Source organism: Pteronotus mesoamericanus, unplaced genomic scaffold, assembly GCF_021234165.1.
Source record: "Pteronotus mesoamericanus isolate MK-2021 breed Mesoamerican mustached bat unplaced genomic scaffold, CSHL_Meso_final contig_2, whole genome shotgun sequence".
Lineage (NCBI taxonomy): Eukaryota > Metazoa > Chordata > Mammalia > Chiroptera > Mormoopidae > Pteronotus > Pteronotus mesoamericanus.
The window spans coordinates 15,673,562-15,745,650 of record NW_026555084.1 but is presented as its reverse complement, the minus strand read 5'-3'; the positions used below and the strand labels follow the sequence as shown (position 1 = coordinate 15,745,650).

The 72,089-nt window shown below is 39.7% G+C and overlaps 1 protein-coding gene across 9 annotated transcripts; it reads right to left on the bottom strand.

Moving 5' to 3' along the window:
* Positions 1–19,317: 19,317 nt before the first annotated feature.
* On the bottom strand, positions 19,318–59,451 carry CSNK1A1 (casein kinase 1 alpha 1). 9 transcript variants are annotated; one of them, XM_054568194.1, is made up of 12 exons: positions 58,812–59,451; positions 58,031–58,137; positions 41,716–41,842; positions 38,595–38,693; positions 36,216–36,299; positions 32,473–32,612; positions 31,062–31,140; positions 30,018–30,092; positions 28,183–28,289; positions 27,125–27,273; positions 25,360–25,393; positions 19,318–20,204 (listed from the first exon to the last, which is right to left on the bottom strand). In XM_054568194.1, coding segments are annotated over exons 1-12 (1,125 nt in total). In that variant the 5' UTR covers positions 58,935–59,451; the 3' UTR covers positions 19,318–20,203. The 9 variants fall into 9 exon arrangements, with proteins under 9 accessions (XP_054424169.1, XP_054424168.1, XP_054424173.1 ...); XM_054568193.1 differs by having other exon boundaries at positions 25,364–25,393; XM_054568198.1 differs by having other exon boundaries at positions 27,161–27,273.
* Between the last annotated feature and the right edge of the window lie 12,638 nt (positions 59,452–72,089).

The following is a 72,089-nucleotide window of genomic DNA, read 5'->3' as shown; positions in this document are numbered from 1 at the left end:
ACTGTGATGACAAACTTGGGGGTGGAGGGGAGTTAGCACGCTCTCTGAATCCCACTTAATGTGTAACTCCAAAGCTGTCCATTGTCCACCCACATCAAACGCTAGCGCTGTCGTTACCAGCCCTTTGTGACGGTTTGAAGGGGAGGGGAGGGACATCCCTCATGGTGGGTGGGGTGAATAAGCCTTACGCTGACACAGCCACGGCGTGTGCCACGTCACTGTGGTCAGGCTGGTAAGTCACGGGGTGACGTTGAGATTCCCTCAATGTGCCCAGGCCCCCTCGGTGGGGCTGGGCTTCGTGCCTGGCCGCATGGGTGGGAACAGCAGCTTTCTAGCCGGGAGGCACCAGACCATTGTGATCGGGCTCAGGCTTCTCCGTCTCTGGCAGCAGATCGAGTCTGAAATTGGTGTCTGCCTTCTGCTGCTAAGCTACTTCTTTACTCAGCACTTTGTGAAGCTCAAGTTCAAAGTCCTGAATAAAAGATCTGATACCGAATCGTCTCCAAGGAGGATACAAAGGTTTCATTATGGTGTTTGTAAAAGGCCCCTATATGTGTGTGCTTCCTTGTGTTACTTCTGGATTCCGGTTGCTCTCTGTGCCCATTTATTAAAATGTTTTAAAAGTTGGGGAAATTGAGGCCTGCTCAGGCAGCCCGGTAAGGGTGAGGGGAGACAGCCAGGAAATAGCTGTGGGTTGGCCTGTTGGGTAAAGATCCCAATAAAGACAATTACACAGGAATCTCTGGTGGTCTAAGCCATAATAAAAGCAGGTGGTATTTATAAAGCATCTACCATCCCTGAATACCAGATTTACACATCGTTTTCTTTAATCTTCACAGCAATGCCACACAGTCATAGGATAATTATATCTGCTTTTTACAGGTGAAGAAAACAAATGAAGGGTTAGTGGCTTTGCCCAAGGTCACCCTGCCAAGAAGTGGCAGAGGAGCAATTTGAACCCAGGCCTGATTCTGCGACGCTGGGCTGCCTTCGACGCTGGGCCGCCTTTGACGCTGGGCTGTGGTGAGGTCTGCGAGGCTGGGGCCAAGCAACCGAGCCTCTCTCTGGCCTGCGCCTGGACAAAAAGCCGGAGTCCAGAGGGCTGAGTGAGTGTGAGGCCTCCCCTGTCCACGTTAGGCCTAAAGATGTGGCGGGGGTGGGGGGGAATATATCAATACATGGCAATAAAAAGGCCAACTCCTACAACACAGGACAGTTGCGGGGACCCTCACAGACACAATGCTGGGCAGAAGAGGCCAAACACAAAAGCACACATCCTGTGTGACTCGACTCAAGTGACGTTCTAAAGGGGACAGAGCCAATCCTGTGGTGGTAACATCAGGAAGGTGTTACCTTGTAGAAAACCTCCTGCCATGACAGAAATTGCTCACACCTTCAACTGGGAGGCTATTAACCAGGTGGACATACATGGAAAAAGCCATCAAGCTGCATGTTTTAGATTCGTGCCTTCTGCTGTGCCTAGTTTGTATCTTGATTAAGTGAAAAAAAAAAAAAAAGATGTGAAGAAACCAGAGAAGATTCAGTGCAGAGTGATGACTGGGACCAAAGGGATAAACTTCGCTCTCTTTCAATAATAAAAGTGTGTCTGGGGGAGCGGCGTGGAGGGGGTGGTTTTACCTGATGGTTTTAACTGCCAAGATCTATTTCTTTTAATTTTTATTTTATTTATTGATTTTAGAGACAGAGAGGAAGGGAGAGGGGGTGGGGAACCAAACAAACATCAATTTGTTGTTCCATTTATTTATGCATTCATTGGTTGATTCTTACATGTACCCTGACCAGGGATTGAACCCTCAACTTTGGTGTAGCAGGATGATGCTCTAACCAACTGAGCTACCTGGCCAGGGCAAGAGCCATGGTCTTGATCCACAGTTTGACCCTTTCGTTCTTACGAAAGTTTGTATCTGGCACTTTTCAGGATTTCCATACAGGGAAGACAACTTGCCTGCCCAGGAGGGCAAAATAACTTGTCAGTCTCCTCCATTCATTTATGCCTTTCCTCATTTATCCTTTCAATGTTCAGCAGGCACTTGGGGAGGGCTTGCTCTGTGCCAGGCGCCATGCTACTTCAACCTGGGGATACAGCAGTAAACAGACCGTCAAAAACATCTCTCGTGTTGCTATCTTCCTAGCCCAGATGGAGATTACGGAGATTATTGTTACTTTGAAATAGTAAATAGAGTATACACAGTATGTTCGTTAGAGAAAAATAAAACAGGGAGAGAAGTGAGGAATGAAGGGCAGGTGCATCTTCAAATCGGGTCAGGGAAAGCTTCCGGGAGACGGAGACATTTCAGCAAAGATCAGGAGAGTTCTGGGGGACATGCTCTGGGTCTCTGCAAGTAGAAATGCCTGAGACAGGTGGGGCACGCGTGTGGCAAGAAGGAAGCAGTGAGGGGTCACAGGGGCTGGGGGGGTGTTGAGGGAGAGCCATAGATTGAGTCCGGAAGGGGACGGAGGGTGAGAGAGGGCAGGGTGTTCGGACTTGGGCTCTGTTGGCCTGAGGTGGGGTTTTGAACAGAGGGCTGATGTGAGGTGGCTGAGGTAAGGGAACCCGCTGCTGGCCGGAGCCCTGGGAAGAGACGGCCGTAGGGTCTGCAAGTGCTGGGCTCCCTCACCTGTGCTTCTCCACGTGGACCTTGAGCTCCAGGGCAGTGAGAGGAGCGCAAAGACCTTGCACTGGCCCCTGGGGAGGCCACCAGGACAGGCTGGAAGGGGGCAAGGAGCAGCTCCAAGCCCCCTGGACAGGGTGTGCGAAGGCCTGTGGAGAATGCAAGCTGCAGGCTTGGACTGTGTGCTTATGACTCTCCTGGAGGCTTTCGGAGGAGGCAAAGTTTGCCTGGCAAGGTTTCTGGCTGGAGCCAGAGCTGAACGATGAGGTGGAGACTGTGAGATCATCTCAGGCAGGGCTGCTGACCTCATCTCCCCTCCCCTGCCCCGGGGCGGGGCCGGGGGTGGGCGTGGGAAGGGGGCGGGGTGGGCAGGGGGCGAGGGGAGAGGTGCAGAGAGCCCTGCTGGGGCAGGACACAGGGGTCTCTCCTTACAGCAGGGCCTTTCTCAAGGGGGTCGCCGGGGGTGGCACTCTTTTATAGGGGAAGTCTGTTTTTGTTTTCTTTTTTTGTCTTTTTTTTCCATAAGGGAAATCTGGATTGAAGGGAGGACTCTGCACTTGTAGGCCTGGTTCTCCCACTGCCTGCTGCGTGGCTTGTGGAAATCAGGCTGTAACTGAGCAGAAACTCCATTTCTTATCTTTTAAAAAAATTAAATTTTTTTTTTTTAAATCCTCACCCAAGGAGATGTTTATTGATGTTGGAGAGAGAGGAAGGAAGAAGGAAAGAGATACATTAATCGGTTACCTCCCATTCGTGCCCTGACCAGGGATCAAACCTGCAACTTTTTGGTGCACTGGGTGATGCTCCAACAACCAAGCCACCTGGCCAGGGCAAAGCTCCATTTATCTAATGTGACCCTTTCTCCCTTCCATCTGTCCACTCCCTTCATTAAGCGTTAAGCCCTTAGGACCTCAGATTCTGGTCAGCATCAAACCATCTTAAGAACAAAGCCTCAAGGCTGTTGACTGGGCTTCCGTCAAGCTGAGGAAAACGTCTTGACTTCAGCTGTGTTTCAGCTCCAGGCCTTTGAAAGTGGATGGACCCCGTGGACCGCACCCTCAGAAACCAGACTGCACAGCGCCCTGGCTGACATCAGGGCCTGACTTAATGATCGGCTTCTCCCTGCCCTGGCCCAGCTGAGCAGGACAGCCTTTAACCCCATTCCTTCAGTCCCCATGATTAATGACTTTCCCTGTGTAACCATTACCCGGAAGCCAACGGGGAGCCAGGCCTTTGAGCCCTGGCTCACCTGTGACTCCAGGCTTGGCACCATTTCCTCAACCAATAAACTACTTTCTTGGCTGCAAACTCCTGTTCGAGTTTGGCTGGGCCTTGAGGCACCCAGGCAAAGAGAGCCCCTTTAGCTCAGGAACCAGGTTCCCACTCTGGGCTATTCTCCCTCCTGCAAAATACAGGGCCAGGCGAGAGGCTCCTGCTTTTCCTTGCATTCTACAACCCTACCCAGAGAGCCCGCTGCACGCCTGGTCTGTCCCCTGGGATCTGGGCCTTAAGGAACTCAGTCCAGGTGTCTCCTGGAGCCGAGCCTGGGTCACTCACCAGTGCCTTACCTCCCCGGGGTGGGGGAGGGGACTGTGAGGCAGTTACCTGCTTGTGGGTGTGTCCCAGTTAAGCCGTTGTTTTGCTTTGTCCTCCTGATTCTTGTCAACTCCCTAAGGAAACACGCCAGGCCTCTTATTTGAAGACACAGTGTAGCCCTGCCTTCCAGAAGTCGCCCCCTGCACACACCCCGACAGGCTCCCCTTGGCCCAAGGTGTAAAAACCTGTCTCTATAACCTGGTCTTCGTGGCCCCCACAGCGGAGGCACTTCCGTCTCTTTCCCCTTTCCTGCCTGCACTCAGTTCTTCGGACCCTGTTTGGGCCTCCCCAGCCCCGAGAGAGCACCGCTTTCCCGCCTCAGGCTTTGATGTGGCTCTACCTCCACATCAAAAAGTGGAGGCAATGCCCTCCACTCCACCAGCTGGACATTTGCAGGGTTCTTTAAGCTGGCCTGTGTTTTACAAAGCGCTATTGAGTTCTCATAAAAACCCTATGGGAAAAGTATCCCCCTCTCCTTTAGAGCTTGGAGTTGAGTGATTTGCCTGGTCAGCTGGCACGCGGTGGGGCTGGAAGCCACGCGCAGACCTCCGGAGCCCCTGGGCCGAGATGAGGGCCACTTGTAGGCTTCTCCCAGCTCCCGTCTGCTTACGGGTCCCTCTGCTCCGATGGACCTGACTTGTCCGAGGCAGGGCCAGGCCTTCTCGACCTCCCCTTGTGGGCCTTGGATGTGGAGCACATGCCCTTTCCCCGGCTCCACCGGGAACATCTCCCATTGTCCACCTCAGGGCTGGGAGGGAGAGTCACCACTCCCCAGGGTGGCCCCAGCCTTTCCCCCACTAGGCAGGTAAGGCTGACTGCTGCCCAGACCTGCAGCTCCATGACTCACCACAGTCAGGGCACCGCCCCACCCGCCCTGAGAGGAGCGGTGGAAACCAGCCGGGCGGGGCCGAGCTGGCAACGCAGCCCATCTGCCCGCTTTCCCTGGCTGCCCAGACCTCAGCGATAAGGCCCTCGCTATTCCCATGGGCACGTTGCACTTAGGAAGGTGACGCTTTAACCGACCCTTCCTCCATCAAAATCCATCTCATCTACCACGTTCCCTGCATGAGAAAGGTTTCCTAGTGCACCTGGCCCCCATTTGTGGACAGCATCTTCCTCTTGGATATTAATACTGGCTGCTACCATCGGTCAACAGCTACCTGTATGCTTGGCACTGTTCTGAACATAGCAAAGCTTTTGCCTTTCCCTTGATCCTAGCATGGAGGAAAAGACACAGCAAAAATGTGTATCCGATTGTTTAGAGGCAGGGTCACTGTCAGAACAGAGTGAAGCCTAATAACTTTAGCCTCCTGTCTCCACAGGCTTCCATGCAATTTCCAAGGCGTCAATCAAGGCGCCTTGTGGAAGCACAGCAGAGTCTGCTTCTGTTTCAGATCAAAGGTTAATGCAAGAGGAAGGTACCGATGAACGCACAGCTTTGATGCTGTGACTTCATCTTCATTAGAAATGGGAGTCAGCCAGAGAGAGAGAGAGAGTGCTGGTGAAACCTGAGATAACTCATGTGGTCAGAAAGAGGCAGGAATCCGGCCGGCTCAGACACAAAAGCAAAGTTAATGCCCTGAACTAAAATGGGGCCGGAGCCCAGTTGGGGCCAGCGCCACGCAATTTTCTAGAGTTCCCTAGTGAATTGGGTAGAGCCTGCTGGTTCCCTGCCTTGTGTCAGCTGATTGTAAATGGCTCTGAAAGCTGACACGGAAAGCTTTCAGCACACTTGTCATTTAAAAGCACATCATTTGGGACGCAGGAGGTGAATGTGGTGGGTCAGCGGCAGAGGTCCTCTTGTTGCCCATGCTGCTTTTAAGAGCCGCCCCGTCATTTTCCATCGCTAATTTGATTGGCTAATTATACAGGGTGAGTCTTTGTCCTGCAGAGCTAGTCGACCCAGGGAGAGCGGTGGTTAGAGTGGGAGGCAGAAAACAATCCTGATTTTCAGCTCAAGGGAGTTTCAGGCACCAGATCCAGAGAGTCAAACCTGGAGAGGGAAAGGAATGAGGAGAGAACTGGAAGGAAACTCCGGGGGCCCCATGAGGGCTTAGGACCCTGCAGCCTGAGGGCAGCTCTGCCCTGGAAGCTTCTACTCACATGGGCCTCTAACCAGTGGGCATATTGTAAAACTGCTCCGCCCTGTTCTAGGAGCTCCTTCAGGGAAAAGAGGTGGCCATGTTACAACATTGAAGAAAGCTCTAATGGAATTGTTCACTGACTTTCTTTTCTTTTCTTCTTTTATTCATTGATTTTAGAGAGAGAGAGAGGAAAGGAGAGAGAAACCATCATTTTGTTGTTCCCCTTATTTATTGATGTGTTCACTGGTGATTCTTGTATGTGCCCTGACCAAGGATCAAACCCGCAACCTTAGTGTATCAGGACAATGCTTTAACCAACTGAGCTACCCGGCCAGGGCTCACTGACTTTTTTCGTCAAAGAGCTCTAAGTGATTTTCGGCATATGCAGGCCTACCAGCGAGATATAGTGGGGTTGGTTCCAGACCACAGCAATAACAAGAGTATCGCAATGATGCGCGTCATGACGTTTTTGCGGGTGGACGGCCTTGCTCTCAATTTGTAAAAATATGCAACATATGTGACATGAAATACAGCCAAGTGCCATAAAACAAGGTTTGCCTATATCTTGGGGAAAAAAAATCGAGTGACACCACAGTGACAAAAACACCTTCAAGTTCTGTATGATTATGTGAACAAGGCTTCGGGGCTCATACATACATGGGTTAAAGTGAAAAAACAGGGAGAGTATTGATAGTGATTCGTGTGGATTGAATAACATTTATCAACACATATGTGGACATGCCACTTAAAAAATCCATGTCCATAAATAAAATTTAACTCTCTATATTTAAATTGTTACCCAAATTTGTAATGCACTAATGTGGCTGTGATCAATTGGGTCTAATAACTGCAGTGACAACTCCAGCCAGAAGAAATAACACTTCAAGGTTTGTGGTCACAAGAACTTAAAAATTATAATGGGAATTTAAGGGCGTATTTCTTATTTCAAAGAAATACAATATGGCAGCCATTGAAAGAGCTAGGTGTAAAAAACCGAATTGCACATATGATCAAATCCTGTGGGGGAAGTGAAACGGAAATAGGAGCTCACGGAGGAAAAAGGAATGATGTAAAATTTCTGAGCAGAATGTGTCTATGTGTCATTTGCAAAGGATGATGACAAGCAGAGCTGCCCCCAAAGGGTGTGGCTCCTGTTCATGAATAAGTACCACCAGCTCAAGGTCCTCACGCTTAAAGGACAGCCACAATGTGGGTGCCTTTTGATGACACCCTCCCTGCCCCTCACTTTGGGATATAACTGAAGATAGAAATTTCAAAACTGAATTCCAGTGGAGCTCAGAAAAGGGGAGTCAGTGTGCAGCTTCCTGTAAAAACGGCCCAAGCACATCCTTTGCAACCTACTTAAAGTTTTCATTTTAAAACATTAGATAACTTGAAAGTGTGCAAAGGGATACATATACTCTTTTTCCAAGGCCTCGTAGGGCACATGTGAGGGAAAGAGGGTGAAAACAAAAATTTAAACCAGCGGTGGCCACCAACAAGATGACCATCCACATTTCACTTTTCTCAAGAAATTCTTACCTAACTTTCGGCCCTTTTTCTTTCGAGATGTGAGAAAAACCATTTCTCTCCCCATTCTCTGGTCAAAACCCAATTCACAGGAGAACAACAGTGTGGAATGAGACCAGGCTTAACAACAAAGAAGCCACTAACGTGTTTTGTAGCCTCAGCGTGGTCAGTTTCCTCTCTGGGCCTCAGCTTCCTTAACTACACAGAGTATCATATCATATTTCAAAATGCACACTTAAAAGTCATAATCTTGTCCTAAAGTGTTACAGTCTTGAATGTTCCTTTGGTCAGTGACATTTTTACATGCTGCTATTTTTCAATACATAACCCTATGTTCTCTTCCCCTTTCCTAACTTTGCTCCTGCTAGAGAGGATGAACGCATCTCAGGGTGAAACACATGCTTAGTTTGAGACCCTGTGTCCTATAGATTCAAGAGTTCTTTCTGATTAGAAGTCCCTTCCCCCTGCCCCGCCCCAAGACGACTTCAGCTCTCACTGAGCTGGTGTTGTCCATGAATCCATCAGTAAAGAAATACCAAGCACCTGCCACCTGGCCGTGTGCCATTCCTCCCGCATGAAGAGCACAGACAAGCCAGCGTTCCAGTCCTTGTGGAGGCTTCAGTCTTGGGGAGACACATGTGTCTGAGTAATTGCAGAAACACAATTGCAAACCAAGTTAGGGGAGGGAGTGCGCAGAGGAGGGATCAGCCTTTCCGGTGGGGTTGGCGGGGCTTCCTAGAGACGTTTGAATTAGACAAGCGGGCAGATTGGAAGAGAAAGTGGAAGGCATTTCTAACCCCGAGAAGTCCATGGAGGCACGGCGGTACAGTGAGTCCTTAGAGCAGCTCATGTATCTGCAGTGCAGGGTGCTGGGATGGAGACTGGGGCTCGGGACAGAGGCCAAAAGGTGAGGCTGGATAGGGTGGTAAGCAGGGAATGTGGTCATTATCCTGAAAGCAAAGCAGGGAGAGGGGTGACACATTCAGGAAGAATGATGTGGAGAGCGGATCGGAGGCTCCATGAGAGGCTACTGCAAGAGTTCAGGTGAGATGATAAAGGTCAGATTAAAGCAGAACCAGCGCTGGCTGGTGTGGCCAGCTCAGTGGATTGAGCACCGGCCCACGAACCAAAGGGTCGCTGGCTCGATTCCCAGTCAGGGCACATGCTGGGTTGTGGACCAGATCCCAAGTAGGTGGCATATGAGATGCCACCACACACTGATGCGTCCCTCCATCTCCTTCCCTCTGCCTAAGAAAAATAAATAAAATCTTAAAAAAAAAACAAACCAGAGGACAGCGAGATGAACAGACTTGACAGCAGAGTCAAAGATGGCTCCCAGGTGTCCTGCTTGGGAGTTCCCATTTATCGAGAGAGAATTATAGGAGGCAGAGCAGGTTTAGGGAAGCAAAATAGCAGGTTCGTTTGTAGATATGGTGAGTCAGCCCCGATGCTTAGCTAGCCATTGTGATTTGCAATGCATGGGCCTTGGTGCTCAGGTTGCACAAAATATGTGGCACATCACTGGCAGGCACACAATGGGACCAAAGCAACAGCCCACGTTAAGCGTGGGGTCTGGAGCCCGCTATTAAACAGAGACAAATATGCTTTCCACAGTCTTAGAAAGCAGAAGGGATGGCGGGTTCTTGAGCAATAGGCAAGCGTAAGAAAGCGCTTCAGTTTTTATGCCAGCTTTAAAAAGTTCAGCACGGTTTGGAGAAAGAGAAAGAATTAAAATTGGTCAGATTAGGCCTGCAACACACTGATCTTTTGAAAACACAACACACACAAACACCAAGAATCACATATTGATAAAATTCCTTTTACAGGTAGGGCAAGAATTACAATTCTACTTTCAAGAAGCTCAATCTGGAGAGCTTTTGCTGATCTCTTTTGGGAGTAGTACTTGATTAGCGGTGGAGCCATTTAAAAGTTTTGAATCTAAAATCAGCCCTGACTGGTGTAGTTTCGTGCATTGGCCATCGTCCTGCAAACCACACAGGTTGGTGGTTCAGTTCCCAGTCAGGGCACATGCCAGGGTTCCGTTCAATGTTTCTCTCTCACGTTGATGATTCTCTCCCTGTCTTTCTCCCTCCAGTCCCCTCTCCCCTTCTCTCTATAAATAAATAAATAAGTCAGCATGTAGGGTTTTTTGTTTTTTTTTTTTTGCACAGGTCCAAGATAGATGTGGCCTGGCAACAGATCTTGAAAAAGAGATAATGCAGGATTTTACCTGACCACAAATCCAATGACTCCACAGGATACTGGTAAAGACAGAAAGCTAATGCTCTCTTAGTCGGCGTTAATATTCAACAGTGGTTTTACTGGTCACTTTTTGTGCTAGACTCTATGAACATAGAAAATAAATAAATCAAAAGAGTAATGGCCCTAAAAGAAACTCCTCTCCTGGCAGGGGAGATACATAGTCTTTTCTTTCTAATTCCTTTGCCAAAACGGAGCTACGGCCCCCACAAGGTCAGACAGCTGTTGGTCATTTATGGGAAAGTTGCAAGGCTAAACCGTCAGCAGATGGGCAGATTATTTCTTGCTGTGTTTATGCATTTCCTAGCAACGGGAATGCACAGCTCGTTTTCCTGTGAGACAAGTTCTGACGGAGAGGTGAGGCGCCTGTGCCGGAGAGCCGGGAGGGTGTAGGGACTGCAGGCTCTGCCTTTCTGGAAGATTAGCCTGCATACCTGACGGTTCCAACCGTAGGTGCCGCCACACCCCAACGTCTCTGCAACCGCACTTGCAAGCAACCTGTGACCAAGCAAATTAGAACTTCCTAAATACTTGTCCTTCCCCCTACACTGGTAAGCTTCCTTTGTGGACAGATTTTAGGCCCCTCTAGGTTTGGCAAATGGTCTATGATACAAAAGGGGACACACATCACACCCACCGAGGCAGCCGATTGTGGGGTGCCTCCAGTATCTTTCTAAGGAGAAATGCATTTGCATGAAGTTGTTATTCTGGAGTTTGTCCATTTCAGCAATGAGCATGAAGTACCTTGGCTGATGCAGCCTCCTCCTTGACCTCCATATGGTGGTACTCCTTTGCGACTACTCCCTGCTCCTCTTCAGTAATTCGCCGTTCTTTATCTTTGTATGCCCCAGAGTTCCGCATTCAACCCTCTTCCCAACCAGATCAAAACTGAGTCTGGAAAAACTTAGTCCTAGGGTTTCAGCTATCACCCTTGTAGTGACAATTCCCCAATCTACGTCTCTCTTGCCTGGGGCACTTATTACCCCATGCCTTGAAGCTATTCAAAATGTGAGGCCTCCCAGGATTCATGGGTAACTGGTTATGATAGAAAATGAAGTGTTGTTAAAGATATATCAATCAGACCTTTCTCCTAAATTAGCATTAAAAAAAAAGTTTGCAACTTAAAGGGATTCTAACAGTTAATCATTTAAAAAGTCAATTTAACTCAAGTTCTGAGAGTTAGAAACCAGGACAAAGAAACTTGATGAGCTTTGTAATGCAGCCAGCTGTGCGCTGGGGGTGGGAGAGGCCTGGCCTTGTGGGCCTGGCTCCAGATGTGGAACTGGGAAGAGATGTGCAGTTTTTGTGAGCCAAGAGGATGCTTCCACCTTCCATTGTCAGGGGCAAACCCTTTTTTACCTAAACGCTGTTTCCGACCATTCCAGGCTCACAGCCACCAGCAGGGTGACAACCTAGTGATTGTTCCCTTTCCATAGATGAGGAAACCGGAAGCATAGGTCCCTTCCCAATTGACTTTTGCCAATGTTTCTCACACTTCCGTGTGCCTGAGAATCACTTGAGGGGTCTTTCTTAAAACGAGTTGAGTTGGTGGGCTCCATCCCCAGAGGTGATTCTGAAGGTCCTGGGGCTGGGCATGGAAATGTGCATTTCCAGCAAGTGCCCAGCTGCTGCTGGTTCTGGAACTATACTTAGGTGAATCACCGCCCTGGGCCTAGAGTAGTTTAGCGACAAAAGGGTGCCAGCTGGGTTCTGTCCTAGCCTTGCCACTCATCAGCTGTGGCCTTGACCAGGATATTTCAAAGGCAGATCGGAGTGCCAAGATTCAGTGATCTCTGTTTACTTTCCATGCATTGCTATTTTCTTGCTTATCCATCTTAGCCTGTTACCACTCCATATACAGTATCTGGAGACAAAAACAAAACCAAAACCAAAAACAAACAAACAAGAAAACCCCTCTGGGATTGGGTTTCTCCAGATTTTGCAAGCAACAAAATCCCCTCATCAAGGCTCTTCTCCTGGGGACAACGCACACTCCAGTCAAGTGAATGTCCGGCCTTTTCCTTCCTGATGGTGTGACAAATATAGCACATTTTCCTCTAAAGATAGAAATTGAAGATAGACAAGTGGCATTTTAAAAGACACTGGAATATATTTAGCACATGGGGGCAGATCATCAGCCTTAGAATCCAACAAAGACCCGCTTCAACATGTGATTGAACCCAAGGAGTCCTCACCAACTTGAGGTTGTTAGTTAAGCAACTGTTAGTAACATGCACAGGACATTGCAGTGCTGGACGTGGTGCAAGGCAATGAGGAAGAAATTCTGTTACGGGCCCAGCTGTCTGCTCTGAAAACCATCCCCCTTCCCAATACATTTCCCAAACGTGGGGTTTGGGCTTGTCGGAATCTTCTCACCTTATACCCCTCCTCTGCCTCTAACGTTTCTCATTGTCATTCAGAACTCCTAGCTTGTAGACAAACAAAACTGTCTTTGGATAGAGGCGTGGCTAATGGGACTTTCCTTTCTCTGAACTTGTGTTTCATTTACATATTACTCAGGACGGTTTCATGTTCTGACAGATGTGAACCTGTAGCACTCACTGCCTCTAGCACTCATCTTGGCTCCTTGTGAAAGGAGTGGCGAACTCGGCTGGACTGAACGATTCATGTGGGTGTGTTTTGCTGTATCATTCCTCCAAGATTAGTTTCTTCAAGGTGAGTCTTGTCTGGTAAAATCTTACTCATCCTTCAAGATGCAATTCTGAGACTACCTTTGCTAATCTCCGTTTGCTCCTCTAGTATTGCATCCATTTTGGTAACATCCCATATTGCATCTAGCTTCATATGGACTGTCACCTCTGAATTCCCAGGGAGCAGGCACAGTTCCTGGCACGTGAAGACTCAGGAAATGCTTAGTTACTAATTTATTTGTGAATAAAATTAATCTCTATTACTGTTTGTGCAGAGCTTGCACTTTTGTACACAGGCTAAAAAAGTGCATGCCCCCATACGAATTCAAGACAAAGCAGCAGTAACTTATATGTCCTTCACCATTTGGCAGGGGGATAAAGGGTGTTAAAAATTGTTGAAAGTACCTACTTTCATGTTTTTTGGTGGACACACACACAATCTAGAGACTAATTTATTAGTTTTTGTCTAAACCCAGACTAAAACATTACTCTTCAGTTGCAGTTAGCACAGTGCAAGCCAGTTTTGTAATTAAAAATATTTACTTAGCAACTGTTGAGAGCAGTTTCTAAAAATACCCCCCCCCCCTTCCTTCCCACCCTAAATGTCTAACACAGGCCTCCGTCACTAGGATTTGTCACTGCCCATTGGCAGAGAACCAGTGGGCGGCTGCTTGACATCCCAGGAATTGTTTCCAACGGTTATTCAAACGATTTTACATCTCTGAATCAGCAACATTGCCGACTTACTATGGTCATGTTAAGAAAGGCTAGACATTCTACCTAGACATTCCACTCCATAAATGACATTATCGGGCCAAAAAAGTATTTTAGTACCAGGGGGCGTGGGGAGAGAAACCCCTTCGGTAAATATATATTAGAATAACCTAGATGACCCTGGTTACATAAAAATGCTCCAAAGTTGGAAATGAAATATTCACAACCATGAGCAAAAATTTAACCAAATTAGCAGAATGCAAATTTTATTAATGCATCCTACTCCTGAATGTTGAAATATAGTGTACCTTACACTCACCCAATGCTAACAATTTTCAGTTTTAAGCTATTTTAAAAAAAAACCCTAATTTCAATTTTTAATAACTCTTTAGTAGCAAAACTTTTTTTTTTGCTCTCAATAGATAAGGTACTTGTTGATAACTGGGTAAAGGTTGGCTGACGAATGCAACGTATAAAAGAATTGTTCTGGCCTAATGGTGCCACCGAACATGTCTTAAAAAAATGTCGACAGTGCTATTTGGCCCAGGTTAAAGCGCTGGTTGTGGGAAACTTTATGCACATGCCCATTTTTTGGGCTTCACTTTCAACAACCCATCTCCAAAAGGCCCAAGAAACAAGCTCTACCTAGCACTTAGGCCTAAATGCACACCCTAACGGCCAATCAGTTGAGTGAATGGCTTCTTCATAAAAACCCTCCCATCACATTATCTATCTGACATCCATTTGATATGCAATCTATTTTAAAAAGGCCAAAGTCCTCAGCTGAGAAACCAAGAGAACTTCAGTACCTCCCCCAGCCCAGTGCTTGGGTGCCCTCAAATGCAAAATGGAGTCAGGGCTCATCTCAGGGAAGCCGAGGACTAGGCAAATTGTACAGCACTCGCAAAGCAGTATCACCAACCTTTGAATTTAAAACGATGATTAAAAGGAGCATCGCTGCTTAACTTCAGGAAAGCTAAAGGAAAACAGATTTAGGTCCTGGCTCTGAAAAACTGCCCAACCCTGTAGTCCTACACTTTCCTGTTATCTAATGGGGAGAACAGTTCACTGTTTCTTATGAGGATTAAGGGCAGTTAATTCTCCAAGGCATTCTATGAAAATTACTATTGCAACCTTTAAAATGGGCATGATCACACCACCTTTCCAACTAATAAGGATTAAAAAAATGTTAGTATTTGCCCTGATTGCTGTAGCTCGGTTGGCTGGGCATCATCCTGCAAAGCAGAAAGTTGCTGGTTCCATTCCCAGTCAGGGCACATGCCTGGGTTGTGGGTTTGATTCCAAGACAATTGATCAAAGCTTTTTTTTTTTTTTAATCCCTCCTTTCCCTTCTCTAAAAATAAAACCTTTGAAGTGTTCAGGCCAAGCATTTTTAAGGAAGTCCCTTAATAAGTAATGCATACATACTTTTAAGACAATGTAAACATCCTGTGCATCAAAGTTGCACTTGCTACTTTTAGCCAAGTGACTTTCTAATGCAGTACTACACTTACCTTTATTGGCTGACAGTCTAAAAGCTTTCCCCTCTCCCATTCTGTATTCTTTGATTCTCAGTGACTTATGTTGCTACCACTATTCTGATAATGTATTTGAGAGACTTGGCCAGTAAGAACCCTTCAAGTGCTTCCCATGCCCTTCTGACGTGCACCCATCACTTTTGAGATTTCCTTTCTTCCTGGCACAACAGAATGTTCCAGGATTATCTTTTACTTTCTCTGCCCCAGCCCTAAAGCCAGACATTTCTCCAAAGAGCACAGTCTCTTTCATTATTTAGAAATCAAGATCTGGGTACTACTAGTCCTCAGTGCTCCTGCAGTTACTGTAAGTTCTAGGCCCTCAGTGAACACGCTGGGAAATAAAATGTTATATACAGTGTTAGTCATGAAAAACAAATTACAGAATGCTACACAGAACCAGCAACAGAGTACAATACATATCCCTTGCTTTGGATCCTGGACTTTGGAAAAAACGTATTATGAGAAACACTGGGATAATTGATGAAACTGAACAGACTGGACTACAAATCTTTCAACATTGAAATGTTCTGATTTTGGTAATTGTACTATTCACACTAAAATTATTAGATGTAGAGAGACAAGATCTGTAACATATTCTCAAATAGTTAAAAAGTATGTTTATAGAGCAAATGGGGCAAAACGTTAAACAGTATAAGGGGAACCACGGCACTATTCTTTCGATTTTTTAAAGTATCAAGTTAAACAGCTTAAAAACGACTTGTAAACCAAAGGACTATTAACACACAAATTACTTCTAAGGGTATTGACCCAGTTCGCTGAGATGACCTAGCATGAAAAGCTGTTGCTTGTCTCGTTAAAGTTTTTGATCCGTGATCATATTATTTAATAGATAATTGGGCAATTTATTTTTTCATCAGAGACAAAAGCTTTCATCTTATTACAACCTATAGTAACATTTTTAAATGGACCCAATGTAAATAGAAACACCTAAACTTTGCTATTGGCAAAGAATTTTGAGGGTAACTGAAAAGTAGTTCCATATAGCTGCTCGATTTCATCTTAACAGGAAATGATTTCTTAAAACTTTCTCCAAATGATATACAATTTCCATTAAAACCCAGCCACGATTCTTGTCACCTTTAGCAAATGTTTCAGCATTTTTGATGTTTGTCAGAATTAGGCATAATCTGCAGATTCCGTCATCCTTTCACTACTGAATGGTAGAGATCACCCCCTCCCACAGGTTGTCTATATTCAGATGTACTCCAAATTCTCTCCCCTACAATAGCTTAAATCAGTTCCCTGCCTCCAATCTGTTTAACTTTGTGATCCTTCCAAAGGGCACTTCCTATTTTGCCCATTCCTTTAATGGCCCTGCAGCTACTTTATTCTCTGCCATTCTCAGTCCTATCCTTAGTCCAAATTTTTTATCTGCTGCACTCCATCTAATTACCTGCTTCCACACCGGTCTAGATGTCTAACCTATTCTTTCCAGGACTAAGTTCGTTGTCCCTGCTAGGTGCTTCCAAAGCACCTGTTTCTTTAAAAGGAACAGTGTGATTCCAGAGTGGCTCAAGTTTATTTCTTCAAACTTTTCTGCATATATTTATTTACCTATGAAAAATATACGTTTGAAGTGATAGCTAGGTGAAACAGATAATCCTGAATTTAAATATCAAATAGAGAACTGTGATTTATACACTCTGAAACCGGTCTCTGTGACTCTCCACTCCCAGTTTATCCTACTTGTTTGGAGGTCACCCCATGCATCAGGTGCTTTTTGACTCAGGTCTGGGGCCAGGCACTGACACCAAACACTGCTCCCAATACTTAAAAAAATCATTAACATTTCTTCACATAGCATAGAATTCTAGCCACTGTTGAGTCCACAGCCTCAATCAAAACCCAATGCTTGACCAACTTGAGACATATCTTATTAGACAGAGACTCTAGTAACTGTTATTGCTCAACATTTTCATTACATTTTTGCATATATCCTCAGAAGTGGTCCAATAGGCCATTCCAGAAAACAGATGCATTTAACTATATATTGGTTGATAATTAAACACAGAAAGCAGTCTTGGCTAGATAAACTTATGCTTTGATTCACCACCACTCTGGTCTTTTCAGATGAAAAGTAGACCAAGTCTGTCATTATTAAATATATTCCAAGGAAGCAGAAAATATGGGGAGAGGGAATTCGCAAAATGTGAGCAATAATAATTTGACTAAATAGTCTCACTTTAAGGGAAGAGCACATCTGAGGTACTTAAAATTTTTTTTATTTTTAGCAATTTACCTCATATAGACCCACTCACATTTTAGTGACACAGTTATCAGTTTAAAAACCTAAAACGTAGCTTACACGTTAGGTCAGAATCAACTGTGTCAGACTACTGCTGAAATTTGCAGGGGCTGAGCTGGAAATGCCTAGGCCACCCCTTCTTAGAATTCCCATGGTTCACTCTCATGAAGTTCTAAGAACCTGTTCTTGATGGTTCTGCAAACACTGGGGAAAACTAGCTCATTGGCTTGGGTTCTAAAATCCTTGTTTTCTATTATAATGAAATTGTTTATTATTATAGTATATTCCACTCAGAACATTTAACAGTACTACAAGGACTGGTAGAAATAGGAAAATCTCTTAATATTTGTTGATGAAATAGAGTCAAAGCAAACCCCCCAGTTCCACTTGTAGACCTTAGGAGTATAAGCACAACCACTTGGGAGGAGATAACCAGTCTCTCCCTTCATATATATTTGTTTTTATTTTCTTGTTATACCTTCCCAAAACAGAGACATTCAACAGTAGTTAGAATGGCCATCTCCCAACATTTAAAAAAACTGTACCCCCTCAATGGGTGAACAAAGAGTAGTAACCTAGAGTTCAGCTGAGTAAGCCACTGTGGAGCCTTAAGTGGTGAGGTCTTCCAATTTCAGAGTGATATGTCTTCAACTTGTATCATCATTTTAGTGGAAAAACATAATTTAATTTTGGTGAAATGAGATTCATCTCCCGACAGGATTAGTAAACAGCATTCACTGAATTTCACATTCTTCTCTTGTGAACTGTGAAGAAAATGAATGGTAGCTAGGAGATCAATGGGATTCCAGCTCCAGCTGCAGATGGAATGACGGTATACCAGGACAAAAACACCTATATTTTGATTTACAAAGCTAACAGCAGTTATAAATCTGCAACTTAATTACAGACCAGCTACACCACACCTTTCCAAATGGCAAAAATACAAAAAAGTTAAGTGTTACAAAAATATTTCAGAAAAAGTGCATAGTCTAAGTGCATAGTAAATAAAAGCACTGAAAAATATCTTGCTAGAGGGAGTTCAGCTTGGAAAAGTTATTACCAAAGCTAAACATTTTTATTTTACACAAACTATACTCAAAAATAGCTTTATGAGACTGATTTCTGGCTAAAAGTATCAAAGGGTTTATTCGTCAAGAAACAGATACCTTAACTGACATGGGTGGATAGAAAAGAAACAAAGCTGCCTACCCCAAAATTCATACTCGTGATGATTTCTGCAGTATGATGGTGCTAATATATCCTTTAATGGCAGAATGTAGTAATCTCGGAATTATTGCTAAAGTAGTTTTCAAATGAAAAAAAGAAAAATTAAGCTTGACACAATCTGACCAAACAAGTGTCAATTTACAGTTTCAAGATTATTTTACAAAATACCTACATTTTTACACAATAGGCTCCTGGCAGCATTTTCAGACGGAAGTTCTTTTAAATCTATCCTGACATTGTAAAAATGAATAAATTACAGTATTTAAAAAATTGTCAAATCTTTCTCTTGGGTCATAAAAAGAAAAGAGCGGCATATAAGATTGAGAGGGAAACACAGAAAACCTAAGAGAAATGGGCGGGCTAGGGAGGGTCAGCAATTGCAGGAACCTCATGGTATGAGGTTCTCCAACGTTAAGAGTCCATCTGCTCAAAGCCAATTAACAAGAAATTTAAAGAAAATTTCCATTCTGCAGTTAAACCCTTTAACGCTTTCACTCTATTCAGAATCAGTCCAGCTGTTGTTAGTCTGAGGCTGCAGGAGTTACAATACCAAGTCCTAGCGATTGTAGCACTAGGTGTTTGCGCCTGCAAGTCATTAAAAAAAGAAAAATAAAACAATGCCTTTCTCCTCCAGACAAAAACAATTTTAAATTAAAAAAATTTGAGGAAAAGTTATAACACTAAACCTAGAATGATTTGCAAAAGGAGTATTATGTAACAAATGGCTTGAAGTAGTCTATTAAAAAATTGGGGAGATTTTGATTTCAGAGTGAGTCAGCAAGGCATTTTTTTTGTTGTTGTTGTTTAAAAAAAATCTCATTTCCTTACAGAAACAGTTTATCATTTTTAATGAACTTGTAAACAAAAAAGCTCCCATTTCAAAATAAAAACAAAATCCCAGATCATATAGATGTTTACAGTGATTACATTTATCTAAGCAACATACATACATGTTCAGTTTTAAGATGTTAACTAATTTTGTGTGACAAATATGCTTTTTTTTTTTTAATACCAATAACATTATAGAGTTAATGCAGAGTCCTAAGGATAATCTAGTAGTCACTAAGTTTTTCTTAAGTCTTCACTTTTAGATGCTGTTATTTCTAGCACAGGTAAGCAGGCAGTCTTTCATATGCTCAAACACTGGAATCTTTGGTTGCTACCATATCAGCTGGCTTGCAAACAAGAAGCCAACCATTGTAAGAATGTTTTAAGTGAACAACTTGCAAACCCCAGGGGTGGATAAACCCTAAGAATGCACAATTGTGAGCATTTACAACCATCACAACTGTGGCTGAAGACTGTTCATGCCGTTCTTCTGAAATGAGATCTCAAAGCAGTATAGTTCAAAGTAAAATATTTTTAACAAAAAAAATTGGCATATGCACAATTTCTCCACCAATTTGTGTGTGTCAACCATTTCGTTAACTTTTCCACTTGAAAAAATGCAATATAAAACTGGACACCATGTTTCACTATCTCAGTTAATATTCACAATTAACAGCAGCTACAACTCGGGACCCAGCATCACCAATGCTGCCCAGAGCCAGTTTATACTGAAATTAAGTTCTTTACACCAAGTAAATGGTTGTCCACAACCACTGGCTAGTGTACATATGAACTAAAATTTCTAGATTTGGGGAGAAACAAATGCTGCTCCGATCATCTGCACTGCTTCTTCTGTTCCTTGATTCATGCTTAGAAACCTGTTCAAAAAAATAAAAACAGGAAAAAAAGGTTACTATTCAAAGTTAAAAAAAAAGTTTAAAACTACACCCAAAATAAGGAAATTGGGTAGAGTGGGCTAGTAATTGTTTTAGAATTGTGACTCAGGTGATTTTTTTCATCTATTTGAAAATTCACTAGCTCAATTTTTTAAAAAGAAAAAAACTTTTCTGTTCTAGATACTTCTGGATAGGAATGGTATACAGTCAATCAAAGCCTCCTAGTCAGCATACAACCCTCAAGCTAGAGAAACAGTGGTAATTACATTAAGCCTGTTTTCTTTACTTCTGTATTTCTAGTACCTAGAACATACTGTATTCAACTATTTGTCAAATGGATATAAAATGGACTGCTCTAACAGCTGGAAAGTATAGTTTTAATCATACTCTGAGTTAGGAACTTTTTTGCACACCATTTCTGATACAAATAAGGTACAGTAAGTTCTAATAAATGTATTCAAATCATAAGTATCTGAATTAATCCACTGAACACAAAACTAATTAAGTATGACTTTTACATAGAAAACTTAGAGACCTTTAAAAATTCTTTACCTCCATCAGTTACATGAAAAAGGTTAGGTTTTATCACTGATTAGAAAATGCAGAGTTGCTTTTTTTGGCTTTATTTATTTCTCAAGCTCTTCCACCCTGCAAGCACTCCCTTCTCTCAGCCACAGTTAGACTCTAGCAGGAGTGTCCAACATTCTGGTGCCTTTGAGACACACTGGAAGAAGAGCTGTCTTGGGCCACATACTAAATACATTGCAACATATAATCACAAAAAAGTCTCATAATGTTTTAAGTAACTTTACAATTTTGTGATAGGGCACATTCACAGACGTCCTGGGTTGCATATGGCCTGTGGGCCGCAGGCTGGACACCCCCGCTAGGGCTTCCGAGTCAAGGGACAGTTGAATAAAAGAATTCAGGTAAATTTACCTATGGTTAAAAAGAGAGGGGGAATATACCTCTCAGGGATAACATAAAACCCCCATCAATGCCGTCTCTCCTTTAAGGCAGCAATGCCCCTTGGCCCATCCCCTTCTGAACTCTTACAGCAACCCTATTAATGGCTTATTCTAGCCCACTCTGATCTCTCACTTCCTTTGCACAAACCATGTTTTTGTCAACCAAAAACTACTCCTTTTTTGGTACTTCTCAAAAATTTGCTGGACCATATCCAATGAGCTTTGTGGGATAAATACTTCTATAATTTATGTTCATGCATATTTCCCAAAGATAATACCAAACATACATTGTGCCTTGGTAAATAGTCTCTCACTTGTTAACTAGGAGTGTTTTCATCTAAGGGCATAAAGCTATCTTCATTCATTTAATAAATATATTGTGCTAACCCCTGAGGACAAGATTTCAGTGCTGTACTTCTTTGTCTCTCCATAGTGCCTAACACAAGACTAGGCACAGAACACACCGATGTTCCCTGTCCCAAGTACTATGTTGATAAAGCAAATGCCAAAAATAAAAGATAATGAAGCTTTCTGAAAATGTACTTCACCACAAGGAATATCTTATTTGATATGTATTATGAAATAGGATTAACAAGGTAAGCCATAAAAAGAGCGAGCTGCCAAATCAAACCTGAAGTAAATTTTAAAAATCTGACCATATTCTGTAACCTAATCCCAATTTTAAAATACAGGCTATTTTAAAGCAAATTAAAACTGGATTAGCTAAATACAAATGACCTTCATCCTGATGAGCATTTGGTTTCAAGTACTCCAGTTATTCTTAAATATAAGGTTTTCACAACTACTAAAACTGTTGTGTTTTTCTATTATCATAGCTTGCTTATACAATTATATTGAATAATTAACTATGCTCACTATCCAAACAGCTTTAAATGGAAACCATCACCACTAATAAACCAAAAATGAAATATAAGTCACATCGGAGTCAAAATAAGAAACTCTTGTGTCTTAAACAGAGATAAAAATTATCATCTAGGTAAGAATTTATCTATTCATCTTTTAATCTCATTTAAAGAATTCCTGGGTCAATTAGTGATTACAATTGTTTACGGACTGGTTAAAGGCTAGCCTAACAATATTCCCGGTAGAATACAGCAGTCAAATCCAGATTTAACTCTTCAGATTAGCCAGTGGTAGTAGGTAGGACACTCTGCCTAGGGATCAATGTTTCTCCAGTGAATTGTCCTAAGATGTTACTAAAGTCTGTTGAGAAAAAAATCTCAATAGGAGCATCCAGGAGGTTTTTGATGTTCAGTCTTCAAGTACTAAGTGTTCTTTTCCTCAGTGTGCGTTAGTGCTTGGTTTTTATCTTGTGCTTTAAGGTGGTGTCTCCTGGCTTCTAACAGTCCAAAAACCTGTCTTCACTGCAACAACAGCTAAAATAAGAAGTGGATCCCTTTGTTCCTAAAAGAAGAAAGGAAAAAAAAGTTAAAAAACAAGGTTGGAGGAATAATGTGACAGATTCAGGAGTTAATAGCTACATTTAGGTTTCTTTTCAAATCTGCAAAAGAAAAAACAATGTTTATTTTTTATATAACTAACCAGGAGATTCTGCCCCTCAATCTGCAAAGTATTTATCTGCTCCTGTTTGTAAATTAAATCCAGATGTCCCCATTAAAAAAGAAAAAAAGAACCACAAGCTAGTTCAAAGGGATATTTATGTAATAATATTAAGGATTGAAAGTTTATAATGGGCTTTTGAAATGTAAAATCCTTTCACAGTACAAGACATTAACTTTTAAAAAGTAATTTTAAATATTTACATTTATCACTATGCAATGCCATTTATATTAACTTTTCCTATTTCATGCTTATATGTTTTTGGTCACATAGGATTAGAATCAAGCTGATAGAATTTTAAAGCAGATTGGCAGTATGAAAGTTAAGAAAAATAAAAACCTGTAACTCTTTCTTCTCCACAGAACAGTATTAAATTAGGAGAAGAGAAAGGAAACAGATTTTATTTTTATCACTACAGAGAAGATAAATTACCACTTAAGTATAATAGGTACACATCATCCCTAAACTACATCAAAGGAAAAAACTGGTGATCTGACTTTTTTTGTCTTTCCTATCAGAGTTCATTCTGCTACAGATTTTTGAGGTTGCTGAATTTTAAAATACCTGTTACAACTGATTCCTTCCCCAACTGGTGGATGGTCTGCATTATACACCACTGAGCCACAGCCACACTGTACTCTTCCGGGTCTTCTGGACTGTTGGATCATCCAGACAATCTGACAAGTTGCCAAGTTTCATAGGTCAAGCAAGCCTTGCAGATGTGGGCTTCAGTTTAGTCACCTCTTGCACTCATCTTCCTTTCCTTTTGGGGTAATTAAGTTCTTCTCTCCAGCTTTATTGTCCACAGTGAAAAAAAGCTGACAAAAATTTCAGCAAGCAGATGCAGCTCCCTGGTGCTTCTTTGAACTGAGTGATTCAGAGCAGATGAGTCGCTCCAGATATTTCAATGTCTTCCCCTGTGATTTGGATTACGTTGCTAAGTGACCAGCCACGTTCCTAGCAGCAATTGGTGAAGTCAGAAAAAGTTAAGCTAGATATAAATGGTAGGTGAAGCCCAGTAAATACTGGAAGGTAACTCAAGGAAGGCCATGGACATGTGATGGGAAACTATTTCCAATCTCTTGAATGCCAACAGTTTGATATCTAGATACTTATGACAAAACTATGCTTACTATTGATGGCTGGGGTAGTGAAGAGATAGATGGGTTAAGATGATGAGAATTGGAGACTTATGTGAGAGTCAACCTTTCATTTTACTACGTTCTGAAATTCTCCTATCTTTGCCCTTAACTAAAGAAACGATGAACTTAACTGGATTATAAATGTCCTAAAAATATTCTTTTCGTTTACTTCTAAAATGCATTGAAAAGTATTTTTCTAATAATCATGTACAGTTGAAAAGAAAGTGAAATGGATTGAAAGCGTGTCAGACATAAATCCTTTATTTTTCTTTTTAACACTTATAAAAACAGTAATTATAATCATGTGGTACCTGAGCACTGAATACTAGTACAGAACACAGTGGGCATTATGGAAAAACACCTTATTTCTTCTTACTACTTTAATGGGCTTTGGAATGGAACATTTCAAAAGATATTTTCTCCAGGAAAGTAATTAGGACAGAAGCATATTACATATGATAAACCTGTCTTAGCTGAGTTAAGCCAGTCTTTAAAAAGTCTTTGGACATTTTTAGTGAATTGCTAGAACTTATAGCTCTCGATGCAGAAACATTAGATACACATTTAAAAAAAAAAAAAATCACATAAACCATACTAGTGAATGCCACTATTTCAGGCATGTTTTCCAGGAAGGATATTCCTGTGATATAGAGATCTGCTTGCTGAAGATTCATTTAAGAAACTAAATTCTCTGATGTGGAAAACTCTGAAGTATAACTCTCTGTGTAACAAATGATATGATGCATTTAAAATGGCACCTTTTAAACTTTTGACTAGAAAAACATAATATGGTGTTATCAGCACCACTGAAAGGATTTCTGGGAGTCAATAAAGTTGAGCTACACGAGCAATTCTTGAATAAAAAAACTGTAGCTTTTAAACACCCTTTCCACTGAGAGACTCGAATCAGGAATAAGTAACCCAGACTGGCTTTCAAACACCAGACTTCACAGGTGTCTCAAAGAGTGATTCAAAAAATGGGGCTGGGGTAAAGGTCAGGGGAATTGGCTACTCATACTCATTTTATGCTACTCTCAAACCCACAAATACGTTCATGGCTTTATATACAGGAGTTTCATGCAAAATTTGCTCGAAGCACTAAGTTCTGTATCCAAAATAAATGTTTTCAAGAAATCAAAGATCAAAAAGAATTTTGATTGTATTCTGTGGAGAGGCACATTTTAGTTGCAAGCAGTATTTTGCTTATAGTCAGATTATAGTGCCTGGATATGCATCTCTGAAAGTAGTCAATGACATGGTATGTTTTAGGAAAAGCCCAATTTTTCAAAACTTTACAAGTCCATTTAAAGTAATAATTAGTATAACTTCTGTGTCTAATAATGCTCTGAGATTTTCATTAAGATTTTAAGTGGCTTTTATGAAAAATAGCTACGATACAAAGTAAGGATTAAACTTAAGTTTAATTTTTTTTCCAAGGAAACATACTAACTCAGTGGATCCAACTTCTCATCTTTAAGACCTGGATAGGGCAGAACAAAAATTCTGCTTGTTTATTGAGTAAAAACACACAGTAAACTAACAACACAGCTAGCTCACAATAAGGTATAATTCTTTCTGAAGGCTGCTGAATGCCTGAAGTGAAATGTTCTAGGTCAGCTGAGATTTCAATCTAATTTTAGTTCTAGAAATTGCAACTCGTGATGATCCTATTATCCCAGCTAGCTTTAGGCAAAAATTGGTTTCATTTTGTGCAAAAAAGCAAATATACTATAGGTGTCAGGTGTAACAGCCCTCAGTTTAGAGACTCTGTCATCTTACCTATAGTAGGGACATTTCTACTTTCTTGGCACTATGATTAGTTACACGATGATTAAAACACTCAAAAGGAGCAATTAAGGCCCAATGGCGATGCGCACACAGAGCACCATGCAAGCATTAGAATTTGCTATCCTGAGCTGAAATTTCATCATCTTAGAACCCTCACTACATTTAACCTTCAACTGCGAATCCTTCCCAAATACAGAAACATGGAAGCGTCTCAATTTCACTCCTAAGTTGATGAGCTGCTGGGATGAGGATGACATCAAGTTAATTATACTTCTTGTAAAGTATCCTCAGTTTAGAGCCTATTTTTATATTACGAAATAGTTTAAATACAAAACTAAAAATATGGATCAAAGAAGACCAAGTTCAGACTAGAGCAAACATTCAGAAATTAAATAATTAGAAACCGAAAACCAAAACTTACCTGCCCACCACTTCTAAAAAGTAGGCAGGTATTAGGAGTTAAGCCCCAGAAAGGGGAAAAGAAAGCAAACAAGAAAACATGAAACACAGGAGTTGACCTGTATGGCAACAGCACGAGGAGACGGAGCTGTGCCCTAACAGTTCCACTCCTGTAGCACCGAGAGTGCCAGAGAAAGGAAGGAAACAGACTAGCAGTTCAATGGCATTTGCCCCAGTTTTTTTCAATTTGCATGGTCTAACTGCAGAATTCAATTCTACAATGGATCCCCAGATGCTAAATAGCAAGGTTTAGAAAAATAAAGCCAAAAACAAAAGAATCACTTTGAAATTAAGAACATGTGTTATTAAATATCAACTAAAAGATTTATTTTTCACTAGGAAAGATGTGTCGAGCTTTTCAGTTACTTGAGCATTTAAGAGCTTAAACTAGATGCTCTACAACTGAGAAGATAGACACGTTGGGGGCAATGCCAGACTCACCTCTTGAAATTAGATCATGTTCACAATATTCCATTTTAAATGCTATGGTATTAACATGCAGAAAAAATTCTTAACACTGTTAGTCTGAAAGAAAGTCAAGACATCATGTCTAACCAGTTTCAATATTAAAAATCAACAAGTGTTAGGTCTAGGATTTTGGATTGATTGATTATACCATATTCCCAACACCAAATGTTTATTTTGGAAAGAGTTAATGAATGAGTAAAAAAGATGCAGTTGTTAAAAATGACCCAAAATCCCAAGAGAAATGATATAATATATGCACATATATGTATATACAAATACATATACATATATATGAACAAGGACATTTGGGTTTAAAGTTAGTAGTCAAATTTTCCAAGGACGTCTTTTTTTTTTTTTTTTTTAAAAAAAACACAGCCAAATTTTCATGTATTTTAAAACCACCTCCTCGATCTAACACTGTTAGATATGAATGAATGACCCAATTTTGTGTTCAATTTTTTTCCCCTGTAACGTCACTTGGTTCTTGGCTACTAACCTTTCATGTTACTCTTGGTTTTGTCAGTTTGCTTGCCTGTGGGGGTTTGGGCCTGCTGACCCTGCCCACTCGAAGAGGCTGCCTGCTGCGCTGCTTTCTGCTTTAACATTGTCCAGTCAAATGTGTAGTCATACTGGTGGTTCAGGGTCCTGGAAAATATAATACAATTTTATGTTAATCCTTTAATAAGACTCCAGTTTAATATACTACTGAACTTTCAGGAAAGTGAGGGCATTTTTTAAAAGGAAAGGAGTATTTTCTCTTATTCAATTAATTAAATCTCTTTTTACATGTCATGACCGGAGGAAAATGATGCCACACTTTGGTCTGTTGTATCTGATAAGAATAAATCCTACCCCCCACCACCCCCAAAAAAGGCTGCCTTTAAATTTTCTTAAGGAGCAAGACAGTGGGAATGGAAGGCAGCATGAACAATAGAACACTGAATTATCTTGTGCGGATAACCCTAACAGGAGGCACTCCCAGAAACAAAGCAGAGCAGGAAGGGGACTCTTAGGTTTGTGAGGGAGGTATCCATGCTGGTGGCTTGGCAAGACTTTTCTAGGTTTAGAGTTACCTCCAATTATTCTTTTCTCACCAAGATTTCAAACTGTGTACTCTATCCACCCACCCCTCAAGACCAGTTCTGGGTGGCACCTAGGAAACCCTAGGGGTTGGGCCTGCCTCCATGATATCAAAGCCTCCATGACTGATATTTTAATTGCTTTTCATTTTGGTATTGAATATGGTTCTGTACCAAAGCTGGAAATTTCCAAGGGCCTCTAGTGTCCCTTATTTCTGTGTGAAATGCAATTATTGTGAAAAACTTGAGAGTCTACTTTCAGCTTGATTCAACTGTTTCTCTATCCCAAACTAAAATAATTTCAAGCACATTTACACTACAAATGGAAACAAGCCAAATGAAACCAGTTTCTTAAAATTTTATTCATATTGGCTAGGCCCACATTACTTTGCCACTTGTCAGATAGAAATGTTGGGTAATTTTAACTAATTACCCTCACTGGAGTTTATAGTCTTAAAATATCTTAAAAACTGACCTGAAAAGAATGCGGAATAGCTGCCTCAGATACATGTAATCCGGGGCTTCCTCAAAGCGCAGCCCACGACAATAGTTTAAGTACATGGCAAATTCTGCAGGAAAACCCTGTAAGTCCAAGAGTTAAAACACAAAGTTAAAAAAAGTCTTATTTCAAGATAGAAAAATAAATGTATTTAAACACAAGTAAAATATGTATTAGAGGAAAATGTTTACTACTTTACTGGACAACATGAAAATAAAACAACTGGCTCGGTATCCTCATAAATTAAAACAAAATTCACTGTCTTGACTTCTTTATTATTACAGTATCATTTAATACTCGTAGAGAAAATATGTATCTTTTTTGCTCTGGGTGGTATGGCTCAGTGGACTGAGTGCCAGCCTACAAACCAAAAAGTCACTGGATCAACTCCCAGTCAGGGCACATGTGTGGGCTGCAGGCCAGGAACCTGCTTGGTGGTGTGCAAGAGGGAACTGATGGATATCTCTCTCACACACTGATGTTTCTCTCCCTCTTTCATAAAATCTTAAAGAAACATTTTTATATACATTCATGGTCTGCGTTAATGGTAAACAGCAGTTACCAGGTAAATTTTTTCCTACATGTATTACAAATGGTGTTCAACAATCACAACTGAAGGTCAAGTAGAACACCTCACATGGTGTCTCCTTATGAAAATGGGCAAAACCTTAACAGAAGAGATCTACCAATATCATAAGTAATACAGATTGAAATGAGAAGTTCAACTGGATCATGAGATTGAAAACATTCTATTTTGTAGTAATGCCTAATACTTCTGTGTTTACTGTACCCTGGATCATATGTGGCTAATCCAAAAAGACATAGTTCACAATTTCTCCATCAAAATTAAGACATAGCCCACTAGTAGAAACTGCAAGATATCCCTTTTCTTCCTATAAAAATGGTTGACTTTTCTGATAAGCGAAATGAATCTTTCTGTTACATGGAAATGTAGTCTATAGAAAATATAATGTTTTGCTTCTTGAAGTATACAGATTTTAAAGTTACCTGGGTGAATTATAACATAAGAACATTTCACTCATTAACCTAAAATGTATTTCATAATTTGAAACAAATCCCAAGGGGTCTCAGAGAAGACCATAGTCTCCCACTCCATCCACTCCTTTACTGCAGATATGTGAAAAAGAGGAAAAGCAAATTTGTGGATGGGGAGACACATAAAGACATCGCTATTTACCTCCATTCAGAGAATTATTTCAACTCATGCTGATTTCTACTTTCTGTCACCCAACTATGTAATTATGTACTATTTTTTCATTATTGCAGGTGTTCAACTGATTCAAAAACAATCATGTGGTCTTCTTTCTGTGGAAAACCATGGTTATCCATCATGATACTAAAACATCTCTCCCTTCTCAGCTCAAGTGCCTCTCTACAAAGTCTGAAATTTCAGAGAAATAAGCCTGATTCAAACTGTCATCTACACTGTTAGACATGCATCATTTTGTATTTTAGATCGTTCTGATCTGCCTGCCTCTGTTTCCCTACTCCCTGTATACCAATTGCTGATTTCCCTTCTTTTCTGGTACCAGTTTAAGGAGAAAGAGAACATTTTTAAATTTAATGTTTCTCAAAAGTTAGTGAGGTTCTTTTAGAAAAGTTTATCTGCTCTTATTTTTCCTATAATTTTTAACAGATGACAGAACCCAAATAAACCAGAACAAAACACTTAATGGCAAATAGCTAACCCCTAAAAGGATGTTTAAGTTCCAGCACTGACTAGTTAAGTGTTTCTTTTTGTTCTTGGATCATTTGTATTAAAAAATAAAAATTTAATCATACACACCTACCTTACATAAAACTTCAACAGGAGTGGACATCTTCTTTTCACTAATCTTTTCATATTTTTGTTTCTTTGTTGCAGCCTGTGGAAAATTAAATCACAGACATACTCAGTACTACTGAGAACCTTATCAGTTGAACATATTAGACATAAATATAAACTTAAGATTCAAGAGAGACCATAAATAAAACAAAACAAAAAAACCAAACCCAAAGTACAATCCATCTAAATTTCCTCCTAATTTGTTAACTTTTTATATGAGTTTCTACTTTAAGAACATATTTAGCTATGAGAAAAGGGTGCATCTAATAGGAAAATCAAGATGAATAATTTAAGAAAAAATGGGCGGAGTCCAATTTGAAATTTTTCTTAACCCATAGTTAACACATGGGCAAATGTATGAGCAAATCAATACAAAAAAAATCTGCCCATCATTTAGTGCCATTAATAACTGGTGTTAAGTTAAAATATTTTCTCAATGAAAAATATTCATACTGAATAAAGCTACACCCGCACAAGCACAAAACAATTTTCTAGGTCACAGATGCTCAAAAAATACAGGAACGATTTTCCTTCAAGGGACAAATAAAATATCAAAGCAGCCATTTAATTTTAGAACATGGAGATTTATCATTAACACACAACACTCACAAAAGTAATGTTGGAATAATTAAATAATATAGTTAGTATCACTGGCTAAACCAGTTTTACTGTACACAAAAGTATGTATTTTAAACATAATGGCAACACATCAAAACGAGAAAGTCTCCACCCAATTTCCTAGCCCATGTTAACATCTACCCAGATAAGGCAACTGGTTACCAATGAGTACCTGCTTACTGTGTCCCCAAAAATTGTTCTTCAGGTGTTACTGTGGGATTCTATTAGTTTATTCTTACTGAAATGATCAGATTTTCCCAATAAAAAGTAAAAATAAAGTTAATTCACTTTCAGAACACCTCATATTTGAAAGAGATCTTGAAGATCTTCTTCAAAACTGATTTTTATTCTTAAAACAAAACAAAAAACTGGTAATTTGAGTCTGGTTTACCTTTAGTCCTTGCCATGGCAGGCTGGTTCTATTAAAATACATCAAAACATATCCTAATGATTCCATGTCATCTCGGCGACTAGAAAAGAGAATGTATATTTATGAGATGAAATTATTATGAAAAACATGTAAAAGAAAGCCAGGTACACAAGAAGAAATTTTCTTAAGGGAGGAGAGATAAATTTGGTGTCTTGTGAAAGGTACTTAATTACGGTAATAAAAAAGTTCATAATGGGTTACTTCTAAATAAAACTCTCTCACAGAAGTCAAAATTTTAAAACCTAACACTGTCTTGCAACTTAATTTTTAAAAAGGGGCAAAGAGAATTTAGCTAAACTTTCCAAATATGGTTCATGAAGACTGAAAAACCAAAGAGCAGGACACTTTTAAGTCTTGCGGAAGCTCATAAAAAGTCACTTCAGGGATGCTGAAATAAATTAACATTTTTAACATGAACAAACTCTCTCTCTCTCTCTCTCTCTCTCTCTCTCTCTCTCTCTGTCTGTCTCTGTCTCTCTCACAGCTGACTCTTGAACAACACCGGTTTGAAATGCAAGGTTCCATATATGTGCGGACTTCTTTCAATTGACCACATTTCAATTGACTCAGAGCAGTTCAAACTGAGTTGTTCAAAGGTCAGCTGTACACATAAGTGTATATTCAGACAGATGCATGTTTTTAACAACTGGTAGTACTTTGAACTACAGAAAATGTGAAATTATAGTTTAACCCAGGGTATTTAGTTATTCATAGACGTTTTCTAAGCTTAAAACCTCCTTATGAGGTTCCTTAACCTGGAAGCATATCATCTGTCATTTCTATGCTTGTTTTAAGGAGCAACAGATGATTTTCAGAAGATGAAGGAAACATGAAAACTTAGAACTTAAGCCAAGAAACAGAGCACAAAGATTATGAAGATTTATTTCAAACCAGATGCTAAATATTAATTTATGGAGGAGTGTAAGAGTAGAACAGGAGGTGTCCACAAACCCCCTTTGGTTCATTAGTACTCAGATAACATTTTTTTCCTAAAAATAACCAATATCTTCTTCTCTCAAACTCAACTTGCACCACTAATATATAAAAAGCCCAAGACCAGCATTAAGAAAATAAGTACTGTCTTCAGCTGCAAAAATAAACATCATGGTAAGTTGCATTCATGCATCTCACTTTTCATCATGCAATGTTTTTCTCCCCAAGAGACAGCCTTCAACAAAGGAAACAAAAAGGCCTCATTTAATTGGCTTCTCTGAACTGGCTAAAGCAGCAGATAAAAGAATTAATAAGCATCCTTCAAACCCTCAGCCAAGAAACACACTTAGATATTGTAAGAAATTAACTGAAATATTGTAAAAACCTTCTAATGGCTTTTGTTATGAATTTGATTAACATGTTCAATTGTCCAACTCACCTCTGTTCAATACCAAGATGTGCATTGATGCTAGCATACCGGGCAGTGCCGGTGAGATTCTTATCTTCTCTGTATGGTATGTGTTGTCTTGTCCTGTTGTCTCTGTACTTTTTGGCCAAACCAAAATCAATAAGGAATAACTTAAAAAAAAAATTAAAAGACATTAGGTTTCCAACCTTGTTTAATTTTAATACTTCTTATTCATTAAATGGCATCTATTTTCATTGTTCAAATACACCAAAATAAAGTATCATAAGTAGAACAGATAATGAACAAACTTAACATTCCAACAAGCTTTGACTAGTCCTTATCAATAAATCAAGTTAAAAAAAAAAAAAAAAGTCAGGGCAAGTGGTTGGTTGATCCTGTCAACCAAACAATTTCACAGGCCCAGTTCATTCATTACAGACCCAGGAGCCTTCCTTTAGACAAGTAGTGGAGAAATGCGTAACTTGAGAGGAGAGTTGACAAGCGTGCTATGTGCCATAATGAAAACTGATATCCTGTTACTACTGGTAAACAAGACAACCCTCAAAGTTCAATACTGACAACAAAACTAAGATTTTTATTAACAACAACAAAAAAAGCATTTTTAAAACAAGCATGCATTACATTCTACTACCCTAAGTGACATTTATGCATAGGTAAACTTCTGGAAACTATAACAAATTGATCTAAAAATCTTTAAGTGAAAAGGTACTTTATATCAAGGTGGCTTACAATTAGCAGTTTAAATATCCTAACCAAAAAAACAAACAAAAAAAAATCTAAAATATGTTCACATTTACCTACCTTCTAAAGCAAAATAAACAGTACTTACTTAAAAGTTTAGCCTTCATCATAAATCACATTAAGATTATTAAGCAAAGCAAGTCTATGTGCCCTTACATACTAACATCGTCTTAGACTATTGGTCTTTACCAGTTATGCCTAAATTTTGTAGAACTTTCCATCGGGTTGACATTGGGTTCCTTCTGCCACAGTTTATAATCTGTGATGTGCTGGAAAACCTGATTACATAGTCTGCTGGGGTTTGTGTCAAAAAATAAAGCAAGTTATTAATTTAGGTGAAAAAGATCTCTCTTAGGAGAATGAAAAACACCTACTTCAGGCAGGCACTGTTAATCTAGTCTTTGTTATAAACTAGGTGGAAAAGACACTGAGGTTTGAGTTTCTGTAACCATGTTAACAATGTGATACTTATGTACTTGGGTCTACTATTATAAAACAATGAAGATTAAATTTTTGTAAAATGTAATTGAATAAAGAAAGCTCTTTTAGAAGATCAAACTCCCTTCCTAAGCAACTGAGTTATAGGAGTATGAGAAAATGTTATAAAACACTAAATAAAGCTCATATTGTTTCTCCTGATATGAGTATCAGCTTAGTACACAAATATTAAAGTAGGCAAGATATATTTGTTAAGCAAAACAAAAATTGTAACTTAAGCTCTGTAGAGTCATATTAAAAATCAATCAAGGGGAAAAAAAAACAAAAAAACAAACCCGCAAATGGACACCCAGCTTCAAGGTATTTCAAAACTATCCCTAAGAATTACCTGGGTTTTAAAAAGTGATGAGGACATAAAATCTCCTTTGAAGGATATTTTCTGGGGTCACTTTCTTTAGTACTCAAAATGGAGAAGAAAATAGGAACATCTCTAACATGATTATGGCCGACAGCTTCATTCATGTCTAAACCTACAAGCAATCAGTACCCAGACACTCTCACAACTACAAGATCACTTTATAAACTGTTCACTAGTGTTTCCTTTCCACAGCTCTAAAGGATGAACTCTAATGAAGAAAACAAAAAACATACAAATACTATCTTATTAAAACATCTCAATCTTTGGTGTCAAAATAAAATACATACTACAAAACAAATAAATCAGTTTAAAATGTTCTGTTCTTGTAAAAACTTAGAGTTAGGAAAAGTAATGTCACTGCCAAACAAAGGTATCCTATTTCAAGAGCAAACAATTTAAAGAAAAGCTATTTAAAAATGTTTAAAAGATTCTTTAAATCTCCTGGTAATTCATCATTTTCTGGTGCGTATTAAGCTTCTTTAGTAATTCCCTATGTTTTGAATTTTAAAATGAATATAAATACATAAATGGAAGTATATACATGAAACCGCGTGATAACAAGGATACAAACAGCCGCAAATATGTAAAGGTAGAATAAACAAGTCCGTATTTAGTGAAGCTATAAGATAATGTATTTTTATAGGTTTGTATATTCAAAGAAAAGGCCTAATCTTTCTGGTGAGTCAAGCTGCTTTTCTGTGGGTGTTAAAGATATAATTTGTCCCTGTCTTAAAGAATACAACCTGTTTTTCAAAGGAATGTGGAAATAAGGTAATATTGGATATATGGGGTAATGCCATTCAGTACAGGTACATTTTCATCAGAAATACTACTGTCAATTTTGGGTTTTAGAATCTGCAGCAATTTTTCTCCTAACTGGGTGACACATTCCCCTGCCCTTCCAAAGAATTCACAAGATCACTTTTCCTCACAACCCAGCTAACCTGTAGAGAATATAAACAATTCAATGCAATTTAATGGAAATATTAAACGATTATGGTACAAAATATAAGTAAAATGTGTGAATGAATGGATAAGTAAACAAAGTGGCACCAGAATTGCCTCATTACCCACCACCCTCCCTCTTTCCATAACCTAAAACTGGTAACTACCGTTGGTACTTCTTTGTCCAAGAATAAAAATAAATGTAAATTTATGAAACCTTTGTAATGATGGGAGGTCGTCCCCAGAATAATGCCGGGCAGTATGGACAAAAAGTAAATGATCATCCAGATCATACATGTGATAGTTAAGAAACTTTAACACATGCTTGCATATCAAATACAATATTTTTCTTTTTAAATTACTCATGGCAATACTTTCTTCTCAGTGCATACTAAATTGATAAAGATTCATTTGCTCTGGAGCTTCAAAAATTTTACCTATCTAAATTTTGTGATTAAAAACACTATATCCCCTTGTCTGTCTGAAAATTCACATGGTAAAAAAACTAATGTCTACAAATATAAATGAATGTGAAGAGTTCCACTTACATTTTTAAAACATTAGAAAATTATTGGGGTGTTTATCTTGTCCACCAAAGGCTAAATCATCAGCTTATACTTTTATTTAATTTGTGTGTTACTAACAGCAATTTGTTTATGTTATTGTTAGAATGCAATGTCTTCTATTTCCAGAGCATACAATGTTCTTGTTGAGGTAAGTCAATTCTAGAAATGCTAGATCTGAAATCTGATCTACACTTACTTGGAAGTTCATTAAGGAACGGCCAGAGAGTTGAGGTAGAATATATTCACCATACAGTACTGATACAACTGAATGTAGAGGTATTTCATGCATTAAGTTCTGCAATTCCGAGTACATTAAACAGACTATCTCCAGTTTACCATCAGGTAAAGAATTTCCATACTAGACTAACACATCATTTCCTCATAAGGACGCTGGAGATCTAAACATAATCCTGTTTTCATTTAGATTTTCTCTATACTTTAGAAGTTTAAGCGAAAGCCACAAAGATACATCTTAGTAATGTTATGTTTGCCAAGTATGTCTGAATAATGCCAACGTAAGAGGTGCTTGAGCAAGATCTACATTCTCCAGAATTAAAACAAAACAAAAATAATCAAAATAAAACAATAAAAAAGAAAAGCACATGAATTTGGGATTGAGGTGGGAATAGGAGACAGTTTCAGACCTGGTTTAATCCTGAGAAAGATGGGTCCTGAGAAGTACTAACAGTCATGCTTCTTTTCCTCTTCCCCACTGGAGATTCTAAACACTAAACAGACAATAGAGGGTGGCAGTGCATCAAACAGTATTGCTTACATTGCAACAATGGCCGGCGCAGACAGGCAACACCGAGGCATTAGAGAAAGAACAGGGTAGCCAAATGCCATCCTTCTTCCACCAAGCACTGAGCTTCTCAGTTTTCCAAATAAAAATCACATGCTCAAGAACATTTGAATTCTGGAAAATACTCAGGTTTTTAACGCTGCTATAATGTGTCACTGCCTGAAACAGGGATAGCAATGGTGACATTTGGCTCTTTCCTTTTTTAAACCAAGAATGGGGAATTTGGATCTGCAATCTTTAGTACCATAATCTGCCCTTCCCCCAAAAAACATTGTACAGGGGGAAAAATCTTCAGTAAGGAAGAGGTAGAAGGCATTTAGTCACCTTAAAATTTATTTTTGTAAGCATGCAGGGCTGATTACTGGAAGAGATGAGCAAATTCACTTAGATTGGAGTGGCCACTCCTCAACATCAAATTCAGAACAATTTTCAAAACAAGAAATTTGACTTCAAAAATCAACCTCGAAAGCCCCCCAAAACTTTGTTTTCCAATAAATAGAAAACTACTGAAACAAGCTGACCGAAGAATCCAGTCTCATACAACTGGCATTTTTCAATCTACAATACAGAAAACACTAAAAACCAACTACATAAACAAAACACTAATCTAAAATGTTCAAGAACAACACTAAGAATTTGAGTCTTAGTTAAAACATTGCACTTCTGCCCCAGGGGCTCCCTGAATCTGTGTAACAGCAGGCAGCTCCACAGCATTCTACTTAGTATCTAAAGAGGACACAAAATTCTAACAAGACTTTCATCACCACGCAATTTGGACTTCCTAACACAACTACATGATTAACAAGCTATTTTTAAGGGGGGAGGGGGAAAGAAAGGAGGTATTATATCTAGGCCATCATTTAATTTTAAGGCATAAACTACATCCTGCAATGTCAACACGCAGAGAAGGGATCGCATGAGGATAGCAGATCTTAAGTGGGGGAAAAATGGGAAGGAGAAAGCTGGGAAATGGCCAAAAGATTAGGGTCAAACTCGCAAAATTGCCCCCAAAATTAAGACCAGTTTTTTTTTTAAATTAAATTACCAGGTTCTGCAATAATAATTAAGAACCTGGATGCTTCAGAGAGAGAAGCTACACAACATTTTTTAAAAAGATGCAATTTGGGAATGGCAGGATACGTTATATGTAGATTTAAACACTTTTATTTTTTAAATATTTAGCTCAGCTTTCAACACCAAAAAAAATTTTAATTTCCTAAAACTTGGTCAGACCAACATTAATGTTTCACACATTAACAAATAACACCAGTTCTAATGGTAATAGCTCCAAGTTGGCATTCATACAGGCAAACAAAGGTAAACATTTATAGCTAGACCTAAAAACACCAAACATTTCCTAACAGTTTAATAAAACAAATGGGAATCTTCCATCCAAAACATAACAAAAAAACATAAAAAACAAAAAGCCCCCAAGTTGTCCTGAAGTTGAGAATTCCTATTAGATCATTAGAGCATAATATGCTTAGTGCATTGCCAATGCTGCCTGTCTGCCCGAGCTCAACAATGAATCAATCGATAAATAAAGCAATTCACTCAATACACTAATCATTGCAGAAAAAATTTCAACACAATTAGTTTCTAACTGCAATCATGCGTCACTAGCTAAAACCCAATCACCCCATAGAGTTCAACCATTCAGAGACCCCAATGAACACTAATTTGGTTATATGAATGTTCATTTCACTTATTAATATCTTCCTTTGAAAGGGGGAGAAGGAATGAAAAACCCACCCAACTCGGCACCCAAGAAAGTGTCAACTACTTTTGAAACAGGCCCAAAGTTACCTTTTGAATACACAAATCCAAGGACTGAAGAATTCTCACTATCAACCATGCTCAGCCAGCAAATGTTAACACCATGGTGACAGATAGGTCAGTGGTTCCCACACTGGCACAAGCACATATGAATAAAAACATAACTAAAACTGTTCAATAGTTAAATAACAGGTGATTATATTTTATTATAAAGCCCTTGGGAATTTTATACTTCCATATAGATAGCTAACCTTGGTTGGGTAGGTTCGAGAGAATTTATTTCAAGTTAATAGAGTTAGCTGATTATTCTTCTAGTACAATCTTTAAAAGCAAATATCAACAGCAAATTAAATTTACTATGACTTTTTGAAGATCAAAAGTTTACCAAAGCAATTCTCTGAGTTTTCTACTCTTTGTTCTTTCATGCAAATAACATTTGACTAACCTTATTACAGTGACGCCCAATACCCATTAGGAAGTTATCTGGTTTAATGTCTCTGTGTATAAAATTCTTTGTATGCACATATTCAATTCTACTGATCATCTGGGGAAAGAAAAAGGGGAGAGATAATTAAGTGATTTGAATTAAGTAATAAAAGAAAGCAAAACATTATTTACCAGTTATTTCAGTATCTCAATTATCTTTCAAGACCACAGGCATATTTTAATAACTTTATAGTTCACAAAGACAGTGTAAGACAAAATTAAATGGAAAGAGCAATCAGGCTCTCCAGTCATCTCTAGATTGGTGGAGACCCAAGTATATACCCACATCCTTCAGCTTGTTCTTCCAATATTAATGATTTATAAACAAGGCAGCATCTAACCCGATAGGAAGAACCGGTGTTTGCAATTTTTTAATTGCAAAAGCAATAAACTTATAATTCTTCCCATTATTGTAATAAATTATAGAAAGTAAAAACTAAATCATTATATTTCACTCCCAGTGTTATGCCCCTGAGATAATTGTTTTAAACTGAAATATAAGTATTTTATTCAGTTTATTCTTGTTTGCTTATTTGTTTTTAATTACACATAGCCAAACATTCCTGGAAGTTGGCAGCATATAAACACATAACTTTTACATAAATGAGGATGTATACACATGCTGGGTTTCATTTTTTTTGGATGCCCCCAATTTTTCTCCACACTTGTAAATCATATTCAAAAAGTGAATAGTAAATACATCATTCTGACAAGTTTTTCTAGAAAATTCTGCCAAGTCCAATGGAGAAGGTCTTAGCATCCTTTTTTAATGGCTACAAATATTTTATGATATAGATGTTTTTCCCCAATCATTCCGAACCTACGGTATTCCCATTGTTTTCCAGTATTTCCCCAGTGTAAGCAGTAATGTTATTAACAAACTTAAATATATTATACCTACTAATGCTTTTATTTCTATAAGCTGTAAGTCCCACACAATTAATTATAGGGAGAACTGCTGGCCTGAAGGGTATATTTTTCATTTTGGTAGGTGAGGTACCTTTCAAAATAGGTCACTAACAATTTTTTTCCACTAGGAGTATTTGAGAGTATTCTTTTTCTCACTAGTGAAGTGATTTCAGTTCCTTCTAAATTTTGCCCATTTGACAGTTATTGACCTCACTTGTATTTCCCTAACACTTAGTTTGGAAATCTGCTCATCTGTACTGACCATTTCAACTTTCTATTCTATAAACTGCCAATATATGTATTTTTTTATCCATTATTCTTTTGCCATGTCAATTTTTCAAAACTTATCTTTTAACTATTTATGGTATTTCTTTCAAATAGTTTTAATTTTCAAGTTATCAAGTATGTCTACCTTTTCTGTAAGATACTTAGGAATTGTATTTGACAATGTTTTCCATATCCAATGACTGCCAATGTTATTTTTCTACCCATGTGTTCTTGCTCTTCTCAGTACTGTGTGTCATGATTCTAGTTTTTATTTGTCCCCCTTTTCCCCAGAACTTTTATTACCATGGATATAAAGATTCTAAATCTTACTAGGTTTACCTTGAGAAACGTCTCCTGTAGCCAAATCTGTAATCTCTTATACTACTTACACTCTCAAGACTTAAACTACTTATACTCTCAAGAAAGTAAATGTGTACATGTCCAAATACCACCTTAGATACAGCAGCAACTTGTGTATTAAGAAGTAAAACAAAACATTTGGCTCACTTAAAGAATGTATTTGCACTAGCTATGTTAATAGCCATCATTAAACTGGGACTATTAACTCACTGGGAAAACACTGGGCAAAGACAATGGCACAAACTACAGCTTACTTCAAGTGCTGCTTTTTATCTACAAAGACTTAGCTGTCACCTCCTAAAACAAATGCTTTCTTGCAATCCTGCATTACTTTCTTTCTCCTTTGTGACCACTGTACCCAAAACAGACTTTCATCACAGAACCTAGACCATCATAGTTTTCCATTTTTCTCTACTAAACCCCAAGCTCCTAGAAAGGACTAGTTATGTTTCTCTACACCCCTCTCTTCCTAGTGCTAATTAATTACACTAAAGGCCCTACATGAATGTTTCACTGGATAAATTCCAATGAGTTACTGAGCCTACAGAATATAAAACTTTTATTAGGATTCACTCACGTTAGTTAAAACATATTAAAAGGTTTTTAACCCTTTAATATTAATAATGTACCACAAATAAAACACTGTAATTTGCTAATATGTTAAACTTAGGGAATATCAGATGCTGATTACAAAAAAAATGAGCATTACTTTCTAATTCTTTAAATGTATACTTCCTAAAATTCTACCTCAAATGTTACTTCTGTTTATTACCTCATTTTACTTACGATATCTGACCTAAATTTTAAGAATGTTTTTCTCTTCCACAGCATTTTTATATACACTGAGTTAACCCGAAGCATTTCAACACTTTCCTGTCCTTAAGGTATTGTGACCAAAATTTAAAAGATAAACTCCTCGACATTTACTTATTATCTTTTAGTGTATTATCTGCTTCCTCAATGTTTATTTTCTGACCTCATTCTCACATCTTAAAATTCTTTAAAACAAATTTTCTTTCAATAAAAGAAAAATCTAAGCTCTGGCTTTAAAACATTTTAGTCTAGCCAATGCATCAATCGAATTCATGACATCTCCCAAAATTCAGATTTTGCTTAGATAATACCAATGGCTGAATTTCCATCACTTCAAAAAACTTCTATTTGGTCAAAAATTTTTTCTTGATTAGACTATTTCAGTGCCTTATTTCCCTCATATACTCTGAACCTTTCTTCAAACAAAATAATGAAACTTCCTATATTTGACACTAAAACAAATACACTACATCTGATGGAGCAGCCTGAACATACTAGTCTACGAGTAAGTAATAAACCAATATAATCTGTTTTTGCCCTATACTCATAGTTAAACATCTACAACTCATATCAGAGTAGTACCGTTGAATGAGTACACCCTACTATTTTATCTTTCTTTGCTGATTATAAAGTTAAATAGTGACACACAGGCTTAAAAACATTTAAATTACAGTTACATAGTGGTGAACAGTTGCAGTCTAAGTTTTCATTCTCATCAAAATTTCACATACCTGGTCAGCTAACATAAGTACAGTTTTCATTGTGAACCTCCTTGAACAGAAATTGAAGAGGTCTTCGAGGCTGGGTCCAAGAAGATCCATGACTAGAACATTGTAGTCTTTTTCCTGACCATACCACCTAACAAAAGGGGAAAAGGAAAAGCAAAGGCATTATGAAAAGCTGATTATTAACATGACCAAATTTAAAAAGTTCCTAAACCTTAAGAACAAGTTTTCCCTCTCTGGGTCAGACGATGAACCCACTGAATGAGTGCACTGCCCAGCACAACAGAAGGGTAGAGAGACTCTTCTTCCGTCAAGTGGCCCCACTGTCCCGTTTAGATAGGACTTGCCTGGCAACCTTAACATTCCTCTTACCAGGGCAGCTGAATTCTATACCCATCTATCTGCCACCCATTCCTGTGATCTTGGGCAAGCTCCTTAATCCCACCTGGTCTTACTTGCTATTTCAAGAAAAGAAGACTATGCTTATCAGTCATTTCAAAACATTTCAGAAAACAAAGATCCCCAATATTGTATCTCCTATCCCATTCCCCAACAAGCTGTATTTAATCAATAACAACATGTCCTTTTCTTTTAAAAAAAGGAGTCAGGTGCTTAGTTTCAGATTATAGAAAATAATCAGTATACCACAAGATGACACTTGCTTTTGATAGGAGTCATGTTTTCCTTCCCCCATGTTGTATTACTGTGGATAAATTTACACTGTCCACAGTAACTCAAGGAATGTCTACTGCTAATTTCAGGAACTCCAATGACTGAGAATCACTGCAATAAATGATTTCAAGTAAGAGTACTTTCCTAAAAAACCAACACTACCATTTTTATCTCAAACTTACCTAGATTACAAATTGTGCTTGGACAAAAAAACTGGTGAATTATTTAAAATGTTTTTTGAAAAGAAACTTATTTTTGCCCTGGGTGGTGGACTGAGTGCCATTCTGAGGACAGAAAAGTTGGTGGTTCAATTCCCAGTTAGGAGGGCACATGCCTGGGTTGCTGGCCAGATCCCCAGTTGGGGGCATGAAAGTAGCAACCGATCGATATTCCTTGTGCACATCAATAGTTCTCTCTCTTCCTCCCTTCTCATTCCTCTCTAAAAATAAATAAAATATTTTTTAAAAAAAGAAACTTATATCTAGATTGGAGTGATTTCTTCATTAACTTCAATAAGAACTGATACCAAGAATTTACCATATTTGAAAAGTTTGTGTTTTTAGAATACTTCAAAAGATGGAGAAAATACTGTTAAAAGCATGAACTAGTATCTGCCTAGTAGGAAAATTAGTGCTGTTTCTTTTTAAAATTTTTGCTCTTACTTTTTTTGATATGTCAATTAATTAAGACAAAAATCAAGATTAAAACTAGAATATGGTTACTTAATATTTTAATAATCCTATTTCCTAGAAACTGGTCAATCATGTTGAGAACCTGGTCTGTCCCAAAGCAAGCTCTTGGTTATAACCCCAGGGCAACAAAGAATGATATCTCCCTCCCCGCCACCTCCACTGGCTTTTGTGTTGCTCCGACTGAAGACACAGTTGGACTTTTTTCATCGTAGGACAGACAGAGATGGGGCATTGGAAACCCAGGGAGCAGCGTATATTTCCAGATGAATAAACCAAGCCATACCACAATCTCCCATGCCTGGGTCTTTGGAATGCTTTCCTTGCGATCCCATGCAAGAGCCTAACTTCCACAGACAGAAGGACGAGGCTTAGAAAGTTCATGTTCCTTTCTACACTTTAGCTTCAACTGTTCTTGAAAATTACTCTACAAACATGATACATGAATAACTGCCACCAAACACAAGAAAAAAATTCATTTCATATGCTCTTCGCAGAAAAAGGTATCCTGGTGGGAAAAGAGTTTCTGCTTACCCTTCTAGAAAGCTTGCCCACTAGCCGAAGAAAATCAATAGATGTACTGGCAGTACTGGTCTGTCCTTACAGTACCCAAACTGTGTAAGTCTTTACTTAACATTGTCAATAGGTTCTGTGACTTTAAGCAAATCAAAATATAATACCAATTTCACCATAGCCTAGTTGAATTGGTATACACAAGAATTAAGTTTCTTCTGCATCTCATCTATGTTTTAACAAAATGACAATGAACAAAATCTTATTTGAAAACCTGCTGTACAAGGATGCTCTGTAATTTTCTCTCTTCCATCCTTATTTTCCCATCCAAGTACTAACCAGGCCTGACCCTGCCTAGCTTCCAAGATCAGACGAGATCAGGCGCGTTCAGGGTGGTATGGCTGTGGACCATTCTTATTTTCCGTATAGGAATTCAACACTCTTCACGCTTATTCACACATTTACTTGAAAGAAAAGCTTGCAGTGGTGAAATGGGAAGATGTGGATAAAACATAACGAATAATATTAAAAGGTTAACGATGAAGAAAATGAATAGGTTATGTTCTCCTTTCCCTTTTCCTCTTCCATTACTTATTGGCAGAGGCAAATCTGTGCTAGAGAACTGTAAGAAACTTTAAAATTGGTCCTTGCCACTATAAATACCCAATAAAAGTTATGGCAAATATTTAATATAAATCTAATTTACCTAGCTTATTAAAAAAGAAACTATTCTATATAAGAACACCAAATCCAGAAAGAGTGAAGGCACTGACAAAAAGGCACAAAAAGTCAAAGGCAAAAGGGAAAGCATAAATTACTCTCGTAAGACCACATATCTTATTTCTACATCAGTGGATTTGCATTGATGGCTCACCGACAAAGCTACAGTAAACAAGCACATTTTACAACCATCCAAGCCCAAGTCCAAACCAGAATATAACACACAAATTCATACTTTGTATCTTCATGCAATTTCACAATTACACAATTACACAATTTCATAAAGCACTCTTTGAGAAGTCATCTGCAAAGTAAGCTTTAACAGAATACTCTCAAAATAATTAGAAACCAGAGAGAATTAGATGAGTTTGAAAACACACCTTTTTTGAAAATCAGGTTTTTATTTTGCATTTTTCTCCTTACTTGCCTGAGCACGAAAGACATATCCACTATTCTCAAGGTGAATAAGGTAAGTGATCCATAAAAAACAGCTAAAAAATTATATGTTTCAAAGGATTTTTCTCCATGAAATAACCATGCATTTCTGAAATAATCACATCTTCGTCCCGTGTAGAGTTTGGTACTGTAACTCTGTGAAAAGGACAGGTGTTTCTAACGTTCATACTTCCTTTTTGGTCTTAAGGAATATACAGTATAGCTTATTTCTCTAAAGCTAACACCTCATATCCTCCCCATCTGTGCTTTCCACTTGTCTAACTTATCCAGACATTGTTACACAGATTAGAAGCCAGGAACAGTTTTCTGCTTATCCAAACCCTACTTTCTCAGTCTCTACCTTCATTTCTATGTTTGCCACTTCCATTCTGAGAACTTCTCACTACTGCTTACAAAAAAAGCACCTTAAAGTCTAAAGAACATGTTAAGAGAAGGTAAGATCCCACTCTCTCTTCTCAGCCCCTTTGCCCTAAATCATATCCAAACTATATCTAGTTTAAAAATTAAGACACACACAAAAGCACAAATTGTAGATGATACATTCACATGGACTGGGGCCAACAAAAATGTTAACATAATTCAGAAAACGAAAAGACCATGGGAACTAAATTTGTCCAAAGAAGCCTCATGAAAATGATCTGTTGTTACAGGTCACATTCTGAAGGAGGGACAATATTCTGAAAGGGAAGCTAGAAAAGGGCATGCTTGGCAGGGGCAAGACCAGATCTATAGAGAGGAGAGTCAAAGCCACTGGTAGTTCCAGGCTATATTATATACTCTTGAATGCCAGGCTAAATAGCTTTTAAATTCTCTAAATAACTGGGGGAACTAACAAAAGAGTGTGGCTGGGGCATTATATAATTAAGCCAATATTTCAGAGTAGCCTTGGCATCAGTATGCAATATGAAAATAGGAAGTAGGGGAAGGAATAACAATGACACAGGGACCAATTACAAGTATTATTATATTACTGTTGGCGATTTGAGGCTAGGGGTTTCTTTTTGAGAAATCTCTATAAAAATGGAAATGTCTTATAAAAGAAAGGACTAAAATAAAGTATTTTAAGTATTGCCATGAGACCTAAGAACGTCCAAGAACAACAAATCAGTATAATTATGTACGCAGTTCAGATTAAAGCATTCAACTCTGATCCATTCCTATGACTAGGGCAGTAACAACAGATAACAATGTATTTGTTTATTGTGGGCACTCCCCTTCAGGCCCTCAACTTGACAAGAACGAAGGTTAGTTTCATGGTCAACCTGACTGAGCAAAGGCATACTGAATAAACCACTATTTTGGGGAGTCTGTGAAGGTGCCTTCGGAGACTGGCATTTGAATCAGGAAGGTTAGCATTTGAATGATAGACTGAGTAAAGAAGATCACCCGCCCCAAGGTGAGAGCCTGAACAGAACAAAAAGTCGGAATAAGGAAAAATTTGCTCTCTTCAGGACATCCACACTCCTGATTTTCAGGCCTTTACGCTTGGACTAGAACTATACTGGTTTCCCTAGGCTGCCAGCTTGCAGACCACAGATCACAGAATTTCCAAGCTCCTTAACTGCAAGAGCCAATCCCTCATAATCTCTTTCAGTGTGTCTATATACAAATTCATTGGTTCTGTTTCTCTAGAAAATCCTAATAGAAAAAAAGAAAAGAAAGAAAATCCTAATACAATAGAGGCAGCGTCTGCATATGTCTTGTTCACAACTCTGTATTCCCAGCATCCAGCACAATGACTTATATACAGGAAATGTTCAGTTAACATTTGCTAAATTAAAGAATGAAAAGCCAAATAGGAGGCTGTAAAATGGTAAGTGCTCGATATGACAGTTAAGGAAAACAAAAGAAGGAATTCAAAACATTCCCTGCTCTGAAAGTTTGAAGTCAACAGCAAGCACCTACTCATCTTTGATTCAAATGTGCCAAAAATTATAGAAGTTTAAAAATGACACTTTTAATAGGCAAATATCTTTTCCTATGCCATCTTTAGGTTATTAATGTCAGTCCTCACTGAACAAGTAAAAAGTATAAACGGTGACTCTGCTATAATATACCCATTTTAACAGCATGGACATTTTCAAGACACTGTCTAAAATTTACTCTTGACATCATCACCTTTTACGTTCTTTTTTATGAGGGTAGAAAATAAAGACTTGGTCTAGTACAATCTTGTCAAACTCTTAACTAGCTCAAGTCCCCCCTCTTTAGGTTGCTATTGCTAAGAGTTCCGGCCACCTGCTCTATTTTGTCTATATTCCTTTTAATGTTCCCATACATTAATATTTATGTGTATTATTCTTGCTGAGACCTGGGATCAAACCTGTAATCTAGGTAATGTACCCTGACCAGGAATCAAACCCACAACCTTTTAGTGTACAGGATGATGCTCCAACCAAGCCAACAGGCTGGGGCTATGTTTATCATTTTTAACAGTATGACTTTGCCATTCAAAATAGAGTCTTAAAATCATAAATATCCCTTCTTCCAATCCTTAAACAGTGCCTAACCTACCATGAGCCAAAGAAATTACCTACAGGCAATTCTTGTTTATTATTTCCTATACCACTCTTTCTATTTCTTATTGTAATGATGTCATGTTGGCTTCTTTTCCTTTTTATTTTTTATGTGTGTGTTTGTGTGTGTGGTTAACAATTAATTTACAGCGATTAAAGGCAGTTCCTTATCCCACTCCTCTCCTAATTACCAGGTTCCAACAGTAAGGCATCCTAGCCCACAACACACAGCCACCTATTCTCAAGCTAAGTTACTGAGTCTCTAAAATCACCAGTCCTTCTGGCCCTGCAGTCATTTGTTGATTACTTCTGGAAACTGCAAGCATCTATGAACTTGAGTCTCAGACACTGTAACCCTTTAAGTTAAACTCTCAATACTTTTTAAGCTGTATCTTATTAAGGGCATCCAGGGTAAAAAGAGAACCAATAACGCAAGACAGTTTACACTCCATTTTGATTCATACTAAACATGAGTTGCCTCCTGGTTTTCTACTCTTGGTTTTTTGCCTCTTGTATGTGCCCTGACCAGGACTCAACGAGCGGTCTTTTGCTTTGTGAGATGATGCCCAACCAACTGAGCCACACCCATCAGGGAGGGCTGTTCAACTTTTTTTTTAACTGGCTGATTTTCTCACCTTCATAATCTCACACCCTTGAGGAAGACATTAACAAGCATGAGGTATTAACTTAAAACTGAACAAGACTAGGAAGGGAAAGAAAAGAAATACTGGGACTCCACCAACTGAGACCAATCCTGCATCAAATGTATCTAAGTCACAATTACTAAGAACTTGTGTTGTAGGGGTTGGAGCAACTCACTCTACACTAAGAGCTCTAAATCGTTTGGGTGCCATCGACCCCTCCCCACACTTTCATAGCCTGATGAAGACTATGGATCCCTTTCTCAGAATGTTTTAAATGTATAAAGTAAAATACGTAGTATTATAAAGGAAACCAAAAATGTGGAAATCCAGCTACCATAAAATTACTTAAACATCAATTTTTATATAGTAATAGACATACAATTTATTAATGCATTAAATAATAAAATATAGGGGGCAGGTCTAATGAGTACTATAATTATGAAGTAGCGATGAGTGTAAACAATATTTTTAGATACCTGTGACAATGTGGTATGAAAATATCTGTGATCTGTACTGATGACACAAAGCTATAGGTATGCATACATTTATAATAAAAATAATAGATTTTGCTAGAGGTTCATAAAAATAAAGATGTAAATTTTTTCCTATCCAAATTCAGTGACTTCTTGGAAGGTGGGAGTTGGGGATATCTTTGTACCATGTTAAGAATCCATGCTCTAAACTGACTTTTAAGGTACTTTTATATAGATTGTAGGATAAGACCTAAAATTTGGGCATCATGTGTATGTTTTTACACAGAATACTCTCAACTAGGATGATTCATTTTCCTTCTTCATCCTAACCCTTCTAATTGTCACTACGAATCCTTTGCTCAAAATACCATCCCTAAGATCCTTTAATTATGCTGCAACGTTCTCATTTCTCAGTCTCCTTGTTCTTGCCTTCAAAGATGTACAAATGTTCCTTAACTTGAAATTATAAAAACCCAAACATGTTTTGATACCTATCGCTATGCACTAGTAAAGCCACTCTCCATTCAACATATATGGTGGGTAAGAAAACAAAATCAATTCCTGACTCATACCTTATAGCAATGTATGGAAGCCAAATAAATACTACTTATTTATTTGTGATGGAGAGACCAGTGCTGAGACGATACAAATTATGTGAACCCAATCTATCATTCAGAGGGAGGCATCAGGGTATGGATGATTCTCGGGGTAGGAGGGGAGGAAGACGGCCAGGTGAAGGGCTGGATGGGGTTAAGGGCTCACCTGAGGCTGGGCATTCCCAAGAAAGTGAAAGCAGTCAGCAGCCACCAGGCTGATGCGTTGTGAGACAAGATCACCTTATTTTCTCCTTTACAAATTAACTTGTTAAAACCCAGTTTTATACCAGCCATCTTACTCTCCTTTTTTCTTGGTTCCCAGTAAAATGGGTTATCATGTGCACCATACTACCCAAAATTATATTTCAAAGATCACAAATTATCTGATTTTGTCAGTCTTTGTTGTCACTGCTCTTAACACTGGTTGTGGCAGTACTGGAGAGAGCGTTGTGGAGAACTAGGCGCTTCGGGGGAAACAAGTGTTAAAATATGTTTCTACCAAGAAATGCGCACTATACCTACAGTTTTCACAATATTAATTATGAAGGCTTGATCAAAATCTTTTCTAATAAGCAAATATGTACACAGAGACAGAAAGTACACTAACAGTTGAACAGGGCTGGCAGAATGTGGAGACTGATGGCGAACGGGTTCAAGGTTTCTTTCAGGGATAATGAAAATATTCTAAAACCCAATTATGGTGGTTGCAACAACTCTGAACCTATGCTAAAAACAAATACGTGAAGCTTTATGTATATAAATTATCTCAATAGAGCTATAAATTTTTTTCCCCTAAATCTGATTCTCCAGTCAGGATATTTATTAAGCACTTATGTAGCTGACACTGCAGATGATGTGCCACAGGCCTCTTAGGGTCTAGAACAGACAAATGACAAAAGCAATATAAAAGCAACAATAAAGTCATAAAATATAGAGGAGGGAGCAATTTACTCAGATAAAAGGGAAGGTTTTCTAGAAAAGTTAGCATCTCAGCTAAATTTTGAAAGATGCCTGGATTATTGTTAGCTTCTTAAGTACTTTACCAGTTCTTGTAGTTCCTCTATGGGTTCATGGAGCCATTTCTCTGCTATGAAAATCAAAGCTCCTACCCCATCACCTTCCAAAAGAAGGGAAAGTTTCATACATAGGAGGAACTCCAAAATCTGGTCTTTGTCTGGTTATTCTTTAAAAATTGTATATACTTTAACCCCCCCACCACACAGCCCTTGGACCATACCTTTGAGTCATCAGCTGTTCACTAAACATCATCATCATATACTAGGTTTCCTTACAGCTAAACCCCACACCGTTTAAAAACCTCATTTCCTGTCTGTCTTTTGAATGTATATTACCTCTTCCTAAAAACTAGCTTCTTTTGTGGTGACTAGTGTGGCTTAGTGGGCTGAGTGCCAGTCTGCAAACCAAAAGGTCACAGGTTCCATTCCCAGTCAAGGGCACATGCCTGGGTTGTGGCCCCGGTCCCCCAGCCAGGGGTGTGCAAGAGGCAACCCACTCATGTGTCTCTTGCACATTGCTGTTTCTCTTCCTCTTTTTTCCCTCCCCCCACCAAAATAAATAAATAAAATCTTCAAGAAAACTGGCTTCTTTTGGTTTCAACAGCCCACTATCCCAACTCTCTCCTCTTGATTAATTTTTAATTTCCATTAAGGGGTTCGGTCCTCATCCTCAATTTTCTCTTTCTCTGTTATTACTTCTATGCTGATCTTGCTCAGATCTGTCCCTAGTCCTAATCCCCTGGTTTCAGTTAGCTCTGTATTTTCTGTTACTAATTTGACTGCGCAAGAGCTAAACTTGGGATACCCTATCACTTTAAATTCAACATGTCCTTTTCATAAAAGCCACCTTAAGGACAGAACAGTCTGTGAGGGAAACCAAAGTTCTGCCACTCCAAAATATGCCTTTTGCGATACTGAGTTTAAGATGATTATTAAACAAGATTCAGAATGAACCTTTTATCCCCCGCCCTCCGCCCCGCTTACCTGCCTAAAAAAGGCAGATAGAAAAACCTGCCTCAGCCCTGGCCAGGTAGCTCAGTTGGTTAAAACATCTTCCCAATACTCCAAGGTGTCAGGTTTAATCCCTGGTCAGGGCACATACAAGAATCAACCAATGAACGCATAAGTAAGCGGAACAACAAATTGGTATTTCTTTCTCTCTCTCTCCCCCGCCTTCTCTCTCTCTAAAAATCAATACATTAAAATAAAATTTAAAAAGAAAGAAAAACCTGTTTAAAGGAAAGAGAACAGCACTTTAGCATAATAATATAAAATGTAGCAAACTGGGAGAAATCTAGCAAAGCCTGTTTGAACTTTCGTCTGTGTACCACTGTTTCTGGGTGGCTAGCAAGAATTTGTTTACCACCTTTGCTCTTTCTTATCTACCTGCAAATTGTGGGCTTTAAATTCCTAGGCCCCTGCCCCTTTTTCTTCTTTGTCCAAAAATGGCATATATAAACCTCAACTGCCCAATGCATCTTTGAGTCTCACATATTTTTATGGTATCTCCGCATATACATCCATAATTTTGGACATTTTCTCCTGTTAAGGTGTCTCATATTAACTTGGTTATTAGCTCAGGTAGAACAATTTAGAAGGTGAGAGTAAAGTTATTTTTTGACCCACCCGCCAACATCTGGCATTGTAGGGAAAAGAACTCCTGATGTTGCTGAACTAGAGCCAAAATAAATTCCAAAAGGTCAACACCACCGAGATGCTAACAGATACCTAAGCGGACTATGTCTATGATGGCAAGCCTTTACTGTGAAATTAATGGACATTAGCATTTAATGATAGGGTAGTATTTTTACACCAAAATTCAAAGCTAAATAAGCTAGTACAGCCATATTTCCATTTGTAAATTGGCTGCCAATTAGTGAGTTCAGCTAATATTTAAGACATAGTAAGTACTATAGAGATGATGAATATTTCCAATAGGAAATGAGAAATTAACTATGCATGTATCAGGTACTCCTAAAATTCTATAAGTGTGTTTAAGCCATAACTCCCTAAAGGGCTCCGTTAAAAAAGTAAATGCACAGAGATAAAATAAAAGCAGAATTTCTTTATTATGAATCATGCCTTCTTTTTACTCAACATTATGCTAAGAAATATAAAAGACACTTCCATCAGCAAGACATGGCTCTTTCCCTCAAGGAGTTTCTAGAAGGCTTTCTTGTAGGAATGCATCTAAGTAGTGAATAGGAAAATGATTTCACATATTTTCAAAAATCAAAGCATTTGACTGTATGAGATTACAATGTACTTTCCAGTATCATGTTTCCTGGTATAGGATTTCCTGAATTAACCTCCTAATTCATAGGCAGTAAACTAAGAATTCAGCCATATCAAATTGTAGCTCTAGGAAAAGATGGGGGTTGGTGGGTGTGGACAGGGCAGCACTATTATTAATCTCGGAAATATGGTACAGTACCCTGGTTACTAAACTCCGCTGTACACCAGAAACAACCCAGAGCCGTTGTGATGACTATGTCATACCCGAAACCAATGAAATCAAAGTAAGTAGCTCAGCTGAGTTAGAAGTCAAGTGTCAAAATTTTTCAAGTTCCCCAATGTGCAGCAAAGCTGGAGAACCGCTAATATAGTTAAAGGAAGCAGTAAGATCTATTAAAATAACGTAACAGCTATGTGACTTTAGGCAAATAACCACTCTGACTCACACAGTTTATATGAAAACCCAACTTAGAGGACTGTTGTAATGATTAAATGAAACCAGGTACAATGCCTGAATAATGGTGAACTATTTTTTTCTTGCATGTAGATATAAAAAGGAATGTTTAGCCACACTGAATTCAATGAACTATCCATTCATTTCAATAGCATATATCAATGTTATGAATAAAAGGCAACTATATATTAGAGTCAGAACAAATCATTACTGCATCAGAGAATGAAAGAGGCACATTTTATCCTATAATCCCATCAATTTGTATAATGCATTAAAAAACTCTTAAGACCTAGCTGATCTTATACAACCCCTTTTTATAAATGAAAGCTGACATTAAAAATTATAGAATTCATTCCAGGTTCATATCTGTATGACATCACACATGAATCCCAACTGTCACTGTAACTTTTCCATTCTTTATATTGAGGATCGAAATGTACTCTCCAGCTAAACCTCTTTGTACAGCATTTCCAAAGTCCCCATTAAAACAACATACCCCAATAACTTACAGATAGGGAAAAAGCAGTATTCTAGCTCTTCAAAAGAGATCAAGGCAAAGAGCTCAACTGCCACTGAAGTATCCACCACCCCCACCTGATTATTTTATTAGGTAAATCAAATAGTATACTTCATGGCAATAAACAGATTACTAACCTGTAGTCATACATAGACTAATAACGTCACACACAGAAAAAGTAGTATGTAACTGTAATCCAAAAGACCAATTTTTAAAAAAAATCAAAAGAACCTGATGCCACAGAATGTAGCTTGCCAAAAATTAGCACTATTTTTTAAAAATCAAATATTCTTTATTTCAATAGGGAGTTTGGGTTACACCAGTACATACATTTGTTCAAACTGATTCAATGGCACATTAAAATTTGTACATTTCACTCTGTAAATTACATCTCATTTTTTAAAAGTCACATTAAGACATACATTTGTCCATGTATTGTGATTACTGGTCATTCAAAATTTGAAGAACCACCTGTGATAGTATTGGAAACAAATACAGTAACTAAAGCAACATTTAAACTAGGTAATCATTTATATTTTGAAAGCTATTAAGGTACTAATTTAACCTCAGAAAAACTCCTGTTAAACTCAAGGAATGATTTTTAATATAAACAGAGTAAGTGTAAAAGATGCAATTTATAACACGTGCTTCAAATTCTAGTTTTCTTTTTATTGAGTTCTTGACATTAAAACTCTTAACTATAAACATTGCCAGATAATGAGACAATCTTACTAAATGTTAATTTAGGTACAGCTTAAATACACTTTGAAACAAAATGATAGAGCTCTAAAAATAAACCAAAGTAGTAAAATCCATGTTCTCTACTACGAGTTCACAAGTATTCACTCCAATTTAAAATACAAATTAATAAAAGTTCTTATCCTTCAATCCATGGATTCAAATTGGAGAATAAAAATTACAAGCAGCTAGTTAAATAATAATACAAACAATAGGTTACTTACATTTATAGGAGAGCTTTTCGATTTCTCTATATGAGGCCAAATGCCATAAAGTAAAGGGGCAAACTATGGCTCTGCAGCATCCAATGAAAAGGTATGGGTCATGTGAGTGGGCATGATTTGACCTTGATGGAAGGTGAAAATGGTTCACAGGGAAATTCAGTTAGGAGACTCTAAAGTCAAGAGTCTAATTTGTATTATGAGGTGTTGCGCTATACCTCTCAGGTTTCATCCAGCTCAAAAATGCTACCTAAGCATCATGACATCATTCCATAACTAGGAATCCATTATAAGCCAATATTAAGCATCTTTAGTATACTTTGGATTCAGTTACCCTCTGAGTTAAAAATCACATTTCTTGTGTATCCAGTGAACTCTCTACTAAAGACATATCCAGTATAAGTGTCACCTTTGTTCTCGGGTAACAGCATTAGGACTTATTTACAGGATATCCTCAGTGCCAAAAAGCAAAGATTAAAGTTTAAGCTGCTTTTAACACTAAAGAATAAGGATTAACTAGTACTTTTCTAGAATACTTGACATTCAGAGGGCAAAAAAAACCCAAGGTAAAAACAATTCTATGTCTCTCCCATTTTCTTTATTCATGACTTCCTTATAAAAGTAGATCCCACTAATTTACTTCCTTCTAAATGATAACCTATGGTTTACCTGATGGAGATTTCATTTTCAAGAATCTTCAGTGGTGTCTGATTACTAAGTAACATTGAAAGGTAAGATCTAGAGATGACATTGAACTGTGATGAAATGCTTTCTATCTTACTATGTGAAAATGTCTTAAAATTCCCAGATAAGTAGGAAACTCTAAACCTCTCTCTCTAGCACTCCCCTTTCCCACTCAAAAAAACAAAAAAACAAAACAAAAAAAAACCCTAGATTGTTAAAATTCTTTTTATTTCCTAGATGAGAAAAATGATAGGCCCAAAGAGGTTAAGGGGCTGACCATCCCAGATCACTCAGTTAATACCACGCAGCTGATCTAGAGCTATCTATAACTGTTTTAGAGGACATTAATTCAGAGTGTCACAAAGAAAGGGAGGGTTGTAACAGAAATACAGTAATTTTAATTGAACTCTCAGAGGCCCATTCACAAGGCCCAAGGATTTTAGTTTCTTAAAAATATCAAGAGACAAGTCATCCTCTCATTCTTGCTCTTTACACTGGATGCTGTGCCTCTGGGTAACAATAGCAATCTTTAATAAGGCCCTTACAATGTATGTAAATGTACGTAAGGATCTGATTAGGCAGGTCTGCTTTGGAGGTCAGGAATTCTCAGCACCTTTTAAAGGATATGTCAAAGTATACTGAAGAAAATTGGGGCGGGGGGGGGGGAGGGCGCAGGGCAGTAGGTGTAAATGCAGCAAAATCTAAATTTTTAAAATTAGTTTCAACACTTCTAAAACAATGGATAACACAGATTACCTTAATCTAGCGCAAGTCAATTTAACTATTTACCAAACAAATATTTAATGAGCGTATATGATATGCAGGTGATATGGAAATAGCGGGGAACAAACTGAGGGGAACGGGAAGATGCTGCCACCCAAGTAAAGACTCAGGGAAGTCTTTCTCACCCTCAGCAGAAAAAGTCCTCTCACACTTAAAAGCCAATGAATCACTTTTATGTCTACGTACTGAATCTTCCACTCCTAAAGCAAATTTACTCACTCCGCACCCTCATCCCATTACTACACTCTGCCTGAGACTACGCCCATGAGCCGGGCTGTATTCCCGGATGCCTGCCCCAACCAGTTCACCAAGCTCTCCTCCTCAGAGCCGGTCCTGAAATGCCATCTCCTCTCCCCAAAGCCTCAACTTGAAGGCCCGGTTCATCTCTTTAGCTCCACCCACTGACAGTATATATTGTAACCACCACAACTCCACACACAACTTATAAATAATAGACGCCTATAATTTACAAGTGAATTTCCTTTATTCGTTGCTTGTTCAGTATATTAACTATTGCCCTTGTTGGTATATACCAGCGTTATCCTTAAATAAAAGCTACCGGATAAAAAGGACATGTATTTAATTTGGATTTAGTACTGAAAACGCCAGATGCTCTCCCCGTCCTTTTTTTTTGCTTAATGCTTTTTGAAAATGACTTCGAATATACTAAATTCAACCTGATTTGTGAAATTTATAAACTCTCCCACCATGGATGAATCTAAAAAGCATTATGCAAGTGAGAGAAGCCAAACACAAGCGTTACCTCATATATGACTGCATTTACAAGAAATTCTAGGAAAGACTAGTGATGAAAAGCAAATCAGTGGGGGCCAGGGATGGAGAGATTACACGCAAAGGGAAAAGAGTTTTACATTTTTAGGCTAATGCAAGTGACCATTTCTTTGAGACAGAATGAACTAGGTATTTTAATCAGAATTTTCATTCTTCCACAATAACAAATTTTTACTTTCCCACAAAGCGTTTTTTTTTTAAAAAAAAAAAGGGATGGGAATCATAATGTACTTTCACTTACAACTAATGGAACATTTTATCATTCAATTTCTCCGTTTAAAATGTCTGTCAGCATTGGAAATTGTAAAAAAAATAGTGTTACTTTGGTTGTTTCCACATCAGAATGAATGCATGTAATCTGGTTCCTAAGTCAAGATTTGAGAAATACAAACCGAAAACAGAGAAAGAGGTTACAGTCAATACTAACCCCACTTAATTCTCAACTATCTCTGGATCTTTTTATTTTTGAGTAATTGTTGAAAAATCGCTGTTTTAAGCTATATTTTACTTTCTATTCTAGGAAAAGACTCTTTAATCTCAAAAGGCAAACTATTCTAAAACCCTTTACACATTTCAAGGAACCTAGTCTGGCTGATTATTTCTTATTCTATTACTATTACTATTGTACTTGCTTTTACACCTCCCTCACAAAGCCACAATTTCCCTGATGTGGCCGACAAGTTCCTGACCAAGTAACTCAACAGGTTAAAGTTACTTATCCAACTGCGGTTTAGTGATTAAGCTTTCTTTCAGGACAACCGAGACCTGAGTCAATTTCTACAGTGCTGCAAACCGCCTCTGCCACCGCCCATAAAAATTTAGTACACAGACCGAAGCGTAGCCAACAGTGCCATGCTCGGAAGGGTAATTAACACCTTTAAAAAGATTCTGAAGGATTCTGCAGAGTATAATTTAATAATTTCACGTCGCATCTGTTGCAAAGATCACAGACTGTCATTCTGCCATCTCCTTCCTCGGACCCCATCACCGCCTGCAGCTTTATTCTCCTTTTCATAGGTTTAATCCACTCAGGGCTGCTAAAGGCGGAATCAAAGGAGCTTCCCTTGTGAACCCAAGCAGAGAAAAGGGCAAGAAAATGCGGTTGAGTCACGTCGTTCCGCCATTTTCTAAGCGGAGGAGGAAGACATGTTGGAACAAAAACACAACAAAAGAGCAGCCATTTCCCAAGCCGGCTCCAATGGCAACCCGAACCGCCGGGGCCGGCCGCCTCGGCCCCTTCAAATGCGCCCCGCCGGACACACCGAAGGACATCAGAGGCGCCCGAGGGGAAGAAAGCAGCCGCCAGCCCTTCCGGGTGGGGATCAAAGATGACCTGCAGGCTTAACGCAAAGGAAAGCCTCGGGACGGTCGTCGGAAGCCAAACGGAGCAGCCTCTGTCACACTGAAATTCTAAACTAAGTTGGCCAACTGAAATCCACTCAGTGACGGTGGTGACTTACGGTTCAAAGGAAACCACCGGCTAAGGCGGCCCAGGTAATCACACGCCAAGCCCCGGATGCAGGCGGTCCTGCCCGCGGCCTCTGCCCGTTCCCCCGTCCCGTCCTTTCCCCACAGCATCGCCTAGAGCTTCTGGGTTCTTACCGTATGTGGGGGATGCCGACCCCACCCTGAAGGATCTTATAGAGTTTGCTCTCGTACAGCAACTGGGGATGCCTGGCCTTCTGAGATTCTAGCTTCACTGCCACTTCCTGCAGGGGAAAGAGGGGATAATGGCATCAACATCTGTGGATTCAATGTCACTTGGGAACGGAGGGGAGACATTAGCAAAGCTCCCACTCGCGACTAGAAAGTGAGAGGCCGGGAAGAGAAAGCTCTCTTTGTAATTACAAAAGGAGGCTCCAGCCTCAGAGGCCTCTTCAGGGGGTAGTGACGAAATCGGCACGTCCTCTAAAGTGCAGGAAAATAATTCATCCAGGAAACATAAAGAAGAAATCAAGCGATCGGATACCCTCCTAATTGGAACAAGAAGCCCACTAGGATGGAGATAGATATATATACACATATATATACACACACACACACACCCCCATAAAATAACTATAATATACATTATAGGTAGTATATATATGTAAACTAAGGGGGGGTCATAGAAATAGGATTCTGCCGTTTTCACCTTAAACGACGGTTAAAAAAAAAGTTGAGAGTACATTTTTAACGAACTGGGGAACTTCCCAGTTTATCCATGCTTTCTATCGTGTTCTTTTCCTTTTAGGGAAAGAGCGTGAGAGAGGTTCCTAAGCCAAGAAAACTGGCTCCTCTGGACTCCCCAGTGCGTTCGGTGGGAAAAGGCCCGAGCAGTTGTGGGGGGCGGGGGGTGAGAGACAGGAACAGCGTAGTCGTGAACCCCACCCCGGGTGATTACCTCGCCATTGGTGATGTTGATCGCCAGATAGATGTCCCCGAAGGAGCCAGACCCGATCTTCCGTACCAGTTTATATTTCCCTCCGACAATGAATTCGGCCTTGGAGCCGCTGCTGCTCGCCATCCTGAGAGACGAAGACGGAGGCTGGGGCCAAGCCCCGACACCTCTTAGAGGAGGACAGAGGCCTCTGTGATCGTCCCCTGAGCAAGGCTGCGGAGGAGGGCGGCAGGAAACGGAAAACGTTGGCTTTTGGCGTCACAGGGCCCAGAATCCGCCAAAGGGAACCTGATCACCGCCGCTCAGTCAGATTGTTTTGTTTTTTTGTTTTTGTTTTTTGTCAGGCCGCAGTTTGTGAGGGGTTCTCGCGGTTCCCAGGCTGGGCCACTTGTTTCTGGGCGGCCGCCGCTGCCACGCTTTCGCGGCGACGTCGCGGGCTGGAAAAGGGGCGCGGTGAGTTAGGGCGGTGATACCGCTGCCACCACTGCCGCCGGCTCCCGCCCGGAGGGACCCCTGTCACTCCGCCGACGCCGCCATCTTGTTACTCCGGCTCCAGCCAACGCAAAATGCCCCCAGTCCCCGGGAGCCGCTTCTTCACGGCGCAGAGCACTCTGGGAAAGGGATCTCAGGCGCTAGCCCCGGAGGGTCGGCAGCAAGGAGGGCGGAACAGGACCGGCGAATGTCGCGGCCCACGCTCCGAGCGTCACTCCGTCACCGCCCAACTGCTCATGCGTACTGAAGTCCTGCTGACTGCGCAGGCGCGCCGAGGCCTCTCACCATCCCCGTCCCGGGCTCATTTCCACTTCCGGTCGTAGGCTGTTCTGCTGTTGCTACCTGTTTGTCAGTTACCTCGGGTTCGCTGGGTCCCTGAAAGGCCCTGCGTCCCTAGGCTTCCAGAGCAGTTAGAGAGGCGTCACCTGCATTTTTCTCGGAAGGTGGAAGCTTCAGGTCTTGGAGTTGGGTATTGACCTTTGCTCTTTGTTTGAGGCGGTTTTAAATCTTTGATCTTTCCACCACTCCCCGCGACCGGCCTATTCCAGCCCAATTTTTGTTTCGAAAGAAGTTGTCGCCTCTGGCGGAAAGGAAGAGAAAAGCAGCCCAGGGCTGGTTGGGTTTGTTAAGGGCTCTCGATTTTTGCAAAATCTAGCTGATTAGTTATAATTAGATTCCTGCTCTCTACGGAATGTTGGAGACCCTCTTTTTACCGGAGGGGAAAAGAGAATTACCTTGTCTCCCGAGGTTTTGCCCCACTGAAGAACCTAATATTACTGGCAGATATAGTCAACAGAAAATAAAATTTACAACCGTGAAAAAAACTGCACGTAAAAGTTGTTATATCCGACCCACTCCCAGAAAAACCCTGAGGAATCACATCTTAGTGTATTGAAAACTGCAGCATTTGACTCAAAAACAGGATAGAAATAACTATTACAAAATAAAATTGACAGCGTTTAAAACTTTTACACAGTAAAATTTTTTACTATAATTTTATTAAAGAATCAAACCTTGATCATATTTTGGTTTACAAAACTTGACCTGGGAAAATGGTTTTTGGTAGTAATCATGATCACGACAGGAAATGTAGTTGATGCTATCATCTGTAATATCAATCAAAGGCTGTGAATGAATTTAACCCTAATGAATCAAACCTGTTGTAAAAATTGCAACAGAAAAACCTATCCCAAAGTAATTCCATGAAATGGAAATGGAAAAAAATGTAGACTTAACTGCAACTTTGAAAACTGATCAAGTAATTAGTAATGGAGTTTATCCCGGAAGATATTTTAACTAAAATTCTTCCATGTTACTGTAATTCTGACTTAAATATTTGCATTAAACCTCTATCATTTTAAATGTCTTGAATTTGAAAATGGGAAGAGACTCTCCTAAGGATGAGCATGAAGTTTTGAGGCCCTACCAAAACCCAGGCTGCCTGCCTCCCAAATCAACACTACGAGACATTTCCCCTTTGGTGCCTCTAAAGCATATTTGGCCTACTTGAAAATTTCTGCTGTTAGATTCTGGTTTTTAAAAAAAACAAAAAACAAACAAGTGTAAGCCACCCAATACTTAATGGATTCCTCAGCTTTTGGAGCTCCCTATAGAGAAGTGAAGTGGACACTTAAAGGGAGTTTTGGGTGAGGATACAAATGCTGGATTGGGAATGAGGGGGTAGAGGTGTACATGGAATAGACTAGATTACGGATGTCCCAAGGTCTGTGCTTGAACAGTGGTAAGTCTAACAAAGGTTTCCGCAGAGATATTAGAAAAATAAGATGCAGTGTATTTAAAATAAAATAAAATGCAGTGGAATGCATTTTTCCCTTCATTTATCTGATTTTAAATTGTACTTTATTCTGAGATTTTATCTTCCTATGTATGGGTCATTAAAATGCCCTTTTGTATTTTTATTTTATTTATTTTTTATCTTCACCCAAGGACACGCTTAGTGATTTTTAGAGAGAAGGAAAGGGTGGGAAAAAGAGAAGGAGGGAAACATCGATGTGAAAGAGAAACATCAATCAGTTGCCTCTCCAGGACCGAACCTGAAACCTGGACATGTGCCCTGACTGGGAATCGAACCCATAACCTCTCAGTTTACAGGATTATACTCTAACCAACTGAGCCACACTAGTCAGTGCATAAAGTGCCCTTTTATAAAAATGGTACTAGTGGTAGGTAGCTCTGTTTTATTGTTTTATTAATATTGTTATTTGGCAAAATTAAAGTTGACATTTTATCAGCCCTCTTTTCTTTTCTTTTTTTTAAATATGTATACGCTTTGAAATTCCACACTCTGGGACTCACTAGTTTAAATGACTTCTAGAAGCCCTTCCAGCTGAGATTCTATGGTTTTGTGTCTATATTTGGTGTGTCTCCTCATTTGTTTCCAGCCCACTGTAGCCACTATTCCAGCACTGACAATACCCAGTGAAATGTACTAAAATGCTGAATGGTCATAGCCTTTTCAAATGTGATTTCAGTTGATTCCATCTTATGATTTAAATTTGTCAGATTTAAGAAGGACAAAAGTTAGGGTTTTTTAACCTAGAAAATGAAGTTTTTAGGCTTCGATTATGACTCAGCCTTTTCCTTAAAATCATGTATCATTTGTAGTAACTTTCAGCCTCAGCAGTTGAAGAATTACTTGTTCTAGGTGCTGCTATTTAAAAGTTACAAGTCATTCTGTACTTACTGAACCAGCAGCAGCTTTAGTGTAATGGAAGGAGTCTTTTGAAATGTGGCAAGATGCAAGTCCTAACTCGTGGATCAGATGAATTCACCAACAAATATAATCAGAAGTATAGGATAAAAATGTTAGACTTTGAGGGAAATATCACATCTAGTTCAATAATATTTTTAAATGCTTTGCAATTTACAGAGTGGTTTCACACATATCACTTGTGCCCTACTAGGACAAAGTGGCTTGTCCAAGATTATACAGATTTAGAAGCAAAGAAAGGACTACAACCCCAGCCTCTAACCAAAAGAAAAAGAAAAGGGAAAGGATAGGATGCACATTGGAACAACCATGCCACAGTGATTACTTAGGTGTTCATAGAGAGAGCGAGATGAATTGAAAAAAAAATTTTTAAGCCATGGTGTTTACCCAAGAAAAGGTCACTAGTAACCAGAGTATGTTTTGAGTAAAATGATAAGGACAAGCACAAGACGTATAGATGGAGGCTGTAAGGAGGAAAATAAAACACAAGTGTGGCCTGCCAATCTCTAGAGCTGTTTGGTGCAAATAAGTAGGAAAAAATGGAATGTCTTAGAATATATCACTGTCTCAGGTGTAGTTTAACTGTTACACAGCCAAGTATATAATCAGTTATCAGATAAGTTAGTGAGTGGAATGATGGAAAATGCGAGAACATCAGAAATGTCCTTTTGGGTCAGAGTGATAATTCATTCAGTCTGTTTTCCAGTCACTGACAGCAATTTCTGTGTCCCTTTCTTGTCTCAGTTCCTGTTCTCACCTCTGCTGCTGTCTCAGGAGGTTTTGTGAAAGTAGGCTGCTGCGTCCATGATAACAACTCCGAACACATTTGAGATACTCTATAAACATTTCTTACTTTCTATGTAGTCAGTAATCATAAATTTATTTCAATTTAATTCTTTGAACTTATGCTTTTGACCCACAAGACTCTAAAGATTGGTAAGTTCCATGTATATGCTACCCAATGATCCTTATTTTTTTTTTTTTAAGATTTTATTTTATTTATTTTTAGAGAGAGGGGAAGGGAGGGAGAAAGAAAGGGACGAAACATTGATGTGCAAGAGAAACATCAATCAGTTGCCTCTCCCACACCCCTAATTGGGGACCTGGCCTGCAATCCAGGCCTGTGCCCTGACTGGAATCGAACCCTGTGACCTTTTGCTTTGTGGGAAGACACCCAACCCACTGAGCCACACTGGTCAGGGCCGCAATGGTCTTTTAATAATCACGTGTACATACAAAATGTTTACTGTTCTTTTCCTTATAAAAGTGACAAATATTCACTTGAAAAAATTAGGTAAATCAGAAAAAAAAAACCCAAAATCTGTTAACATATTTAATTTTATTTCTAAAAACTTGTAACAAATAGTCCTAGTGCACATTCAGTTTTGAGACATGTTTTTTTCATTTAATGATTTGTTGGAGACATGTTTCCATATGAGCTATCTTCCAAAATATTTTAAGTGTCTATATGTTAAATATGTATAGTATTGATGGAACAACATTTAACTAATCCCAATTGAGAATTCCAGTCATTTTCAAACTTTTACTAGTATAAACAGTGCTTTAATGAATATTCCTGTACCTAAGTCTCTGCTGGTATCCAAAATTAATTGGTTAGGATACATTTCTAGAAATGCTACTGGTCTTAAAGCCCCCTTGTATGATAAACAACAACAACCGATTCTGTTTTGGCACAGTTTGTGATGATTTAACCCATATTCATGTACTATACTATTTTTCTTAAATTTATCTTCAAATTTAAACCCTAGTCCTTCCATTTCTTAAAAGTGGTTGTTAGATTTTCTTTTCTGATGAACCATTGTTGTAAAACCTAATAAACTTAGAAGAGCTCTTTGCAACTCCCCTATTCCCTTCCCCACACATTTCAAAATCTCAAGAATTTTGCAAGTCTGTGGTTTGCAAATGAAAATGTCCCTTTTGTGGACACAGCTAACAAGACACATTTGTTGACCAGTAGTGAAACAATTGTGTTCTACAGATATTTAGATTTAGTTGAAGAAGGAGGGAGGGATTAGTTTCCTTTAAGAGGTCAAAGGACCCTTAAAATCAAGAATATAGTTAATCAAGTATGAAAAACTGAATAATCTCATATATGTTCAAATCTCGCATATTTTGCATGAGCTCAAGTATTCCCACAGAAACAATGTTTATTCCCACAGAAAGAGATGTGTGCGGTCTTCGAGATGGGGAAGATCAATTTGTCACTGTTCAAAACTCAGATTAACTCAGACTTTACCTCAGAAATCTTTTCATTTTAAAAAATTTGTATATATTTTTAGAATTTTCACCCAAGGACACACTTACTGATTTTAGAGAGAGTGGGAGGGAGAGAGAGAGAGGGAGAGAAACATCAATGCGAGAGAAACCCATCAATCAGTTACCGCTCGTACATACTCCAACAAGGGAACCGAACCCACGGGACCAAACCCGAAACCCAGGCGTGTGCCCTGACGGGAAATCAAACCCATAACTTTTTGGTTTACCGGACGACAGTCCGTCCAACTAAGCCACCCTGGCCAGGGCCCTTTCAGGTTGCTAGTCATGTGGGAGACCCCCTCTGAGGAAATTCTCTCCAAGGGCACCTGAGAATAGCCTCATGGGACTCCCACACAAGCCCTTGCACAACCACCCCCTTGAGCGTTAAGCCCGAGAGATAACATCTAGGCCTCAGCTCTGTCTCAGCTCCAGGCCCAGAAACAGCAAGGCCAGGTGGGATGACGCCATGGCTGACAGCAGGACCAGCCGCAATGACTAATGATCCCCCTGCCCTGGGGCCCGCCAATCCGTAGAGACAATGACTCTGAGAGGACACACCTGGAAAGCTGGTGAATCTTCTGTTGAGATCCTCCCCCAAGACCACCCCCTCCTCCCTTTTCCTCTTCCCCACCCTTCCTCCCCTCCTGAACTCCTGTGTCTTTCCCCACCCCCTGCTTATTGCAGGCCCACTCTCTCTGGAGCACACCGGTGCCTGCCTCTCTTTCTCCTGAGATCCAAGGGCCCTTCGCTTGCCTCTGTAACTTGCTTCCTGAGTCCACGCAGCCCAGCTGGCTCACCTCTTCCACTGGTCCCTTCTTCTACCCCTGTGACTTTCTAAATAAACGTATGCTTGTATTTGAGCTCCTTGGCTCTGAATTCTTTCTAAGCCGAACTCAAGGACCGAGGCCAAGCATCTGGTGTCGTTCGCTGCTAACAGTTCCAGGACTCCCAAGGATACCAAAATCCACAGATGCTCAATTTGCTTATATGAAATGGTGTTATATTTGTATAGAACCTATGTACATTCTCTTGTATACTTTGAATCCTCTCCAGATCACTTATAATACCTAATGCAATGTAACTGCTATATAAATAGTTGTTATACTGTATTGTTTAGGGAATAATAAGAAAAAAAAAAGCTTGTACTTGTTCAGTACAGACAACCGTTGTAGGCCTCACTACATAGTACATGTCAACAACAACGTAACAATTTTTTTCCTGAATATTTTTGATATGTTTGAGTCCACAGATGCAGATGAGGAACCTGGGGATACAGAGGGCCAACTATAATGGGATCTTAGTTTTGGGGATAGCTTTCCCTGGAGGTGAGGAAGGGGCTTCACTTCAAAATGATCTCTGAGCGTCCATATTCTGCAGCTTGGTGCTCAGTCAGGGTCCTGGGTCCTGACCTCCAGCTGTGTCTGAACTCCCACAATTTTGAGGGCTGATACCCACTTTCTCCACAGTCCTTGTTAGTCTTTAAAAAACTCCTTGCTTAGATTGCCATAGAGGGAAATCTTACTCGTCAACACCCTTATTCTTGGCAAGAAAGGAGTTTCAACAGTGAAAATGAAGCAAAGCTAGTTTTTGTCCTCTTCCATTACTGTTTCCGCTAGCCCCACCTCTGCCTCTCAGAGTGGCACTGAAATAATGCCTGAGGCTTTAACCCTTTTGTCTGCAAAGAACATTGTGCAGGGTAATATTTAAATGCCAGAAATATGTCCTGACAGAGAAGAAATTCAAGTAATTTGATGGTCCACGCACTTACTGAAAACCCCGTGAAGGCCAGGACCTGAAAAGCACTATAGAAGACCAAACGCCTGGGTTTCTCCTGCGTTCCCCACTCCAACCCATTATCTTGTTCCGGTCAGTCTGTCTGACCTGGAAATTTTTATGTAATCAAACTGTACTTTTAAAAATTCAGTTTTAATCAGATGAACCATTAATTCCTGGAAATGTGTTGTCATGCATGACATCTGGGGATATTTGTGCTGGTTATTTTTATTGGGGAGAATTTTATTAGTGTTTTGGAGTTCCTGTCATTTCTGTCCTCCTTTCCTTCTCAGCCCCTGCTCTCTTTCTCTGCCTTGTTCATTAGCAAGGCCGAGAAACTGCGTTCCCGTGACTCATTATTACTCACTGTAGTAATCCACTCTTCTTTGTGAGACTAAATTTGGAAGACACTTGAGTTGCCATTCCAGAGGAGAGACAGTCCTAAGAGCACATCCTGTTAACTCTCAACTCTCCACACTGATGCCAGGAAGCACTGACAGCAACCACAGAAAAAGGAACAGCTGCCACGTTTGATCCTGGCTAAGCCCCATATCACCACAGAAAGACTCTCTGCAGTCAGTGAAGCCAGGGGCTTGATTGCCAAAGAGGAACTCTGGACTGCAGGACCTTAAAGCATAAAGCAAAAAAGTCCAATTACATTTATATACACCTTAAGAGTTTATAAAGTATTTTGTGAGGCGCTAAGCCGTGCTTTTCATGACCCGTGTAAGAAGTAGGTAAAGCAGCTGTTGTTACTTTCATCTTGCTGATGAGGAAGCTGAAGATCTGGAGAGGCGTGGTAGCTTACCCACCACCACCAGCTTTTGAGAAGTCCCCGTGAGCCACACCACTGTTCTGCGATGTGTGCTTGTTCACCCTCACAGGTAGCACGTCCTGTCCAGACCTCGGAGCCTGTGATAGACCTGCATAGGGAGCACACTAGCAGTCACTATCTCCGCAGACCTACATTTGACTTGAATCATCCCCTCCAGCTCGTTGGCTCAGCCCAGCTGCAGCTCAGTTGATCTCTGAGTGTCCATATTCTACAACCTGGCGCTCAGGCAGGGCCTGGGTTCTGACCCCCAGCTGTGTCTGAACCCCCACAGTTGTGAGGGCTGACACCCATCTCCTCCATGGCTGAGTCGCATATCCGGCAGTCCCTGGCTCTCCAGCTGGTTCCTTGATCCTGGCTACCTGATCTCAGTTACTGACCTCTCTCCTTCCTATCCCCACCAGCCACCCCTGCTTACTCCTGCCTTGCCAGTGTTAATTACTTCTGCCTCTCCTTTCAGATTCTGAAGCCAACTAATATATTTAGTAGTAATCTTAGCAACCTACTGGACTTTGCAGACCCTCCTTACTTCCTGTGGACTCTGAACCTGACGTGAACTCCTGAGAATGCTTCTTATCTGTGTTCTCAAGGCCAGGCAAATGATAGACATGATATGCCCTTTCCACTTCTCTTGCAGCCCCCTGTAATCTATATGAAACTCATATTTAAACACTTTCTTTGCTTAGAATTTCAAATTCTGTTGACCTCTTTGCTTGTATTTCCTTGTCCCGCACAACCATTGATTGCCATAGACTCTACCTTAGTTGAAATAGGATATGTAGAAGCAGGATTTGTTTAAGGTATACGCCTTGTACAAATACACCCTGCTTCTGGGTGTATTAGGCAGTTCAAGCCGAAGGTGACTTTTTTCTAACCTTCCGGGTAGAGGGAGATAGGCTATCAGCTGAAATAGGAACTTAACAATTATTGCCCAAAGCCAAAATAAGACAAGTATAAGAACAGCAACAACAACAAAGTATAACAACTATGATACTACCACAACTGACTCAATTATATTGATTATTCCTTCTGACAAGGTTACCACCATAGGTTTTTATATTTTCTTTATTGATTTTTTAGAGAGAGAGAAAGGCGGGGAGAGAGAAATATTGATTTGTTTTTCCACTTATTTTTGCATTCATTGGTTGATTCTTGTATGTGCCCCAGCCAGGGATCAAACCTACAACCTTAGCATATCAGAACAATGCTCTCACCAACTGAGCTACCTGGCTAGGGCTAACAGGCCTTTAAAATGTGTCACAGGAAACAAAAAAAGTATTCTAGGTGATTCTCAAGGCCTCAGAACTTTTCTTCTAGAACAGGTTGAAGATACTGAGTTTTTAGATGGCATCTACCCTGATTGATTTTTCCATGCTAAGGTAAAAATTGCTTTTAATACTTATATAGTGTTTTATACTATATATTTTTTTTAATTTTTAAAAATATTTATTGATTAGAGAGAGAGGAAGGGAGAGAGAAACATCAACAAAAGAGAGAAACCTCAATTGGTTGCCTCCCATACTGCCCCTGACCATGGACTGAACCTACAACCTAGGTATGTGCCCTGACTGGGAATCAAACCCCCAAGCTTTTGGTGTATAGGATGATGCTCCAACCGACTGAGCCACGCTGGCTAGGGCTATACTGTATTGTTCTTACCTACATTATCTTATGTTATAAAAAAAAGATTTTTGTGGGGAAAGTAATTTCAATGCTTTAAATTTTTAGATAGGGAAACTGAAGTCCAGAGATCTTAGCTAACTTGCCCAAATGCCCTGAATGAGTCAGGGCACTGAGGTTTTTCTGACTCCCAAAGAAACTGCTTTTTCATTTCTCCAGTCCATGCATTTCAGAATGGTAAAACACCCTGGAAAAGAAATTTCTCATCTATTTCAAGATTAAGTGAAGCTGTAAAAACAGGCATCCACTCAATAATAGATCACAGAATTTGCCACTGAAGTGGGGTATGTTCGAGACTCTGTGCCGCATCATGGTTTTCAATAATGATACAATGCTGCCATCTTGTGGACAGGCTCATTTGCTGTTGCTACTTTAGCCTGCTCCTGTGACCCAGTTTCACGTGTGGCCACAATTACCTAATGGAATCTGAACAATCAAATGTTAAATGCCCAGGAAAGGCTGGAGCCTGGGAACTCAGAATAATATTTGAGGAGCTTCTCAACTTAACTTGTTGAATTGTCCACTCCCTCCTGCAGCAGATACTCTTGGCCACCTACTCGAGAGCATTCCTCTTTCGTTCTTCCTTTTTGCCGACAAGACTCTTAATTTTAAGGCTCCATGACTGTATACTTCAGAGGGAGGCTGGCCTAATGTCGGGTCTTCATCCATCCAAGCCAGTCAGTGATTGGTTTAGGTATGATTAGGTATTCTAGTCAATGGGATAGGAAGAAGAGTCTACTGGAGAGGTCTTTTGAGGGCTTGCTCTCTTGAAGAGACATACACCCAGAGATATGGTCTTTTATCCTTTGGTCTTTGGTTTTTCCAACGGACATAATCATTTCTGGATGAGTTGGATTTCTGGCGCTGGGACCAAAGGAGTACTTACTAAACAAAGAATATGGTAAAAAGCAAAGAAGTTCCCCAAAACTGGGCCAAAAAATCATAATGGTAACAGGCAGTTGGGTTGCAATTTCTTCCAGAGCTTCCCAGGTGTAATCTGAAACCGGCCCCCATGCACAGAGGGCAGGGAGAGACTGAAGAAAAAGTAGATCATCCCCAGATTGGTAGGTGGTAGGTTCAACAAGCGAGTAAACTCATGAGGCTTGTCTTGGGGGAACTACAAGACAAGTGGTTTCCGGCACCCACCTGCCAAGTTTACGCAGAGACCTTAACTGGGTCAACCGAGTATACAGGAGGCCTTAACAGAGCCCAGTCACGCACCTAATCCAGGTAGTCTCATCATCACATTCCTTACTATCTCAAGGCTGTGTCCTTGGGCAGCTTCCAGCTCGGAAAAGGCAAGTGGAGTGCACAGGGTAGGCAGCGGGGGGCCTCCAAATGCCCAGGTCCAGTTCACAGGTCAAACTGGTGCTCACGTCTTCATGATAACCTTAAAGCCAAGTGCTAGAACAGAGGCATTTATTTAGTAATGGAGGTCCAGCAAAGCGAACTTAGAGGGAATCTCCTAAGCTTGAAACCTAAGGCTCATATTTCACATATTCCTACAGATTGAGAACAGAACCGTTACAGAGATGCTGAACGGTGTTTCTCAGTACAAATTATAAAACTGGTCCACAGAGGGTATGACACGACGGGGCCCTCTGCAGTCCCACCTCTCCCACTTCCTATCAGCAAGGCCCCTGGCAAGTTTCTGAATCTCTCAATCTCAGGTTTCTCGTTTGTAAGAAGAAGATGGTCATACTGACTTGTCAGGGCTGACTGCAGAGTGCCTGGCTTATGACAGCAGCTCAACACAGCAGACACTCTTGTTAAAAAATTTTTTGTATGTTAGTAATGAGGTTACTACACTAGTCTATTATCTAATAAAATTTTAATTCTGGTAAACACATGGCAACCGATAGTTTCTCGACTGACAATTTAATGTTTCAGAAAATAGAAGAAACAATGCACAAAACCTACTTTTGGATGTAGTAGGATTTTAAAAAATGGTGATGGGAATCTTTGGAGAAAGTACACATGAGAGAGAGTATGTGTAGTAGTAGACTCGGCTATGCCTCATCACCTATGAGCCATGTAATGTTGGACAGGTTACTTAATCCCTCTGAGCTTCAGTTTCCTCATCTGTAAAGTGCAAATCATAACTGTTGTGCAGCATGATTGTCAGAAATAATCAATGAATGTTTTCTGACATGTACTAAGCATGCAATGACTAGTATCTATTCTTATTATTGTGGAAATTAGCATGATAGATTTCACAAAACTGAATGGAAAAAAGAGATATGATCCCAAGACCGAGACTCTAAAAGAGGTAGGCAGTTTTTTTTTTTCAATTATCAGAAAAAATAAATTAGATTCATTAGGCTCATGGCACTGCCACCTCTCGTGCTGCTCAGTATGCATTTGGCAAAATTTACCTTTCTTCTCTACTTTCTTTGCTCAATTCTGCAATTGTAAGTGATTCCAACAGGAAAAAAGGAGAGGCTTGGGAAGAAAATATTGTTGTTGTAAAGAAGTTCTTTTTAAAAAATTTTTTATTGTTATTCTATTACAGCTGTCCCAATTTTTCCCCCTTTGCCCTCCTCTGCCCAGCCTCCCTTCTGTTGTAAAGAAGTTCTTGATTTGCTAAAAATTTAAAAGGTTGAGTATTAAGTATGACAGGCACCTCTTCCAGTTTTCAGAGTTCAGCTCAGGTGCTATATTAAAAGCACTTTAAACAGTTGATACTCTAATTCTTCCTGGTTTGGGCCTACCAATTATTAGAAGGTGACTGCATAGTGGACATTTGTAATATTTCTTCTTACTCAGCCTCCAAATTGCCTTTATGAGTTTGAGGAATAGGCCATTGTGTGAGGCAGGGCTGTGCATCTTAATCAATGAAGCCAAAGGCCCTGCTATTAGTTTTTCCTGATTGCTGTCTGCTTCAGACCCAGCCAGTCCCTCCTGGTTTGTGATGCTGGAGATAGGTGTTAAGAAAAGCAGGCAATATGTAAAATTTATTCTGGTAGCGGTAGCATTCAGTATCCAGTAGCAGTGATGGCAGCTGAGTCAGCTATGGCGCCCAGTTCCCAGACCATTGCCAGTGTCCAGTAGCAGCAGCATCCTTCCTGTGGCATGGCATGGTCTCCTCTGAGGGTCTGGCCAGCCATCCTCCCTTGGTGCCTGCCTGTATTCCTAGTCTGGTTCTCCAGCCTTTTCATTGATTCTTTGAGCTCCCACTACTCTTTCAAGAAAGTTTTTTTCTGGCCCAGACCTGTGCGGCTCAGTTAGGTGGGTGTCGTCACCCACCGTGAAGGTCACTGGTTTGATTCTTGGTTGGGACACATGCCTGGGTTTCAGGCCCAGTTCCTGGTTGGGGAGCAGGTGAGAGGTGACCAATTGATGCATGTCAATATTTCTCTCCCTCTCTTCCTCCCTCCCTTCCCCCATCTCTAAACATAAGTAAACAAAATCTTTTTAAAAATTTCTTTTTCTTAAACTGGAACTCAGATCAACCATTTGGGTCAAAAGGAAGAAATAAACATTTAACCAGAACAGA

What these genes read in the sequence shown, in the direction of transcription:
- CSNK1A1 (XM_054568193.1), bottom strand. Translation starts at nt 58,934, where the DNA reads ATGGCGAGCAGCAGCGGCTCCAAGGCCGAATTCATTGTCGGAGGGAAA. An exon ending in TACTTATGTTAGCTGACCAG is followed by an intron (nt 38,694 to 41,715) that starts GTATGTGAAATT and finishes TTCTTTCCCCAG; the next exon opens with ATGATCAGTAGAATTGAATA. An exon ending in CTTTCTCAGGATTAAACCAG is followed by an intron (nt 32,613 to 36,215) that starts GTCTGAAACTGT and finishes TTTTTTTTTAAG; the next exon opens with TTATTCCTTATTGATTTTGG.